The sequence below is a fragment of the Eretmochelys imbricata genome, chromosome 13 (assembly GCF_965152235.1).
Source record: "Eretmochelys imbricata isolate rEreImb1 chromosome 13, rEreImb1.hap1, whole genome shotgun sequence".
NCBI classification, from domain to species: domain Eukaryota; kingdom Metazoa; phylum Chordata; order Testudines; family Cheloniidae; genus Eretmochelys; species Eretmochelys imbricata.
In genome coordinates this window covers 3,670,425-3,741,069 of record NC_135584.1, presented here as the reverse complement: position 1 = coordinate 3,741,069, position 70,645 = coordinate 3,670,425, and the positions used below count along the sequence as shown (strand labels likewise).

Here is a 70,645-nt window from a genome sequence, read left to right as displayed (position 1 = left end):
TGACTTATTGGACCCGCTAATTTTTACTACTATATAGTCTGTTTCTAGAGGCTGAGAGAGAAAATGTCTTGGCCATCAGATAAACTTCTGAATATGTTTGCTACGCGATGCATTGCTGCAGCAGTTCCCAGCACCCAACAAATGCAGTTTGCAAAGGCCTGCTTTGTCCCAGTGAATCCTGATTGTAGTTTAGTGACACTTGATCAGCCATTTGAATGTGTGTTGCTGCGAAGTCTGTCCCATAACTAACTTCATCCAATCACTTACTAGTTTCAAATGCCATAGTTTCATCTGACAAAGTTAAACAAATCCCTGTTCCCCATGCCCAGCTTGTCTGGGATTTAATAACCGTGTTTTCAAACAGAAAATTCCTTGCGAATGTCACTGGTCATGAACGTGAAGCTGTAATTCTGTCCAGTGTTATTTTGCTCAGCTTTGGGACAGCTCATTCTGGTGCTTTGGGTTTCCAGGCTTGCGATAAAGAGAGATTTGTAGCTGGAGCTTCTTAAAGCAAAATAAACGTTTTGAGATGGCTGCTCCTTGCCAGCAGTACAGGATTTAAAGCAGCACCCATCCCTATTACACCTCGCATCACAGGGCATGGCCTGGGGTCAGTGATCTGCCTGAATCAGTCGAGTTCATGATATTAAGCAGTGAAACCCAAGAGTTAATTGGTTTGACACCTCTGTTGAGCGATAGCTCTGCAGTAAATAAATCCAGTACTTAATACACTTGGAGGTACTGTGGAGGCTCAAGAGCTCTGATAGCTATTTGGGTTATATTAAAAAAACAAACCCAAAGACAATTACTAAAGACTCCAAGAAACAGCTGTGAGTCTCCATCTGTAATTACTTCCAAGTCTGTATTCTGCCTTGTAAAGCTCTCCTTGATACAAAGAAAATTGACAGGTTTCAGAGTAGCAGCCGTGTTAGTCTGTATTTGCAAAAAGCAAAGGAGTACTTGTGGCACCTTAGAGACTAACAAATTTATTTGAGCATAAGCTTTCGTGAGTTACAGCTCACTTCATCGGATGCATTCTCCACTGAATGCATCCGATGAAGTGAGCTGTAGCTCACAAAAGCTTATGCTCAAATAAATTTGTTAGTCTCTAAGGTGCCACAAGTACTCCTTTTCTTTTTTTAAAGAAAATTGAGACTCTCCCAGTGACTCATCAGTGCATGAGGGTTTGGGTATGCTGTACTCGTTAACCCTCCACTCCCAGTTACTGGCCATGAGATTATGGCCAACTTCCCTAATTTCAGTCCCTCTAAATCACTTTTTTTTTTTTTTAAGAAAATTGAGACTCTCCCAGTGACTCATCAGTGCATGAGGGTTTGGGTATGCTGTACTCGTTAACCCTCCACTCCCAGTTACTGGCCATGAGATTATGGCCAACTTCCCTAATTTCAGTCCCTCTAAATCACTTTTAGCCTGGGTCGATAGTGACAAAGCTGGAATCTGTCCTGGCACCATTGTTACTGGTGGGTGGGACTGAACTTGACTGGGACTGAAGTAGTCATTAAACTGCACTTCCTTAATGCCTGTCTTGTGCGGGTCTCAGAGTGCTTGACAAGCATTCATGCAACTTGTCTACATCACAGGGGTGCAGGTAAGTCTTAGGGGCCCAATCCTGTAACCACTGCACTTCGCATAGTGCTTCCTACTGTGAATAATCTCATTGAAGTCAGTACAGCTGCTCACGTGACTAAGGGCTTCAGGATCTGCGTAACCAGAAAAACAAAGGGCAAGACTTTAAAAAATGTAGGTGTGCAGAACGCACCCTTCAAGGCCCATTTGAGGTCCCTCTGTTTCCATTGTGGGAGGTGAAAGGCAGCAGGATCAGGCTCTAACTTGGCGTCTTTGCAATGCAGTGTTGCTTCCCTACTCCCGACCAACCTAAGTATAATGAGGTCGTTGGGGGAAAATCAAACAATTATTTTTTCATAAAGTGTTGCAAGCAGATATTTTCAGTTTATTTTTGGACCATTACGTAACTGCAACTATAACCCTTTCCAGGATTTTTTGTATGTGTAAGATTGGCGGTTTTGGTACCAAAACATACAGCTTGGCATAACGTTTGATATGATTCTTTGGGACTGAAATTTATGAATTAAATAAACGGTGAGGTTTGCCCCCAAATTCACAGCATCTAAAGTGACCACTAGGCTGATGTTTAGCTCCCAAGTGATCACAGTTGAGTGGGAAACCTGGAGTTCCATAGGCGGCTTTTGCAGAACTGGATTGACATTGGGAGGCTGGAAAAAATGTGAAATATATTGGGGCTGATCCAAAGCTCATCAGTCAAATGCTCTGGGTGTCTTTTCATTGACTTCAATGGGCTTCAGTGGGTCAAGCGCATTTCTGAGAGTCCAGATTCCATTGTGAGTATCCCAGCACCCACAGTAGCTATCTCTGTGAAGTGTATCTCTAGCCACCCGCTGTGCAACCTACCCCTGGGAGATCCAGGCCATGTCTTCCAGAAAAGCTTGTGCCAATTACCCTTTGGGGAAGGTGGGAGATCTGCAGATCATGGCACACACCCCCTCTCTAAGGCAAAACACTTACTGTCAAAAGTCAGTGCAAGATCCACTCCACCCATTCACTTCCTGGGATACCGGCGGCCCTGCCAAACCCAGAGCACATCACTTAGGGCAGCCAGCATGCCAACCAGCTGTTGGGAAACGGTGGTTTTGTGTTCAGATGGGCAAATAAAATTAACCCTTGGTTCATTCCCAAGCTGGTCTGTGGGCCATAGGTGGTTGATGGAGGAGGCATGGGAGGGCTTACAGGGTCCCCTGGTGCTGCCTCCCCTAGTTTCCAGCTGCTTTTATAGATGTCCATTTCTTGGTGTAAAGATGGCTAAAAATGTACAAGTGCTCTGAAAGGGAGGGAGAGGCTGAAAGAGGACAGTGTAGATGGGTGCTGGGGCAGGGGCCATTCCAAGTGGAGCATTCCTGCCAGAGGGTGTCAGTTGAGCCTTTAAAGAAGGGCAGAGATGGCAGCACATTTCAAGAGAGAATCAAAAGCGGAACAGACCCTGAGGGTTCCAGTCATGGGGGTCGAGGAGAAGTAGCGATGTTTGGCAAGGGGAAAGGCAGAAGTGAGGGACAGCAGAACAAACTCCTCGTGGAGGAAGTCTCCTAAGAGTGGGATTTCCTTTTGCGCTTCCACAGAGTGTCCAAGGTGACCTAGAGGGGTTTATACCCATGCTCCGTACGCAGCTGATGCAAGCAGCATGGAACACAATCCTCCTCCTTCCAGGTACACACGTGGACCACAGAAACATACATTTACCAGCTCGGCAGATTGCCAAAGAGGGAGGTGTGTCCTGTGCTCCTTTTGTCAGAGCTCCCCTTCTGTTTTTACGCAAAGCCCGCCCACAGGCAGCCACTTAACCTAGGATGCTTTAATAATAAGTACTTATAATTATTGCTGGTATGTTGTCCTTCTCTCTTATTTTCTGTCCCTGCGTTGCTTTCCATGAAGCCTGCTAGCACGTTGTCCCTTAGATTCCTTCCTGCAAGTTTACAAATCCTACCACAAAAAAAGCTTCTTATTAAATAAGAAAAGAGAAACGCTTCTTTCTCTGCTTTTTTCATTCCTCTTTCTTTTTTCTCCCCTGATGACACTGAAAATGGGCACATAAAGCTGGAGATGATGACCTTAAAAGTGAGTTTTAGCATTATTATTTTGTTGGCACGCCTCTTTTAGTTGTTGAAATGATCCCCTCCTGAATAGGATCTGGGGCAAGGATGCTCTGTCTGCAGCAGCATTAGAGAGCTCCCCTACAAATGGTGTGAGGCCCTCGCTGTGTGGTGCAAAACAATACTGGTGATCAGTACATTGGGAAAACCAGGTGCCCTTGGAAGATGGTACCTTTGTGAGTGTTGTGTTGTCCGATGGATTTCCGTTTGTGTAAGGCGAAGTACAGAATGACCAGAGATGGTGGGGACTGGGATGGGGGATTTGTTTCTTAGCCTTTCTGATGGGAACTTGAGAAGATGTGGGAAGATGCATTTGATCTTCACACGCTGCTCAAGGTTGAAAAGTCACTGCCTTAGACTCTTCAGTCCTCCTCTTGCTGCTGGACTGAGTTTAATTTGCCTGCACAATTCATCCAAATGCATCTAATTACCCACTTGCATGCACAGTTACCTGATTTGTATGCACAATCATAGTAATTGTGTGTTTAGATTAAGCATACAATTCCATGTATATTTTGCATGCCCAGCTTTTTTTTTTCTTTATAAGATCTAGCCAGTAATGTCCATATAGAGCAGGTAGGACCTCTGTTTTTACATTGTCATCCAAAAGACACTTACACTGTAAACTGCATCATTCTCAGTTTATCTACTACACCTTGGAAGGACAAAGGTTTGTGTAGATCCAGCCAAGATTTGAATCTGTGGTTTCAGGGAATCTGGTACCTAACTCACGAAGAAATCCCACCTCTAAGTAGTGAAGCCTTAAAAGCAAAAATTATTCTATTATCATATTATGGGCCTAATCCTGCCTCATGGTGAATCCTTGTGTCAGCAAAACTCCCGCTGGCTTCAGTGACACCTTGTCTATGTTAGAGAAGTTTACTATGCTAAGAGATTCGCTTTTACAATGCCCACCTGCTGAAGTGAAGAAACAGATTGACAGAGCCAGAAGAATACCCAGAAGTTACCTACTCCAGGACAGGCCCAACAAAGAAAGTAACAGAACGCCACTAGCCGTCACCTTCAGCCCCCAACTAAAACCTCTCCAACGCATCATCAAGGATCTACAACCTATCCTGAAGGACAATCCCTCACTCTCACAGGTCTTGGGAGACAGGCCAGTCCTTGCTTACAGACAGACCCCCAACCTGAAGCAAATACTCACCAGCAACCACACAACAAAGACACTAACCCAGGAACCTATCCTTGCAACAAAATCCGTTGCCAACTCTGTCCACATATCTAATCAAGGAACACCATCATAGGACCTAATCATATCAGCCATACCATAAGAGGCTCATTCACCTGCACATCTACCAATGTGATACATGCCATCATGTGCCAACAATGCCCCTCTGCCATGTACATTGGACAATCTCTACACAAAAGAATAAATGGACACAAATCAGACATCAAGAATTATAACATTCAAAAACCAGTCGGAGAACACTTCAACCTCCCTGGTCATTCAATTTCAGACCTAAAAGTCGCAATTCTCCAGTAAAAAAACTTCAAAAACAGACTCCAACGAGAAACTGCAGAATTGGAATTAATTTGCAAACTGGACACCATTAAATTAGGCTTGAATAAAGACTGGGAGTAGATGGGTCATTACACAAAGTAAAAACTATTTCCCCGTGCTAATTTTTCCCCCTACTGTTACTCACACCTTCTTGTCAACTGTTTGAAATGGGCCATCCTAATTATCACTACAAAAGTTTTTTTTCTCCTGCTGATAACAGCCCACCTTAATTAGTAGGTCTCATTACACTTGGTAAGGCAACACCCATTTTTCATGTTCTCTGTGTACATATATCTTCCCGCTGTATTTTCCACTGCATGCATCTGATGAAGTGGGTTTTAGCCACGAAAGCTTGTGCCCAAATACATTTGTAAGTCTCTAAGGTGCCACAAGTACTCCTTGGTTTTTTTTGCTGATACAGATTAACACGGCTACCACTCTGAAAACTGTCACCTTGCCTTTCTTCGAACAGCCAGCTTCCCAAGGAATTGCCCTCTCTCTCACATGGCTGTGATGCTGGGGGCTGAATTCTGCACTGTCAAACATTTTGCTGCTCACTCAATGTGGCTGAGCAGAAATGATGTTATGTTTTGAAGGCCCGCATGATCGTTACCCAACTCCCCCTTCAAAAAATACCAGGACAGGCTCCAGATGCTGCTGTGACACAAGAGCAGGGTTCAGTGGCTGTGACCATTACGGCAGACTATGATAGCTTTTTTAGAAGGGGCTTGGGAAGGAATAGCAAAGGGGAGCTGACGGGCCGGCAGAGAACCTGTGGACCACACTTAAAGTTTTTTTGTGTTTCATTATAACCCACTTCTTCACTCAAGTCTCCACATATGGGAAGGTGGAGGTTAAACAAAGAGACCTTTAATTCCTCTTTAAGTGGAGGTGTTAATAGGGGAAACATGCTACCTTAGATCTCTTGATACGTGCCTGCAGGCTCAGTTTGCCTTGGCTGTTGCTGAGGAGGGGGCTTTGCAGAGCTAGTTGTGTGTCTTTGCACCAGTGCAGCCTTGTAACAGATGATGGATGCCTGCCCCTCCTGCCAACAGGAGGGCAGTTTATCAGGGCCAGGGATGCTAATTACAAGGTTGGAAGGGCTTGGTGGTGCAGTGGGCAGCTTCTTCACTAGTTAATATTGTATGAAGGAGTGGGCTGATAGATGGAGATTGCAGTTTGGTGTCAGATCACTTGGCACATGCTGTGATGGAAGATCTGATTAAGCGCAGACTCAGCTGAAGTTACAAAGTGAGAGTAGGTGGCTGCCGAGATCATCTTTTTTAAACTCAATTCACTTCTAAATAGAGTCACTTTGTCTCCTCCTCCTGAATGATAGGGGCCATTAACATAACTAACAGCCCAGCCCTTGTGGAGTAGAGTTCTGCGTTCAGGGCAGCAGAGGCCAGCATGTTGGTTTGAAGAGGCTCACAATATTCTCAGTGATATGTCAGGCATAATGGAAGTTGTGTGATTCTTTTGTTTATTCGGGCTCATCGTTTCATAATGGCATCACGTAGCTGCTAGTGTTTGATTGCACAGGCAAATTATGTACTTTTGTGTGCAGAAGAACTATGTATGCAAATGGCTAATTAGTAGAAGTAGACACGCTCGTTGTCTTTGAACATTTATGGTGGGTTTTCTGAAGAATTGGGTCGTGGGTTTTTTTTTAACCCAGACGCAGGAACCAGTTGGGGATGCACTTTGAATTTACAGCTGACTGGGCTGTTTTCATGTGATGTTCACGGTGTCACTACTAGGGTGACCAGACAGCAAGTGTGAAAAATCAGGACGGGGGTGCGGGGTAATAGGTGCCTATATAAGAAAAAGCCCCTAAAATCGGGACATCCGGTCACCCTTGTCACCACCCTGCACCATCCCCTCGTCCCTCTCCTTAAGGAACACTGCCATGTCCCTACCTAGGTGAGGCTCTGTGGATAGCCTATGGGACTACAAAGCAGGGAATTGCTTCTACTACTGCTGAGATGCTGAAGACCCTCAGGTCTTATTGCTTATGCCGTGTGGAGGGCATTTGATATATTGTAAGATTAGGCCCTTATTCAGTATCCCCAGCTGTAAAAGGAGATGATACTCTTACCTCACAGTGCTGCACCTACATACGCAATGATGAGCTGGTAGTCTTGAAGATACACTCTTCACATCTCCCCGTGGCCCTTGAAACATAAAGGGTGTTCCTCTTGGGGAAGTACCGTACCCATTAAGAAGAGGTAAGGATCAGGTGCCTGTGACAAGGAGAAATTTAGGAGAAATCTAACACATTTCTGCCAGCCTTTCATGGCTCTTCCAGCATTTGCTTTGGTTTTCCAATAAGATTATTCAAGACCTTTTGAGCAAACACTTGTCAGGGCTGGTCTAGGTTTACCTGGTCCCGTCTCCGTGCAGGGGGCTGGCCTAGATGACCTCTTGAGGTCCCTTCCAGCCCTACAGTTCTACGATTCTATGGCTAGAGTTGCCACTGGCAGAAAGGGGTGATGTTGCTGGCAGTGCCTGGGCAGGGGCTGGAAGTGGTTTGGCCTGGAGGATGAGCTAGCCCAGTGGTCTCTGCAAAGCAGGGTAAAGGCATGCAGATGTAGTGGTGTGGGGAAGCTTATGTTTCCACTATAGCTGCTCTGTGGATAAGCAGCAGGCTTTGTGCCAAATTCATCCTGTTCCAGTGAAGACAGTGGACTTGCACCAGGGTTTAATTTGGCCCTTCTCTAGGGCCATCAGTCTGGCACCTTTCCCAGCACCAACTTCAAGTGGAAAGGAGACCCAGGCTGCTATTTTCACCAAGAACATTAAAAGCACAGTGGCTTGTTTTAGTGGGGTGCATCCTTGCAGAGTTGTGTGCAGTTGTGGTAACTAAGGAACTGGTCACTTTTGAGCCTCTTGTGAGGCATTCACTTCCTTCATTAGCGAAAGCCGCTCATTCGCTCCCACATCACTTCATCTCAGGCAGCAGCATCTGAGTTCCGCTGAATGGTGTTCTTAATGACGGCACCAAGCAAGGTGTCACGAAGAGCCTCAATTCCCAAGGCTGAAATGAATCAGAATATATTCACAGTTAGATGCAGATACAGCAGCGTGTATAAGAGCTTCATGGTGTCGTCAGGGCAGGAGGCTGACAGCTTGACTCATCCCAGGGGTCTAACCCCTTTGTTTGTGCCATTGTTTCTTTAGGAATCCTACATCTTGCGCACGTAGAGGAATAACCCATGTGATCGGAGACAGGCTATTTTAGCAGTTGCTTCTAAATCTTTCAGCTCCACCTACGAAAGCTGCCCAGTTTTCTGGCTGGATTCCTCACTGTGGTCTGAACCAACTCCCATCAAAGTAAACGGGAGTCTTTCTACTGACTTCAGTGGGCTCTGGATTGGGTTCTTGGGTGGCAAGAGAGATGCAGCGCATTCCTTCAGTTGGTTAGCTACCAAAAGAAGAGATGGCTGTATATGTCAGAAAGAACTTGGGCCCAGATCCTCAAACATATTTAGGTGCCTAGCTCCCATTGATTTCAATGAGAAATATGTACCTAAATACCTTTGAGGATCTGGGCCTGGGAGCTGGATTGATGTGGCTACAGGACAATTACTGCATGGGCAGCAAGAAGGCAAGTGGATACGAACCAGTAAACGTACGTTAGCCATGACCTGGAGAGGAGAGATGCTAGTTGTCTCCATTGGTTTATTCAGTCTCTGGCTTCTCTGCAGGACAGGGTGATGCTGGTGCTGGTTTTTAGCTGTCTTTGTGATGCAGGTGCCTGTCCATCAGCACTGGATTGAGACTCCCAATCTCACTGCATGTGGGCCACCAAACAGCTGTCAAATGATGACAAATTCCAGTCACTGCCAATGACCTAGAAAGGCTCCATGTCCCTCTATCATCCCCTGAGCTACCTGTTCTCCCAGGAACTAAACATGTATGTTGTGCTGATGCTTAGCTCAGTACTCGCCAGGTGGGAGTTATGTATCTTGTCACGGGATGAGCCCCATCCAGTGATGAGCAATGGCCATGGGCAGTATGTTGAGAAGGGACCCTGACACATGGTCATAGCAGCCCTCTAACAATCTCCTCACCCCCTTGGGACAATAATACACTGTGTGCATAGCCTTACGTCACACCTGTGCTGCAATGCTCACAAATGCCAGTGGGTAGGCAGTCGGTGTTGGGTAGTACCAAATACATTAATTGCCCTTCATTCCCTCTCTTGGGTTTTCTCCACCTGTTGCCTCTCATCGTGTGCTGATATTGCAAGCTCTCTGGGGGCGGAGACTGTCTTTATTCTGCCAGGTACAATGAGTGCTGAATCCTGGTTGTGGTCATTAGATACTACCACAATAAAAACAGATGGGACAGTAATTCATCTGAAGATCTCAAAGCACATTGCAACTGTCAGTGCAGCTGACACCAGGCCTGTGAGGTAGTAATCTGGCCCTTTCCCATCCCACTACCCCAATCTGGTGGTCGTGAAGGTAAGATTTTTGCACCCCGTGACTCACTGCCATCGCGGATGTGGTGAATTAAGAGGTGCCTACCCGTAGAGCATTGGGAATCACTGGCATCTGAATCCAAGGGAGTAAGGTTCTCTTTGAAGTGAGTTGGCCTCACACCCAGATGTTTCACGCCATTGGATTTTATTCTGGTTTGTAAACAACAAACAATCATTTCCAAATGGCCAGTGCAGTGAGGCTTCCGGGCTGGGTGGAATCCTGCAACCTTCCGTTCATAGCAACAAGGGATGCTGCTGCAAATGGATATTTGGTCCAGGTCCCTGTATTAAGAAGACTGCCAAGGACTTCCCTTTGTACCCTATCCATTACCTCTGTCCCCCTCTTCCTCCACTTGCTGACTAAATCCTGCTTCACACCTAGTGTAGCCCTAATAGGGCAGCAGGTTGCATCTGCTCAGGGAAAATGAGGGGTGAACAAGCTACTTAGCACAGGCCCTTTTCTGGGAAAATTGTAGACTGTAATAGGGTTGAAACCAACAGAGTTCTTTAGAAATTGCTTTTAAAACCAGAGTGCTCTCTTATTCCTGCTCACCAATGCAATAGAATTTCACTGCAGCCACGTAGCGATTAATAGAGAATTTATATCGAATGCTCTCAAACCTCAGTAGGAAAGTTCTCCTTTTCTATTCAATCCCATAAGCCCAGGCCAGTGGGACTTCTGAAGAGTTGTGGTTGCCTGCTGGTAACTTGTAGCTCCTACAATGATCAGATAAGCAGACTTTAATTAACAGTTGTAGCAGTAGTGATTAACCAGGGATTTCTTTGTCTATAAAGCTTCTATTCAGATTGTGTAACTTTGTGGCTTTGGGAACATTATGGCTGGGAGGCTCACAGTCCAAGCTCAGCATGACCCAAGGGATGCTGATGGTCCCTGCAGTGGGGAAGGTGGAGGTACCACTAAAGATGCTTGATGTCTCCATTCTCCCAGAGACATTAGAAAAAGCTCAGCATGCAGCTCCCCCTGCTGGCTCAATCCCCATTCTACAATGCAGTCATTTTCTTCTCTAAGGTGCCACAAGTACTCCTGTTCTTTTTGCGGACAGACTAACACGGCTGCTACTCTGAAACCTTCTTTCCTTTTGAATCTGTATTTAGCTTTTACTGTGGGCCACTTAACCCTAACACCCCGGGTTGGCTGAGGAGTTCACAGAATACTAAGAACTGCCCTGACCCTGTAGTCACTGTACGTTTATAGGCCTGGAATGTTCTGAACCAGCAGAGTCCAAAAAGCTAGAATTAGTGTTGGGGTGGAGGCTTCGTGGCGGCTTATAAAGTAAGAGCCTTTCACTGTGCTAGCTTGTTTCATTTTTCTTGCTATTGTTCTGGCCCAGTTAGTCACCGTATATAATTGTAAAAAGGCAGTTTTGGCTGCTGGGATCTCGGGTGACAAAACGGCCCAATATCTCCAGACCCTCACTGCTCCCCCTCACCCACCGCCTTCCTGCCAGATGGAGAAGTTTCATTCTTCCAATAGAAGAGTGTTGCCTGCTTTCTCCTGAAAGGAGCCTCAAGAAGCAGGGCAGCTGGCCTGCTGACAAACCAGCTAGTTGGACAGTAGCTGCTGGAATCTGGGACTGGCTGGTGGGAGGTGAACAGTGGGAATGATGGACACCAAACTCTGGCAAATGTTTTGTTCTGACTAGCCAGAGTAGCTTTGCTTAAAAAAGAAATCCCAGCTGCCGTCCCTCCCCAAGCAGACCTCGTTGTTAGAGTGAAAGTTACTGGGGAAAACAACCGCACTGAAGATGGAATTAAATTGTGTTTAACTGACGCTGCAGGAGCAGCGGGGAGCTAATCCCAGCTATGCCGGGTTCCACGAAAACTCTGCCACCACCAGAGCTCTCCAACCATCACTCACCAGCGTGAACTCCCATTGGCTGATCGTACCTGGAGGGCAGGATACACCTTGGTCCTGAGCGTTCTCCGTTGCTCGAGCCCCTTCCCAGCAGGCCGAGGTGTGGCTGCTCTCCAATGGCAGACAGCATTGTAGGAGCTGTATGAATTCTTTTCTCATGCTTGGGACTGAAGCACTTGGTTGCTAGCAGGCCTCTCTGCCATTGTCTGACCCAAGACATTATCCCCATCTGATCCCCACTGTCAGAAGCTCTGGCTCTTCTCTGGTATGTGAGAATGGCATTGCACCCACTTGAATATTGATCCAGAGGTGGTCTTTATGTGCTCCCCGTGGTACAGGCCTTATTTCTCTTCTGTCATATGATTGTCTGCCCCTGGTGTAGGATTGGAGGTAGCTGGCCACAGGACTGATGCCAGTCAACGGGTACCCACATGCTGGGTGGCTGTCACTTTCCTTTCCTACACCTCTGCACAATGTGCCTGGTCTCTGCCAGTCCCCTGGAGAAAATCCTCAGTCTCCTTCCAAACCTGGATGTGGGCTTCTCCTACTGACCCCTGGGTGATTTCTTTAACCTCCCCTTCCCTCCCCTCTGCCCACTCCTGTTCCTTCCCAGCTCCAGGCTCTCTGCTCTCCTCAGGATCATTTTGCTGTCCATGGTGCTTAAAGATTGAGTGGAAGTAGGGAGTGAATCCTTGACCAGCTGCACTGCAGGTCTAAGTTGTGAAGCTGCGTACAAAGGCCAGGGGCTTTGGTGAAGTGAAAGAGGAAGGAGCTTGGCGCATGGCCTTCCTGAGCCAATATTTAAAGATCTTCTGAAGGGCTGTTTATTTCCATGACCCCTGGGTCTCATGCATGTTGAGCGGAGCTCACTGGTCATAACCAACTTTGCCCTTCCATCTATCTGCTGAGACTGCCAATAAAGCAGCTATTTAGGGCCAGTTGTCATTTTTAGGATTTTTTTTTATGATGTAGGAACAAGACTGAGACCAATAAAACTCATTTCCCATTCAGCACCCACATGTGGTCAGATGGTGGTAACTCTCGGTCACATTCAGTGTGGACTGGAAGAAAACTGGCACTCCAGAGATGTCGTATCCCCATGACCAAGCCTGTGAGCCATCCAGTCTCCAAGGGCTGCAGCTTTATGTACCTATTGTGGTTCCATCAGGACTGTCCAACAGCCTTTGGGAAATAGCTGGTCTCTCAAAGACACCACGGTCTATGATCCAGCGAGCAGCAGCGCCGCTTCGCTTGCCTGCAAATTGCAGCAGTACCCCCATTCTGATGGCCACTTCCAGGAATTGCTTCCCAGTTGGGCATGGTGGTGGCTATTGCATGGGGACTTGCAGCTAGGCGTGGCTCCTGGGCAGTGAGTTACCTGCTCTGGTCTGGGAGCCCGTGCTGGTTCTGGGGTTTTCATCTGCCTGGGGAAATGTCCATTCCCAACAGCCTGTGGTCATGCACACAACGAACCCATGAGATGCAGTAGCAGGAGAGGGCCAGAGCAGGCTAGAAGCACCTCGCTGAATGTAACAGTTTTCTATCTAGATGCCATTCATACTGTGTCTAGGGGGCAGCTCCATAAATACCAATGCGCTGTGATCTACCTTGGTAGACCTGAGAAGCTGGTAGTCGGATTTTGCTGGATTTTAAGTGAACTCATTACAATATGACACCATGTTCTTCCCAGACTTGCTCCCTCTACTGTTTCCCAGTAGGTATTGCACCGGCTCACTCCTCTGCTAGAGGGGTGCTGCCACAGATGCAACACGCTTCTTCCAGTATAAAGCAGCAGCCCCTTAATGCTCTGCTGCTCCTAGCATTTTGCAGTCCTCGGTGTCCACCTCCTCCGGCTTGTCTGGTGGAGTTGGTGCTGGTTGGAGCATGTTTTCTGAACGGTTTCGTGGTGTTCCCGGGAGATTTACCGAAGGTGACGCTTACTTTTCCGGGAGGATCATCCTGGCCATCAAAAGGAGGGACTCAGGACGAAGCTGATTTCATTCAAGGAAATGTGGAAAGTTCTGCAAGCTGCTACAAAAATTCAGGGGTTTTCAAGCAGCTGCCGGTTGGCCCTGGTGAAGAGGGGCTAGAACTGTAAAGAGAAGAGCTGTGTGACATTAGCTGAAATTAACTCCCACTTATTTTTCCACTAGCCTGAGACTCATGCTAATCCCTCCTCCCTCCTAACCAGCTTTTAACTACTCTAGTTAAGAAAACTTAACTTTTCTATTACTGCACATTTGTCTCTTTTACCCAGGTGCTTAATTACCATTGTCCCAGCGAAATGTCAGCATGAGTCAGAGACAGTCTCCCATTAGGAAGAGACAGATGAATATTAATTATACTTACTGGTGAGTGGGTTTTCTTTTTTGTCATTTCCCTGACTGCGCTGAGGACCCTGTAGCTACATGTTCCCTGGCCTGAGCAGCTGAGCTGGCGCCAGATGGTCAGTGAACTGACAGAGTTAGTGGAAGTCAGGCTGTGGGAGATGGAAGGGAACCCAGCAACGCGAGGCAAGAGGACTCTCAACACTAGCTACAGCAGAGGCTGAAGATGAGAGAGAGAGAATGTGTAACAGAAATTGAGAGTAATAATACATTCCATCTGCTCTAGGAACAGAAGCAATTTAACTTTTCCCTCTAGCCAAAGGAAACAAACTCTTATTAAGAAATCTTATTACCAAGTACTTTAATCTTTGGGTGAATAACCCAAGCCTGGTGCTTGGTCTCCCAAAGCAGGTTTGTCTATGGTGCAATTGAACTTGTTCAAAGCAAAGCAGCTGCGAGGACTTTCAGGTGCCCTTTGGGGGCTGAATTCCCTCTGACGTCCTGGACGCTCTCTGTGAATTCTGAGCTACACCATCAGTCACAGCACTGGAGTCTCTAAAGATAAGCGGGGTTAATGGGGAGCAGGCAGCTCTTCTCTCCCTCTCATCCTTGTTTGTGAATTGCACACAGCATGCGTGCATTCCATATGGCGTACGTTCGGGGACAGATTTTGGTGTTTTTTTTTAAAACCCTGGCTTCTAGTTTTCCACTTGCAGTTGTGTGGGCACAACAGATGTCAGATCAATGTTTGATTAAGTGGTGCATTACCGTCAGGTAATGATGTCTCTGACAGCCATTTCAGCTCTCACAATAGCTGGTGCAGCATGGAAGGCTGAAGTAGGTTCCGTTTCCAATCAGGCCTTACAGTTCTGCATTTCACGTCCCCGGCTGTACAGGCACTGTTATGGGAATGTGGCTGATGGCATCTGGAGATGATCAGACACTAACATGACATCTAATGGGTCCATATAATTACAGGTTAAAAAAAGAGAGGCCAGGTTTTAAACATCTGGGGTCTTAACCTGGGAGAATTAGTTGCTAGAAATGGAGAATGCTTTCCAGTATTAAGCATTATGCCGACATAGAGCCTTATCCAAAGCCCATTGAGGTTAATGGGAGACTTTGGCTTACCCTCAGTGGCCTTTGAATCATACCCATTGTGCTTAACAGCCAGGGTTAAATCTCTCTGAGGATAACTATGATCTTAACCAGCCAGACCAGGGGTGTTTGTGGTTTGCAGCTGCTTTTTACTACACCGGAGTCTGAGTCCATCTGTGCAAAGCCAAGCAGAAGAATGGGATGAGGTAACATGGTGGCTCCAGCTCCTTGGTAGCATGCCCTCCCATGACAAGTCTCTTCTTTATTAATGCCAGTACACGTTAGTCAGTCAGAGGTGAGCAGCAAGCTGGAATCTCTACTCCTTCGGGTAAGTTGGGGAACTTCTCTTTCAAACTCCGTGGCCAGAGCTGTCAAACGGAGAGCGGTTGTTGTCTTTCCAGTGGGTAAATGAAACCTTGTCATCGGTCCCTGAGGACCGGTTTTGGAAAGGCACTATGCTTTGTAATAACACTTTGCAGAGCACTGATGTGAGGGCACCAGCCTTCTGTGACTGGAAGCATCTTATGGAAAGGCAGAAATTGCTGCTGCCCCTCTATTTCCACTCTTGGTCTGGTGAGCAAAGGTCCTGAACACAAAAGTCCTGTCTCAAAGTGCAGTGTCCCGTGGCCTTCCCCTTTCTCATGCCGCCTTTGGAATAACAATAGTCACATTGAATTCTCTTGGCATTCAGTGGCTAGTAACATAGGGTGAAATTTACCCCTGTGCAAAGGGTCAGCAGAAGATCCCATGCTCCAACTCAAGCAGAACTTAGATGCCACATGGGCCTTGTGCTGATCCTCTGGACAGGAGTGATTTTCACCCCCATGTGATTACACAGGTGTTCCATGTAACCTGCTCTGAATTGCGGCTGGATTTTCAGAGGGCCTGCAAGCCGTGCATCTGCAAAATTAGCATGACTAAAGGTCCCATGTAAACAACAGTTGGGTTATTGTGCACCTAACCTAATCTGTGCACAAATACCCGTCTTTATGAGCAAATATGGAGTTTGCGTATGCAGTAGGCTTGGCCAGTTAGGTATAAAATCACCTTAGTTTTGTGCACGTCCAGGAAGAAGCTCTTTGCAAGGATTGGCATTTAAAGTCCTTTTTATTAAAAGCTGAATGATTCTCATATCTCATGGGCAACTTTCCATCCCTACCAAGTGGCCTCCTGAGGCTTTTGTAGAGAACTAAGATTTACCTGCTAATTCAATCCAACTCCTTATTCACAGGAAGGAACTTCAAGTATCCAGCAAGCCAATTTTCAAGCTAAAGGGAAGGGAGGGTTGCTGGGAAACATCCCTCTGGAGAGAGGGATGGTAAAAATAGTACGTTCTTCAGATCCCGGATTATCACTAATATTTGAAAGGCATCACATGCAGTAACCATGTCAGAGCCTCTCTCATTTTTAAGGCATAAACTTTACTGAGGGGTGGTGGGAGGAGCTTTTTCTGTTTGTACCCAGGCATCCATGCTGATACAAAGGAGATGCAGATTCGTAACCTCTGGAGCATCACCCCAGCTGGGTGTCTCCTGCTCTCTGGTTTCTTTCATCTGAGACTTACTGGGAAGAAAGAGAGGAAAAGATGGTGAGTAAATTTCTGGGAGTTTTTTCACACTTGTCTGAAAGAGGAAGAGGTAAAGGAAGACCCCCCAGGCACATTGATAAGCACTATAACCTCCGCTCAGCCTGTTTTTGTGGCTACATTTTCTGCTTGGGATGAAGCATGGCAATAAGGAGATCTAATGATAAAGAAATGCCCCTTGTAGCTTCTTTCACCTAATGCTTTTACATGATGAATGATCCCTCTCAGATAAATTGAATCCCCATTTTACAGATGGGAAAACTGAAGCACAGAGGGTTCAGGTGACAGGCCCAGATTTTCCACAATGTGCTTTAGTTCATGCCCAATTTTTCTCAAGCTTAACCCCCGATGCATGTGTGCAATTCAAGGCTTGTACACTCAAATCTTAGCTTGTGCACCTGCATCGAGGGTTGGCAGATGTTTAAAAATGCCCTGATGCCAGTCTGGGCCCAAGTGAATCAGAATCAGGGCTGGGAATAGAATCTGGACACACTTCTGTCTCTCCCATGTCCGGCTGCCTCCCGCCCCCCTCCTCTACGTTAATGGTATTCCCATCCCTTTGTCTGTTTCCCAAGGTAATTATCAATAGCTCAGTGTGCAGGGAAAGAGGAGGTGGAGTGTGTGGCAGGGGGGAAGTACAGCCTACCCGGGCTGTGAATAAAACCCTGCATTTCAATAGCAAGCGCAGGTGGAAGCTTTCGAACAAGTGAAGAGGCTTGTTCCGTATACAGCGCCGGAAGGTCAAGGTAAGGGACCACTGACTATACAAAACAGAGGGAGGAGAGAATTGAAGCAATTGAGGAGAGCCCCTGTGGCTGCTGAGTCCCTTTGCCTTCAGACACACTAGTCCCCGGCTGGCTACTTTCCGGCTCTTTTTTGAGAAGAAGCAGCTGGAGAACATCGGTGTCTTGGCATAATCGCCAGGAGAGGTAAATTCTGGAGAGGGCCTGTGAGGCCTCCTGGCCTTGTGACAGATGTCTCAGCAGCATGAGGGTGGCTGGGTGGTGGTAGTGGGGGGAGTGAGAGTGGGGACATGGAGGTGGGCAGGAATCTGAACACTAAAGGCCCTGTGTCCCAGGGTTTAATATTTGGAAATACACATCCAGTTCGTTGGGCCAGGCCTTTCCCTGGAGTCCAGGAGACTGTGAGTTCTCTCTCTGTCTTTTCCATTGCTCTGGGAGCTTGACTCCATCTCAAAGGCGTTACCGAGCTGATGAAGGCTTTCTGACTGTTGGAAAACAGGTGATGGCAGGTGGCAACTTCAGTCGTTTTGACTCTTTACGGGTGATGGTTGAATTTAGTGCTGGTGAGAGATGGACAGGCCTGGAGTTCTGGCAGTTCAGTTCCCAGGGTACATTCAGTCCTGGGCCTCTTTGCCAGCTACTGTGTGTTCATAGTGAGTTTCATCTATTCCCTGGGAGCTGGTTGAGACCCACCAATCTCATCTCACACAGGCTGCCAGGTAGCCAGCAGGTGGGTGACTTTAAGGTGATTACCAGTCTAGGCTGGATTTGAATCAGCTACCAGAGGTGAGAAGCATCTCGCTCCATTGCCAGCCTAAGAGCGTAGTCTGTCCATTTGTGTTGCAGCTAGAGACTTTCACGGGTAAGTTCCAGGCTGCTTGGGAAGGGCTCGTCTCTGGGTCTGGTGTGTCCTCTGTCTTATCGCGACACAGCCGGCAATCCCACAGCCCAGCAGTGTCACTAGGAGAGCCACTTGGCAGGGCAGGCGCCCAGCAGGCTGGAGTGGGTTAGACTTGGAGATTTGCAAATGTAAATGACATTCAGTAGCCTCTGTGTGTGTGTGTTTACCCTCCTCCTTCATACTCCCTTTTGCACACTCTTGCTTTGAGCAGATGCGGGCCTGGGGATCATTGGAGGCCCAACTCAGGGCGGTGGAGAGGAGTCTGTGACTGATTATTCACAGCTTCCGTCTCCACCTATTGGCTCTGCAGAGCCTATGCTGAGCTGGGGCTCAGTGACAGGAGGAGGCTCCGTGTCAATAAAAAGAGGGGATAGAAAGAGTAGGGCTGTAATTCCAAAGGGAAACAAGCAGAGCTCTGCAGTCCTCGGTGCCGTCTGGGGGCTACAAAGCCAAAAGCTACAGCTGCAAAAAGGGAGCAGTTTCCTCCACCCCCCTTTACTGATGACCAGATTAACCTAAAGCTGAGGAAAGGAGACGGACAGAATCTGCTGAGACTCTCAACTTTCCAAGGGAGCCTGCAGCTACCAGAATCAACTTTCCACCCAAACTCTGCCCCAGGCGGGGAGCTCTCCAGGGACTGGGAGGAACACACAGGTAAGACACCAGCTGTGTGTGTGTGTGTCCCAGTCGGTCTGTGCAGGTGTGTGTGTGATGCTCATCCCTGAATCCAACACTTTTTGGAGTTTAATTCTTTGCTTTCAGGTTTGCTTTTCCTTTCCTTGCATTTCAACTTCTAATAATGATTCACAGGCTGCAGCTTAGATAGTGACTCTATGATTAAAAAGGGACTTGATTTGGTTTCTCATGCCAAGTACCTCTTATCAATTGCTAAATTATTTAAAGACACGCAGATGAGCTACTTGGCCCCAGATATTTTTTTTATCCCTATAGCTGTGTGTTACCTACCCAGTCTATCTGTGTAAATGTCTTTCCTGTGCTTCATTTCAGTTCAGGTACCACATCGTTCTATCTTTCAAGAAGGGAGAGAATTACTTACGCTGAAACAAATCATATTTCAAAATAAACTAGAAAATGCACATGGAGGTTAAGGACAACACCTATTTCCTTTTTTTTTTTTTTTTTTTATAAATTCCCCTAAAAAAGGACTAGTATTCTACAGCAATAGTATCAAACTCTGAAGCAGCGGTACTGGAAATTGCAAAGGAATGGATCATTACTGTAGAATTTTGCAGCGTTTTTGTTTTAAGGGTTGGCGTTTTGTTCTTGTTTTATGTGGTAAAAGCAACATGCACAAAAGACAATTTTCAGGTAAGTTTTAAAGACAAAATGGGTGTAAATGAGAGGGGAGGGGAAATGATGTTAGAAATGTTGAATGTCCTAAAAGCCATCCAGAATGATAGATCTTTTAGAGAGGAAAAACTGGTGTAACCGGGCTGAATAAAGAAGAGTTGAGGTAAGTGTACTCTGTCTGTGTTGTATACAGTGCCAGGTATGTTAACATTATATTGGCAATAATAATTATTAATAAAAATAATTATCTTCATATCTTTCACACCTTTCATCTGAGGACCTTGCAGCCCTTCTTAAACACTAATTATGCTGCATCACACCGCTTATCAAGCCAGTAGGTGTGTATATATAGAAAATTTGATTCTGAAATGACCACCTACAGGAACAGTCTTCACTTCCCATTTTTCATTCTGTTCATTAGTTAAATACTCTGTACATTTGTTGCTTTATTTATAATGTGGCACACGATGTTCTCAGAAATGGCTGAAGGGATTTTGCATGAACTTAAAAAAAAAATCCACTTTTGATCAGAGACCAAGCAGGGAAGAATTCAGCCCCAAAGGTGCATATTTAACTTAATTATAGGCAGCTGCAAGCAGGAGGTTAAGTTGTATTACATCTATTAAAATTCCATTAATGCAAGGATCTATCTCTCCAGGATGTGTGTAACATGGTGTGTACTGGTGGGTGTGTTTGAGTATATACCCACATTATAGTCTGGGTATTGCGTACTTATATAAAATATGGTATCTATTTATAACTCTGATTTTCCTCCTCCTTTCTTTACCTCTTCCCTTCCTTGTGTTTCCTCCTTGGCTTTTATCCTTCGTTGTTTCTCTCCCTCCTTTTCTTCTGTTCTATTTTTATTGGTCACTTCTCCGTTTCTGAGCAGAGCGCAGCTAAGCTCTGTGTGGAGTACTTCTTACAGTGCTGAGTGAGTTATGTTCATGGGAGAGGTCTCTGGCTGCCTGATGACTGGTGACCGTAGCCTGCAGTTTGCCCAGAGGAGTTACAGATGCATGGAGTGTCATGAAATCCCCTGTCCTCTGGCTGTGGAGGGTGTAGGGATTATGCTTGGTGGATTGTGCCTGATCCAATAACTTAACTATCAGGCAAATGCTCTGATTTCATAGTCTGTTAATCACTTCTGGAATTTGTCACATCAGGTTTGAAACGCCTGTGTGATAAATATTATCAGATGTGTAAGGTGGTGCCCGGCTTCTCCAAATGGCACAGAGGGCTCCTTTTCTGATCTCCTCTCTGAAATCCAATACCAGATAGCCAGGGATTTAATTCACTGCTCTTGCATTTTACAAGGCATTTTAAATCATCTTGGTAGAAATCAATACATAGGAGCTGACGTCACGGAATGCCGTAGCTAACGTAGGAACAAATCGGTACCAGTGCCCTGGTGCCAGACATTTGTTTCAGTTATAGAGATCAATGACGTTTTCAGCGCTGGATCAGACAGAGAAAAGCTATTAATGCAGAAAACTCTGGATCGATAGTGAACAGGGAAAAGACGAGTCTCCAGGCTGTAGCTACACCTGGTTTAAGCAGGTGAAGTGCCACTGAAGTCAAAAGGTATCTGGAAACACCAGGTGTGAATTTGACCCTTCTGACTTCACTTACCTGGTAAAGGGAGGAGACAGAATTGAGCCCCATTAATCCAAGCAGAATGAAGGACGTGGGCTAGCTAGGCTAAATCGGGATTTGGATAAAGCAGGGGGACTCTTCACTAGAATGGCTGTATGTGTGGGGCCAGTCTGAGACTGGGAGTTGTTCAGATCAGAGGCTCGCCCACACGCCCCAGCGAGAGGCTGTGCCACGCCCCTGTTGAATGCAAACCTGATTGAAGGCCCCACACTGCTTACAGAATGCGCTGCGTGGTGCTGGGCTTCTGGGCAAGAAAAAAGTCCGTCATCCTGCTTCAAGCAGCACTTTCACAAGCCCCCAAATATGTGCCTCCCTCCCCTCGTCCCCAGGCCTTGCCTTGGGCACGGGGATTTTCATAGCTAGAAAATAAGGCATGTTGCTGTCTTCTTTCCTTGTGCTGTTGGAAACCTTCCTCAGGCTTTTGCGTGATGCCAAGCGTCCGGTCCCACTAGGCACCCAGGATAGAAGCTGAGGGGCCTTGTGTTACTAACGGCCCTGGGGTGAGGAGCTGAACATATTGCTGTTATTGACAAGTGGCATATTTGTCTTTTTTTCCATCTTCCTTTTAACCGTTTCCATACCAGGCCCTCCTCTTTGTTGCTTCCCTTCCCTTCTTCGCTTTCCATGCAGAGCCAAGACCTTCGGCATTTCAGTCTTTCAGACCGAGAGCACTTTAAATTGGGCTGTTAAAAATCGGTTTTGTTTTCATGCTATATTGAGCTTTCTCTTCCTGTTGTATTACAGTTTTGCACCAAGATTGGCATTCGCTGAGTTTTCTCTGACCAGTTCTATTTGCATGACTAGCAGAGATGCTAATAAAGCAATACTGTATCTCATATTCCTGTTTCTAATGACACATCATGAGAGGTTAACGGGGAGGGAGAGTGACTTAGTGGTTTGAGTAGGAGGCTGGGGATAGGGACTGCTGGGTTCCTTTCTGTTGATTTGCTGTATGACCTTAAGCAAATCACTTACCCCATTTGCCTTTTATTACCCACCTTTAAAACTGTGATGACACCTATCACAGTCATGGTGTGAGGTTTCCTGGGTTTTCAAGTGCTTTGAGATCCACAAATGAAAGGCACTACATTAGTGCAAAGTATTATCATTATTCAGCCATTCATTTACTGAGTGTCTTGATAACAGCTTTGAGCCTGGTGAATTTGATGTTCTATTAATGGAGATAGTTCAGCATACGATAATACAGATAACTCAAATTACATTAAAGCATAGCCTGCATTAATAATCAGAACATTAACATATTTCTTCATTAGTGCCAATTATGGTACATTAACAGATACTGACTGAAAATGCAAAAGACTGCAGTACACATCAGTAATCCCAAATGGACTGCTTCTGGGTTATGCCATTGTCCTGGAGGCAAAAGGGACCAAGAAGGTAACAGGACACTTATCACATGCTCACAATAAAGCAAGGGCACAACGGGTGGCTAATTTTCTGCTTATGCATGTGTTGGAGACAACTAAACTTCTTACACGTGGTACAATGGGCAAGATTTTCCAAAGTGCCTACATCTCATTGAAAGTCAATGGAACGTAGGCTCCTAATTCACAATGATACTTCTGAAATTGTACTGAACATAAACAAATAATGACCTAGGGATACCAGGAATGAAGGTTTGGGAGTTGACAGTCGAGATGTTCCAGGTATCTTGGGCTCATGTGACCTGCTGTACTTCTAAGCTCTGAAAAAGATGGCTTAGTCCAGGATGTTCAGGTGCCATGCAGTGGAGGGGCGCGGGGGCAGTGGCCAGTGCATGTAATCTCATGGCAAGTGTGAGGGTTGGCCTGCGTTGCAGGCAATGTGGGTTAAATGGCATATTTCTGTGTAAGGCTGCGTTCTTGCACTATCTCTGCTTCACAGCTGGTTGGAAAATAAAAGCACCTCTTACCTTATTTTCCTCCTTGTTGAGGGGTGTAGGGAGCAGGTACCTTCACTCCACGGGCCAACGACATTTTGCTTCATCCTAAACCACCCATTTCTCTATCAGCAGAGGAATCTTGGTGGGAACAAGGCATCACACCAAATTCCCTGCTTCTCGGGTGCAACGCCAGTGAACGCATGGGAAGTCAATGAGTCACAGCAAGACTCACTTTGGTCCAGTCTAGGTACCACTTACTCTGTCCCTAGTGGAACAGTGGGTGTAAGTGTTTTGAATGCATGTCCTGGGAAAGGCGAGTTTGGGTATTTGGGAGGCCTGGGGTTTGTGTGTGTATGTGTGGTACAGAACACACAGGTGGATTTTGGGAAGGTGTGTGTGTGTGTATGCTTGTGTGTGTGGTACAGAACACAATGGTGGATTTTGGGAAGGAAGGTGTGTGTGTATGGGGGGGCAGAATTTTGTGAGAGAGGAAACTTGTGTGAGGACAGGGTGCGCTAGCAGGCAGTTAGGGAATCTTTCTAGGGTGTCTCTGGGGTGGAAATCTCCAACTAATATGGCTGCTGCTGTTAGCCAGTTTCATGAGTCACGGCCCAGCTGCACCATCTGTTCACTCATGATTGTGACTCAATTGGACGTAGATCCAAAAGGGAGAGGAGTGCTTCATGTGGCCTCATTTGATGGATGAAGAATCCAAAATGTGACATGGAGGTAGGTTAGATTCAGAGCCTAGTTTCCTGAACTCCACCCCTTCCCATCTCCTCCTTCTGAAGGATCAAGGCCCATAGGGAAGAAGACCAGAGTGTGAAGTGTTCATTGCAGCTGGGAATTGGGGAGGTGGGCATTGGAAAGGTACTGCCATCCATCACTGGATAATGCAAAGACCTTGAATTCCTTCCCTCCCCCTGCTCTCCTTTGGTGAATAGCTGCTATGGATTTCATTGCCTTTATTCTTCAAGGCCACGTGAGAGAAGCAGTGATTCACCTTCTCTAAGCCCCTCGGTAGCGCAGGGATAACAATACCGCAGAGAAATTCATGCTGCTGTTGATTAAAAAAGAATCTCTTTAAAATGATAAATAAAAGGCTTTAGAATAAATGTGTTTGAATGGCTCTCACTCATGCACCAGGAGGAACAGGTTACGGAACAGCATCTACAAGAGCGAGATGCACAGCTTCCGTGAGCTGATGAGGCTAGAAAGGTCCTGTTGATGAGAGACATGCTGTACGCAGGCACCTTTGAAACAGTCACCAAGACAGTAGGAACATTGAGAGACAGGTCAGAAACATACACAGTCATGCCAGGGCTCCCTTAAATACAGTAAAAGCTTTGTTATCCGGCATGCTGGGGGGGGGGGGGGGATGGGGGGTGCCGGTTAATCAAATATTCCGGTTAACTAAGAAAGATACTTACCGACGGAATACCAATTTCCAAAGAATTAGAATACGATAAAATGAATGAAGTATAAAATAGCACACAGGTACTCCTCAATCCAGTAGTAGTCCTGCACTGCAGAGTGGTTGGTTTCTTGAAGCACTTAGGTGTCTACAGGTAAAGTGTTCTATACGGTAGGTTATGTGATGACACTATATATCACTCTGGGCAGCGCATGACGTACCCCCAGATCACTAAAAATACACTGAACACTAAAACTATACGCAACACAACGTGATCTTTCTTTGATGATTCAGAAGGCACTTTGGGATCTTGCAGGGTCATCATCATCAACCTCAATTATCATTGTAGAGGTAGAAGGTGCCGGAGATCGGGCTGAATCTGTAATGACCCTGACACACCCTGGAAGCTGCTTTTCTGAATAAATCCCTGATATCAGCTTGCTTACATGTCTTCTGCGTCTTTTGCATGAAAGTAGAGTGCAGAACGTGAAACTGCATAACCTCCTGGGCAGTATACTAGTCCCAGTTACTAGGCTGAAGATTTGTATTGGGAGATATCAGAAATGCCGGCTAACAGAGCTTTCCGGTTGATACCGTGCCGGATAACACAGCTTTTACTGTATGTTGGAGGCAAAGAGCCAGATCCTCAGCTTGTGTAGATCAGTGTTAGCACCACTGACTTCCAGGGAATCATGCTCATTTATATAAGCTGGAGTTCCGGGCTAAATTGTGCATTAGGCACACGTGCAAAAGTTACCAGCTGGGTGAAAGTGAAGGGTTTCTGAGACATCTAGGTGGAACATGTGTTTGTGTATGTGTGCGTGTGTGTCTCTGTGTGTTTGTCTGCACATGGGTGGCAGGGTGTGTTTATGCCTGTATGTTTCGCGCTGTAGTCGTATCTTGCAATTCTGTATCATCATTCATGCTGCACCAGAGATCAGCTAACGCCCCCTTTTTGCCATTCAGAGCAACTCTAAACGGTGGTGCTGCTCGCTGACGCACCTGCACCCTGTAAGCAACTCAGCAGTCTCTACAGGAAATTCCTCCAGGATGCTGCTGATGCCCAGTGGCAGCCATTTCCTGTGCATGTCAGTGTGACTAATTTCAGAGTAACAGTCGTGTTAGTCTGTATTCGCAAAAAGAAAGGGAGGACTTGTGGCACCTTAGAGACTAACCAATTTATTTGAGACTAAGCTTTCGTGAGCTAGTGAGCTGTAGCTCACGAAAGCTTATGCTCAAATAAATTTGTTATTCGCTAAGGTGCCACAAGTCCTCCTGTTCTTTTTGTGTGTCTAATGTGAACGTGCTATGCTGAGCACAAGCTGCAGGACCACAGCTAACCCCGCCCTCCCACTGGCAGCCTGAGGGTGTTCTCTGGGACAGGCCGCGTGGAAGTAAAGCCTCGCAGACAAGGCCCGGGACAGGGATTCAGGAGATCTGGGTTCAGATCCCAGCTCTGCTCCAGACTGCCTTTGTGACCTTGGGCAAGTCACTTAACCTCACTGAGTGAGGAACTTCAGACCTGTGCCCCATGTGCCATTGCTTTGGAATCACCTGCACGTAGGTACTGTTAAGGTTAAGGGCAAGTGTGAGATCGGCGCAATGCCCTCTCTCAGGGGACTATCACCTGCCTTGGCAGGGGCATTTTTCTTTCTAACTTCTATTGGTCCAATAGGTTTTGCTGTGATCTCTGGCTCATGGGGGATATGGGTGTGGCACTCCCAGGCCCAATACTGAGTTTTCTCCACAGTGGGCTCGCCCATGTCCAAGTGCTGTGGGTGCCCCTGGCTATGGGAGGGTAGCGCTGGGCACCCATTGCCTGGGGTTTGCATCTGATAGTGAAAGATCATTGGTCTCTTGTGGTTTTTCTCTCTCCCCTTGCCGCAGGAAGTGCCCACTGCGCAGAATGGAGTGGCAGGTTCTGGTGTTGACTCTTTGCATGGGTTTGGCTCATTCGGCCTTTGCAGACTGTGCAGCCCAGTGCTCCGTGTGTGCCGTGCAGACCCAGGGTTTGGAGAAGCCCATCAGTCCCCTGGTAAGTGCTGGGTCCTACGCCTGGTGCAGTCTGGAGCAAACTCAACTTTGGAGCTCAGATCAAATGAGCTCTGTATTCAAACCGGCCCCTGTTTTAGCCCATTTCCAGGTCTGGTAACACTTGCTCTACAAAGACCCAGATTTTCCAGACTTGCGCATCTGTGTTTGCATGCCTAATTTGGGGGTGCCGTTGCCAAGGCTGTGCGCGTGCAACCGCAGTAATTGTGCACAGCAATGCACTTTTGTGCACACAGTTCTGAAATCTAGCTGAACATGAGCATTTCTTCTTGCCTTGTATGGGCCAGTGGCAGGACTGCTGAAGTGGCTGGTCCTGCTTGCTGGGGAAAGGTTGGACTGAGAGCATGACGACCCTCAGGACTCTGCATGCTCTAGCGGAGATCAGAGAACAACAACACAGGCCCAGTTCTCCACTGCCCTGTACTTTGTGCAGTTATTTACACTAGTGAAAAGTCTGTGTCAAAGCTACCAGTCTGATCTGACAGCATCTCGCACCCACTTTGCACTGGTGTCTACGATAATCCCCAGTGCTGCGCAACGCAGAATCAGGGCCATGGGGCTGGGGCTCCTTTTAATCTCTGACAACCTTTCCCTCTCTGTATCTGGCCCTGGCCCTGGATGTTAGAAGAATGGAAGCATCTGCTTCCCACTGTGGGACCAGATTATTCAGCCACCCACTGCAGCAGGGTGGGATGCAGGCCCTTAAAAGGTAGGATGTTATGGGACCCCAAGAAGTAGAGCTAGAGCCCCTTCCAGGCCTGGAAAGGGGAATCCCAAGACATCATTCCTCCCTCTGGAGAGAGCCTTGGTGGTTGGGAACTGCCGGCGGGTGTCATGGGTTTGCTCTCATTGGTGTGTTGCAGATCTGTTCGCTGGAGTGTCACGGTTCCTTGCTGTCCAGCGCGGAGTGGGAGAGGTGCCAGACCATTCTGGCTCTCCTCGCCCCACTGATGGTGGATGTGGGGGGCCAGGGCCTGTCCCCTCTGGAGGCTGAGGCCAAGGCAGAGCCAGAGGGGAGCCCCATCCCTGGCGAGCTCCCCAGCGGCCTGGTCAAACGCTATGGTGGCTTCATGAAGAAACTGGACAAGAACAAGATTTTCTCCCTCTTGCGTGAGAACGCCCACAGCAAAGGTGGCATGGCTAAGAAGTACGGTGGCTTCTTCCGCAAGCCGGGGGAGAGGGCGGCCTCTGAGGTGGCGGAGGACTACCCGGAGCTGGAAGCCAGGGAGACAGGCGACCACGGGGAGGAGCCCGAGGAAGGAAACCTCAAGGATGAGATGAAGCGCTACGGGGGCTTCCTTCGCAAGTACCCCAAGCGGAGCTCGGAGCTGGCCCCCGAGGGGGAGGGGCAGGAGCTGGAGGACCTGCACAAGCGCTATGGGGGCTTCATGCGCAGGATCCGCCCCAAGCTCAGATGGGACAATCAGAAGCGCTACGGGGGCTTCCTGCGGCGCCAGTTCAAGGTGACGACGCGGTCGGACGAGGACCCCAACGCCTACTCGGGGGAGGTCTTGGACCTATAGAACCCCCCCGCCAGCCGAGATACTTCCAGTAGGGACTGCATCGCTCCTCCCAACCCACATCACCCCCCCGTGCTCAGCTGCGCGTCCCCGGCATCACACACCAATCCGTCCTTTGAGTGATACCCAGGTGCACCACCCTGCTGCCGCTTCCCTGAAGAGCCAGATGTTTAGAAACCAGGCAGGGATTGCAGCCGGCCACGTTTCTCCCCAGTTTCTGTCTCTCTCAGCTCTGGGACTTGGACCAGTACCAAAGCGATCGGCCCGGCTATGGGTTTAGTTCAGCTGTATGGAAAGCAGGTTACTTTAATTAAGTCTCAGACAACTGACTATTGATCCTCCTTGTGACCCGTAGCGATGAGCCCAACTCAAGCTCCCACCCTCCAGTCGGAATACCCCAAACACTGGGAAAGTTCAGCTCTGGATCCAAACTTGGTGGCTGGCCCCTTTGGTCCTTCGTGGACCAAACCAGAGCTCCAGGTCCAAAGGCCTCCCAGCTTTGGGGGAGTTTGGCTCTAGCTCCAAATTGGAACCATACAGCTTTGCGGTGGAACCCCATTTCCAAGGTCCCCAGCGCTGGCACCAGGTGCTGCTGGGCATTTCAAATATAAATATTCTAATGGAAACAGAGGCATCTGCTACTTGCCTTCTAGTCTATCCATTCAGATGCCTCTGCTCAGAACATCCCGATTGTTCTCTAATTGCACAGTGTCTCCCAGAGGGACCTGTGTTTGTATGGGAGGGCATCTAGCCTGGAGAGCAAGGTAGGCTTGCCCTATAGAACCCTGACTTGCTTCATTATATTCCAGCTAAATCACAGCTGTGACCCTTTATAATACACATGAGAGAGGCACACTTCTAATGAAGCGATGAAATCTCAATAGTGTTGCACTTCTGAAGGCACCCGAGTCAACCGCTCGTTTGTCACCTGGGGATTTATGCGCACAGTCATGAAGGGAGCAGAGTGAATGTCGGTATTGTGCTGCCAGATTTGCGGGCACAGTCTGATTCTTTGTGCCTTGGAGTGATTGTGTGCACAGAATTGCAGGTGCAAATAAGTTGGAGCACAAACTGACACTAGCTGGCCCCATTCTGTCCCTGCCCACAGGGGATCGCCCTCACACACAATGACAGAAATCAAGTAGGAGCCATTTCTGAAAGTTTGGCTCATCATGTAGTTCTCATTGCAACCATCCGTGTTCTCCCCCATCCCCCAGCGAATGCTGAATTGCAACAGGCCAACAAAAAGACCATGAGACAGAGGCAGGAAAGTGCAGGGCTTGGCACATTGTTTCCTTTTCTAACATCAACCATGGGCAAAATTGGGAAATTAAAATAGATGAAACTTATGAAAAGGAATGTAGATGAGGTTGGACTCTGCCTGAGACGCACTGTTTGGCTGAGCACAGCCCTCCATCGGCTGCCACCTGCTCCCTTGTGCTGTTCTGAGATGTACAGATCGTTTCGGAGTCTGGTTACTTTTCATTATTACATTTGCAAGAAGAAATAAAGTTTGGTCTGTCTTGAGATGGGTCACGTTCACCCCCTTCCTTTTCTGTACGGTAAATAAAAAGATGTTAATGAGTCTGCGTCTGGTGATGCATCTGTCCACAGTGTGGGGGCCAGCCAGGATGGGGGCCCATCACAGTGTTCACATATATCTTTGGGGAGGAAGCACTGGAAATCAGGGATGGGCTAGGTGTACTTGGTCCTGCCTCAGCGCAGGGGCTGGACTAGATGGCCTCTCACTATAGCTCCTTCGGGAGAGCAGCGAGCACCTCACAAGAGTGAGCCCTAAATGTGCTTGATGTGCATGAAGCAAATGTGGGTGCTTTTAGATTCCCTGCTGAGTGCTCGGATTATTCAGCTGAGGGAGGGGAGCAGCAGGTGCCAGGACAAGGACACAGAAAAGAAAACGATGAATGACCAGTACCCCTGCTTCGGCTGGGCATGAAGCACTGGCCTACAAAGGGACACAAAGCATAGAGAACCGGTGGAGTTATGACCCTCGTCCAAGATAAGGGAGGAAGAAGCCCCTGTCCAGAGAGTTCTGCTACTCCCATCTGAAAATGTGTCCCATGGTAGAAATAGAACAATTCCAGCCTCTCACCCACACATCAAGGCATGGGAAATATCCGCCGGTCCTCGCCCCCTTCATGGTCCAAATGGGTGAGAAGATATTGATCTGGGAGCTGATAATTGTTCCTGACAGTTTTGCAAATTTGACCTGTACAGCAGAGCCCACCCTCTGTGGGTCCACCTCGCCTAGTCGCACCCACCTTCTCGGCCCACTCAGCCATTCCACTCCCTCTCTGTTGAGAACACACCTCTTCCTGGTGCTTTCTGTGCTTTGAAACACGCCATCCCCAAAACTTTCCAGCTGCAGCTCCCAGACTGCAGGTGAGCAGAGCTCTGCCCAGCAGAGACAATCCCCCAGTCTCCTGCCATTCTCCTTGGGAAGGAATGGAGTCATTGTTACAACAAAGCTGGCAATTTGCTGGAGATGTCAGGCGGGAAGGAGCTTCAGTAGATGAAGGGAGACCATGTGGACAGGGCAACAGTCTGGGAGGCAAGAGACCTGGCTTCAATTTCTGGCTCTGCCACTGTTTGAAATTCAGCCCCGTGCAGCCAGCCAGCACCCGACCTTAGGCATTGCATGCATCTCTCTATAGTCCTTTCTCCAGGGCTGAATTTCACCTTATGTGGCCCTGAGCAAAACCCTTAACCCCCTCCCCCCCCGCCCATGTACAACAGAGGGCTAAGGAGACTTCTCCAGATACAATGAGCTATGGATGAAACGTGCAGCGTAAGTGCAAATTATTAAATATAATGAGCACGAGACAAGTAAGGAGGGATTCTTCTATTTCCCCCAGCACTAGGCTGGTCCCCGTGTCAGATGTCTGCTCCCAGCTGGTCCGCCATTCCCGCAGGACGGAGGCTCAGAGAGCTTGATTCTGATTTTTCGCCCGTTTGTGATTCCAGGGGAGCTAGTCCCCATTTACCCCAGCTAAGCGGGATCAGAACTAGGCCCTGCTCCTGCTGAGGAATGGCCCTTCACTGAGAAACCACCTCCTCTCCTTCCCCGGAACAACAACATAATAAAGCTGGCAAACAGTTCCCATGGCAACAGCTGTCCATGGACCATCAGTAGGTGTGACTCAGTGCTAGCAGGGGCTGCCATGACCTTCAGTGGAGCAGGAGCCATCCACCACCAACTTCATCGCAAGATGGGCTGTGGAGCAGGGGGCTGCGTGAGCAGCCAAGGACACCCCCTCTCAGCAGGAACGGCTGGTGGATGTATGTGCAAATGCCCCAATGGCTCCCAGAGGCAAAGAATAGCTGCACTCTGGAGAACCTGCCTGGGCTGTCAATTGGGGAGGGGGTGTGGATGTCCTCCAGCTGGCTCATTAGGAGGGGGGAGGGGGCTATAAAGAGAAGGCAGCGGCCACCCTGCCCAGGGTGGGGCTAACAGAAAATTGGGGCCTGCTCAAACATGCAGGGGCAGAAGCAGTCAGCTGGTCTCCTTAGTGCCCATGCCCAAGAAGAGCAAGCCTGGGCTGGCTGGTGAAGACCCTGCCTTCTCCTGGAGCTCAGCAGAAGGGCTGATCACAGGTACTTTGGGCCGGGCTGAGGGAGGCTGGCAGGGAGTGTGGGGGTTCATGTTTGTGCTGAAGGATCCAGGGCAGGCTGTGTGGACGCCTGGGAACTGTCATGAGGCTTAGATGGGCATGGCTTTTGCCATGTATGACACCATTGTGTCAAGTGCCCATGTGACCTTGGTTGGATGCAGTTTGAAGCAGTCTGAGCCTTCCTGCAGCTGGGGATGAATGCTGTGTGCTGGCCCTGAGAGCTGTGGCTTTCCTGCCTCTCGTCACCCCCTGTAACTCCTTTGGCGGGGCATCCCAATTAGCCACCAAAGGGGGAGGCTGCCCACGGGTGCTAATGCTGCTGGACGCTGCTCGGGGAGGGCGCTCTGAGATGCTGCCTGTCTCTGGAGATGGTTTGCATGGCAGCCCTTTGGGGAACGTTTTTGTCTCTGCTTTGCAAACTCTGGGCTCGGGACTCTATCTGCTGGGGCCGTGCCTGGAGTCTAGTAACCACTGACCTGCAGCACCTGCAGTATGAAGGGTGGCTGCCGACTCGCAGACAGGCTGGGGTACACGCTGCAGGGCGGTGGTAGTGGGGAGCTGGTAGGTAACCTGCAGCTGTACTGATTAGCAGTAGCAATGAGAGCAATGGCTGCAGATTGGGTTGTATATTTCGTGGGGACAGAAGACTTTGGCCTGCCAGGGAATGAGTTTCTGTGATGAGCTCAGGCCCATAGGAAGGAGGGCCTTGCTCACAGGATACCCCAGTGCCACCCTCTTTCCTAGGGGCATGGTTGATGGGGCATCACCTTGGTGGGGAAGGCCCCCTGCCTCTGTGCTCTGTGCGCTGTAGCGCGTATTGTTGGCAGCTGCCAGGTAACTTATCCTGTAGCCTCCCCTTGTGGCCTGGAGATGAGCCTTTGAAGCTGCTTTGTAACATGCAAAGGAGGCAGAGGGGTGTGTGTATTTGGAAGTCTAGAGCTGTGTAACAGGAGGAAAAATGAAGGTGGGTCTAGTGAGCCTTCCCCACATCCAGTGAGTGAACTGTCCTCTCCAACGGTTAATGATACACCCTCCTCCCCAGCAATTATTGCTCCTTGGGCCACCAGGGCTCTTCCTGTACAGCTGGTGTGTCAGTTTATCCGGGGACTGATTGAGGTACAGCCCCTGCTCCATGGAAGTACATTACCGGCTTTCGGCATACGCTTAGGTATGGGCCAGACCTGCGAGTAGGCCGCCTATTACCCCTCATCCTATGTCCTGATTTTTCACATTTGCTATCTGGTCACCCTACCTGCAAGTAAAAACAGCAGCACGCGGTGGCACCATCTACCCAGTGAGAACGAGCTTTGATCTCTCCAACAGCTGATACCTGAGCTCCCCTTAATGGTGAGTCTGGGATAGAGAAAAATCAACAGGCTGCTAGTCCCGGGGTCAAAAGCTGAAAGGCAGGAGGGGCCTGATAGAAGCTAGAGTGAGAGGGAAAGTCTGGCAGAAACAGTTCAAGTCAAGGGGTGGTGGGGGAGGCTCAGCAGCTGCTTCTGAGCTGGGGGATTGTAAACTAGGAGCCTGGGGCTCCTAGTGCCCCACTGACCACAGGAACAGGAAATCTCCCCCTCCGTGTTCTCCGTCTTGTTTGTTTTGTGGTCTGAATGGCTGCTCGATCAGCTATTGGGAAATCGCAGGTAAGGAAGTGAGTTTGCTGCTTGGACTTCTCCTCTGCGGTCTGCTCTGGCTTCAGTCAGCCACAGCTGTACTGAAACACTTTACTGCTGCACTCCCCAGCTCCCTGGGGGGCTGTGGACCCCCCTGCACCCAGGCAGGCAGGCAGGCGTGCTCCCCAGATGGCTACCAGAATGACGCTGCCCAGGGGTCCTATGGAGAGGGGCTATGGAGGACACAGCCCCGCCTTGCTCAGTGGGACTTGAAGGATCATCTGCGTGGCCAGCAGTTGTGTGCCAGGGGACCTGTTCACTGTTTTAGGCTGATGTTGGTTAATGGTGGCTCAGTTTGGGAGAATAGCAAGGAGGGAGCAGGGCTCTGTTACTGCTCAGACAGGGTTAATTCACTGATGGGGGACAAGTCGGTGCTGCAAGATGGACTGGAGGGGGCTGCCCTGCTTAGGGGCTCTTGCCACCCCCAGACCTAGCCGTGCTTATCACTGTAAATGGGCTTTACAGGGGATCCTGACCGTGCTGGAGCGCCATAGCGGGAGCAGTCATGGTGGAAGGGGCCCATCTCCGGAAGAGGGCTCCTCTTCTGAAACGCCTGTTGTTACTGACTTCCACATATCTGCATACAGGGCTAAGCCTGGGGGGAGCTCCACCAACAAAGCTGGGATTTGATAATTCACAGCCCCTGTGGCCAGACCCTACCCCTTCACTACCCCACTTCCACTCACCTGAGTCGCCCACCACGACAACTCGCTCCCGGGGGAGGGGTGGAATGGCAAGGGTGGAAGATAGAGACGTGTGGGCACACAGGTGGGTTGTAAATACACAAGGGGCCCCTAGGCAGGGTATGTAACTCCTGAAGCTTGGAAAGGATCATGGCTGGTCTGAAAACGTTTTGGGCTTCATGACAGTTGGGAATCACTGAATCATTATTTTGAGATCTCTTGTTCTTAAGAAGTATCGCTGTATTTCTCCCCCCTCCTGCTCCTAAACACAGCAGACAGCCGTGGTGGCTTGGATCATTCTTGGTGCAGGCCTTCGTGTTTTTCCATCATTATTCCCAGCACACTTTCTTCTTTCTGGAAAGCTCAGGCCCACCTCGCAGAACCATCCAATGATTACTACCCTACACTTATGCTCTTGAGCCCTTCTGTAGTCTGCTTGCTACTGCCTGCAGGACCTGGTCTCTGCAGTTCTCGCATCCCCCTCGCAAGCTGTAGGAGCCCTGAAGGACAGCTACAGACTCATGGAAATCGCTTGGAAAGTTTCCACACACACTGTGTCTGCATCATGTTGTTTCCCTCTCAGCTGTATGGAAATGGAATCTGTGGATGTCTGGTTGAATTGCTTCACAACAACTGATTAGCCTGGCACTAGAAGTGGGGAAACATACCACATGCCAGGGGCTTATGTTACCAGGTTCTACTGCTTCCTCCCTCTCCAGTTCAGTGCAATCTCCTGACAAAACCCCTCCCACATAGACCCCCCTCCTTCTCCACCTGATGCTGCTCAGGGTCCTTGCCTTGTTTTTTGATTCTTCTGCTGCAAGGGATGGACCTTTCTCACCCTCCAAACAATAAGCTTTATCTCCAACAGAAGTAGGCTTCAGCTAATGGTAGTTGTAATGAGGAATGGAAAACTTGTCTTATGAAAGGAGACTCAAGGAGGTTGGCTTGTTTAGCATAACTAAAAGAAGGTTGAGGGGAGATATGATTGCTCTCTATAAATATATCAGAGGGATAAATACCGGAGAGGGAGAGGAATTATTTAATCTCAGTACCAATGTGGACACAAGAACAAATGGATATAAACTGGCCACCAGGAAGTTTAGACTTGAAATTAGACGAAGGTTTCTAACCATCAAAGGAGTGAAGTTTTGGAATAGCCTTCCAAGGGAAGCAGTGGGGGCAAAAGATCTGTCTGGCTTTAAGATTAAACTCGATAAGTTTATGGAGGAGATGGTATGATGGGATAACATGATTTTGGTAATTAATTGATCTTTAAATATTCATGGTAAATAGGCCTAATGGCCTGTGATGGGGTGGGATCTGAGTTACTACAGAAAATTCTTTCCTGGGTATCTGGCTGGTGAATCTTGCCCATATGCTCAGGGTTCAGCTGATCGCCATATTTGGGGTCAGGAAGGAATTTTCCTTCAGGGCGGATTGGAAGAGGCCCTGGAGGTTTTTCGCCTTCCTCTGTAGCATGGGTCACTTGCTGGAGGATTCTCTGCTCCTTGAAGTCTTTAAACCATGATTTGAGGACTTCAATAGCTCAGACATAGGTGAGAGGTTCTTCGCAGGAGTGGGTGGGTGAGATTCGGTGGCCTGCGTTGTGCAGGAGGTTGGACTAGATGATCATAATGGTCCCTTCTGACCTTAGTATCTATTAAACTAGTTTTGAGGTTCAGCAATGAGCTGCCATCAGCACAAGCTCTGGAGTCTTTTACGAGTGGCCCAGCAAGTCTAACCACGGGCAGATGGCGGTGATTGCTGGCCCATGCCTGAGATCCAGACATCTAAGCCACAGAAAGCTAAACTAAGAAGGAGGAACAAATACTTACTGAATTCAGCAGGGTGGCTTTCAAAACAGGTTTTAACTGCCTCTGTTGCCATTATTTGCTGCTCTGCTGCGGACTGAGCAGGCAGCAAAACCAGATGACAGGTAGAAAGCTTTGGGGCGGGGAGGCTGGGGGAAGAGATGTGTGGGAATAGGCGCGTGGGTCGGTGTTTAGAAAAGCACAAGACTAAACTAGCTCCTGAGTTGTAATCCTGCGGCCGACTGGCTGTGACCGCTGAGGCGAGGTAGGCGCGCATCTAAATCCCATCGGGTACCGCAGTTGTACACGCAAATGGTCCCGCTTGCCTGCAATGCACATGCATCTGTGCTCGGTTACCATGACGACACTTGCACCTTTGAGCGCCAGACTTGTTTAAAAACCGCACAGTGGCTTAGTTTGCCTGTCTGCGCCATGGGGATCACATTGTCCTGCCTTGCAGCGGGGCCGCGAGGCTGCACTGGGAAGCCCCTGGAGCTTCTTGGCGAGAAGATGCTTTAGACGTACAAAGCAGCTGCGCTCACCCCTGCATGTTCTTCTCCCCGACACCACCCAGTGAGTAAAACTGGGCCATACATAGAGATGGGGAAAAGGGTCTGAGAACCTGAACGACTCAGATTTGCCTCCCCGCTCCCCCAGGGTATCTAACCCAGGAAGGGTATTCTGGCTTCCCTATGGCAGGGGGCCCTGAGCACAGCACCTGGCACCGACCCACGAGCAAGACAGAACTTTGAACTTTTTATTACAAAAATATCCTGCAAGCAAAAAAAAAAAAAAAAAAAGAAGATATGTTGCAATCTGTACAAGTGGTCCATTCAGTTGATTTTGAAACATCCTGTCAAGATCTCCTGGCTTCCCCTTCCTCCTCCCCAGCTCCCTGCAGATCAAACAGCTAGAATACAATCTAGTTTCCAACATGTCTTAGTGCTAGATTATTTCTCCCTCTTCTGCCCTCCTTCCAAGGAATGGTACCACAAGTCCCACCTCTTCTCTTTAATACTGCTGAGGAAAGGAGGGCAGGGAAAGGGCTTTTGGCCATCACAATAACCAGGCAAGGGGGCCATATTCAGGCCTGGCGTAAACAGGTATAATTCCCTGCCTGGAGCGCCAGCTGCCTAGCCCAGCTCTTCCTGACCCTGGAAATCTTGAAACCTGAATCCTAGGGATAAGGTGAAAATTGAAACGGTGCGTTATCTGCAACCTCCCATGTAGAAAATCAGGAAGATGGCTGCTTCTGAAATGCCACTTGTGGTTGCATTTCAACTTCGTTTGTCACTTTTCTTCGCTAGGCCAGTCAGTCTGCCCGGCCGTGGGGAAGGCCGAGAAGTCAGAAATCCGCACCCCCCCCAGCGCTGATGGAGGGTTACTTGCTTACCAGACCTTCACTTGACAGGGTTGGGGATTATCACGCTGACTCTTACGCTTAGTTTTGCACGTCTCATCCTAGTGATGAACACACAGCACTCCACCCATGGACGACACACAAGCATTGGCTTTTAGCTCTAAAGATGAACAGTTACATGTCAAACAGTCATGGTGACATTGTTCTCCGGGGGATGCCCTCCACCCGTGCATGAAGGCTTTCTTCTTGCTTCCAGGCACTGAGGCCGGGCGTGCTGGATGAACTGGCCAGCAGGAAGGGCTGAAAGGCAGCATAGCCCTGGAATTAGCCTGTGCTCTGGCAGTAGAGGTTGGCTAGCCTCTTCCCCCACCCCGGCTAGCACAAGCTTCTGTAGGAAGCCCGTCAGTCCCAATCTCATGAGGATAAGCTCTGTGGTTGGCAATGAGGATGCTCTGTACCAGGGGAACACAGGCCTGGGAGCGGTGGTGCCTAGGAGCTCATGACTAGTGCATGACTTGTGCATGGCTCCTGGGTCAGATCAAGACTCTCCACTCTGCCCAGGGAGCTCCGCAGGCTGCGTTCCCCAGCCCAAGGTGCTCTGGGGCTGAGAAACGTCCTCACTTTGTTGATCTGATTGCAGAGCCTGGCGCTCAACCCGCAAGGGCACGAGTGGGTCACTGGTCTTAACATACTGCCCCAAGGATGGGATGATTGGGAAGGGGGAACCTCAGGTGGAAACTTAAGGAATTACTTACGACACACTTAGTTTGGCGGGAAATCTGAGCCTAAAAATGAGCAGTCTCGTTCAGACACAGGTTCTGGAGCAGGAGGAAGGAGGAGTAGTCACTCTGGATCAAAGAGTGTCTGCTCTTCACAGAGGGACTCCAACAGGCAAGCTAGCTGGCCTATGTTGCCTTGAGAACAGCAGTCCAGAGCCTGCTGCCAGACAGCTCTCTGCCACTACGTTATCTCCCAAAACAGCCTCCTCTCCTTCAGGTGGCTGATCTGCGGCAGCTTGGCTGCTTCTTCCTTGCACACAACGTACTAAATTGGCTGCAGAGAAACTCAGGTGTTCACTAGACGAGGACAGCCCTTGTCTGGAGAGGTTACAAGATGGAGTAGGCCACTGCATCAGCGAAGCACTGAAAACTGTCTGTCTGCTCGACACATGCGAAAGGAAACTCAGTGCACCAAGCGAAGGACCTCTCCAGTCTTGTGACAAATCACCGGTTGGGGGGGGGAATAGCAGAGATCCTGGTCCAGAAATAAAGCTGCACGGAGTGAGGGTCTTAGTTCAGTCTGGCCTCTCCGGGCCTGTTGTGGAAGTTGGTATTAACTCAAGTGAGGACACAGCAGCATGGGGAGGCTTCCGTACGCTGTGTGAGCATTCCAGGCCCCAGGAATGCAGCTCCCATAGCTTGGCACCCACTTCCACTGGGCTCCTGATGCCTCCATTGAGATCCAGTGTTGGAGGACCAGGGCTCCATGTCCAGCTAGGGGCCTGCCAGACTTCACCAGTGAGCCCCGGACTGCTTTTAGCCCTGATCATTTCTTTTGGATTTGGACGCTGGCATACTCCGAGATGGCTTCCTCGGGCCGGGGGGCAGGTCTCTTGGGTGCCTTGCTGAGGTGGACCATGTCCAGGTCAGCGTAGGTGAGATTGTCTTCAGCGACTGCTGGCTGGCCGGTCTGGATGCAGGCGTACTCTAACTGCGGGCTCATCTCCATGAACCGGCGCGTGCTCTTCTTCTTCTGCTGCTTGTCAAAGTTCAGGTCTGCATAGGTCAGGGTGTTGGGATCAGAATCCTGAGTTGGGGGAGGGAGAAAACATGGAGTCAGTAGGGAGCTGTGTCCCCTACAGCTGGCATACAGATGGGATATGAGCTGTTCATCCTGAGCTAAGAGTCTGGTCTAGTGGTTATAGCAGGAGATTGTGGCAAGAGCTAGAATCTACTCCCAGCTCTGCTGCTGACTGACCCTGGGCAAGTCACTTAGTAGCCCAGTGCCTCAGTTTCCCCATCAGTAAACTGGGAATACAACTACTTCATTCATGACTAACGTGCTCTGAGGTCCTTGGATGGACCCTGCTAGGGCAGCACAAGTATGATGTGCTACAATATAAAGTCCTACTGCCTGAGACCTGGGGTCTGTGTTGATGAATTAGTGGTGCTGGATCCCCGAGACAGGTGTCCCCATTCCAAACCAACCCCTCAACTATGCGCATCAACTGCCAACTGGCTGGCTTGTTTAGCAGAGAACAAAGATGGAAATGGCTCTGGAGATGTATCTACCATCCCGGGCAGGATTAAGGCATGCTGGTAGGACATCTAGCCAGCAGCAGTGCAAGCTGTACTTGCTGGATAACTTGGCTCTAGAACGGTCACTCAGGCTCCTGGGGACACTCGATAATGTTTCAAGAGGGGCGGAGAAGCATGCTAGTCCACAGGGCCCGAGACTAACCAAGACACTCGCTTGCTACCTTCAGGCTTCTCCAGGCAACTGAGATGCACCATTACCATCCACTGCAAGAATTCTCCCTTAAGTCTGCTGGTGAACGATGCTCCGAGGGAAGAACCAGGGGCAATACCGAGCCAGAGTCTGCAATCCCTTGCACCCCTGTAGACCTGGAGATGCTCCACTGGGGTCAACAGAATTACTCTAGACTTGCAGCAGTGTCAGTGAGATCATGGTCTGGGCGGCTATGTCCAGAACGGATGAGGTCTTTCCAGTGTTAGGCCAGCTGCGTGCGTACGTGAGCATGTGGACGAGCTGGGGCGGGGGGACAGAGCTCAGTTCTGATCGGTAAATTACTCATAGCCACATCACAGAATGCAAAATAACTCTAGAAATAGCTTCCCTGGCTTATTGTACAGCTGGCTCTAGTCACAATAGAGCCAGACTTGTTCTTTGGGGAGGGGTGGGGGCGCCGGGGAGGAGGAGAAGAGAAATTCAGTGCGATGGAGGCAGCTTCCCTATGCAATTTAGAGAGGGAGCGTTTGTCCTGAACTGTGTGTCTCTCTCCCTCCCCCCAGCCACAGAAGTAGGCTCGCATAGCTGAGATTCTGAGCACTTAATAAACTGCCATGATTTTAGCCTGACGCTTGGTATTTTCATGGTGTCTTCCGTCGTTCTCCCCTCTCCGGTTCCCCAAAGGAAGCTAGCTGTTACATACCTGGAGAGCTGTGCTGGGGCTCTTCTTGGGCTCGTGTAGCCTACAGAAAAAGCAACAGAACAGAGTCAAACACTCGTATTTTAAAATGGTAGCGCTGCTGGGTGACTAAGTTTTGCAGAGGATTCTTTCAGGTTAGGATGGCCGAGGGCTGACTGACAGTTGATTTCAGGACAGAGGGGAGAACCACTGGATACCAGTGTGTGATAACGGAGAACTAACTGCACCATGAAGAGTTTATCCTCACACAACACACAGACTTAAGTAGCCAGCTGGCCATAGGATGAAGATTTGGATTTCCCCAGGCTGCCTGTGTGTGGCATGGACAATAAAGAACAAGTGAATCATAGAATATCAGGGTTGGAAGGGACCTCAGGAGGTCATCTAGTCTAACCCCCTGCTCAAAGCAGGACCAACACCAACTAAATCATCCCAGCCAGGGCTTTGTCAAGCCTGACCGTAAAAACTTGTAAGGAAAGAGATTCCACAACCTCCCTAGGTAATGCAGGTTTACAGCTGTTTAGTGGCTGGTTTACAGCTCAGTTAATGAATGTGTGGGTGTACGCTCGGCCAGGAACCTCCGTTCAGCAATGCTATGGGAGAATCATCTCCAGCGATGTCTGCTTGCTGGCTCGTAACTGTTTGTACAGAGAGCGACTTCACTGAGCAGTCTCTGGGTGGTAATTCTCGAACGGTCGTGTGCTGTAACAGGCTGAGTCATGGCTCATGAGGTACTCTTGCCTTTACAATAGCTGAGATATTCAACCCCTCCACATCACTAGAGCTAGAGACCAACGTCTCCATAGCATGGATCTCCTATTCCATCCACTAGTGACTGAGCATCACATCAACCGCCATGTACAGGCGAAGAGCTTTCAAAGTGAAGCGTAGACCATGCTAAACCATGTTCGCCTGCATATGACATAGGAATTAAAGTTACAAACTTGGAACCTAGCTAAAACTTGACCCCAGTTCAGCCCTGGTGTCAACGCTTTGACTTCATTAGCTCCTGTGGCTTTAAATTCCCTCACTGATTACCCAACAGTTCAATGAGGAAAGTGGAGATCGGTGCTTACCTTACAGAAGGGGAGCTTTTTCCTGTTTAAAAAGAGAAACACAACTTAAAAAACCTTACTGTAATAATCCCTCCTCCCCACATCATTTCACGTTACTTTATATTTTTTTAGCTCCTTTGCACACTATTTATTTCCTTTTTTTCTAACTTTTTTGTAGAAGTTGTTAGATCAGCTTTTCCAGAAACCCAATAACAGCATCTTCCTGCAAACTCTGCTGAACATATTGCAAAGCTCCTTTCCTTTCATTGCAGGACAAATCTTTGTGGGTGGAATCTAAACCTTTCCTATTTTAGGAGTGTCTTTTGCAAGACAGAAATTGCATCAAATACAATATTATGGGCAGCCTGGGGGTTTTCAGAATGGACCTGCTTTATGAAGTTAAACGTGGCGGCATGCTAGAGGAGTGATGGGAAATGAGTCAGAAGGCTGTAAGGGTATCAGAGTTCTGAGAAGGTTTTATTGCTTTTGCTGTTTAAAATGTTATCGGATCCCTTGATGAGATTATCCTCTGGTAATTCCCCTCCCCTCCCCTCTTATTTTTGGGATGAATCTTCCAATGCCTTCCAGGCACAGTACTGGGAGCTGTGATTCCTCCAGCAATTGGCAGAAACTAGAGGGGGGATGATAGCAGTGAGATTTTTCCCAATTAGCCTTCCATCAGACAAGAGGGATAACCCTACTGAGATCACAACCACTGCTGATGTTTCAGTGATGTATTAATGGAGTGCTGCATTGTTAGGCAAGAAGATACTGCAACAAACCAGTGCCTGAAACACCCTGAGCTTACAACAGATATACAAACACACCTGCATCCCCACATGGGCTGATCTGGACCCTGTACAATCCCTTGTTGGACTAGCTGGTTGCAGCACCTGGAATGAGGTCTTTAGTTCATGAGCTGGCAGAGCCAGTGACGTTTATAGGGGTGGTATTCCCTCCATGCTGGGAGTGGAACAAGTGGTGCAGATGCACTGGTCCTTGCCACAGTGCAATGCTGAAGTTATCCAAGCACCTGCTCCTAGCAGCTGTGGGGGGCTCTATGGGATAGGTGCTAGGCTCTATGGGGTAGTGTTAGAATCTTATGTTCTAATGCATGGGGGTGAGAGTGTCTCCATCCAAAATGGTGTGGCCCCATGGACATGCTAAGCCCATTGCAAGGACACACACTGCAGCCCATCTTTCATGCAGTCAATGCTTTCCTTACTTGGTGTCCATACAGCAGTGCCCTCTAGAGGGGGCGTTAAACCAAGGGTCCTTTTACTCCTCATCTGTCCAGGAGGAAGTCAAATATCCCCTGGGCATTTTTTGAGAGCACTAGGAGAGAACCCTGGTGTCCTGGCCAGGATTCTCCCTCAACTACAGCTTTTAAATTCCCATAACTGCCCTTAGAATCTACTATAGTCATTGCCCCTACATCTGTCTAGCCCGCACCTTCGTAGAGGGTTTTCGGGGTCCCTAGATGCTATATAGAACTAAAAGAGCAATGTAAAGAGAAGAATACGAAGTGTGACACATACATATGATTTTCATGATGCATAACTTAAAACTATTCCAGTGGCTGTTACCCTTAAGCTATAACTGACATTTCCCTATAACTGTGAGTGAAATTCTCTTCCCCAGGTGAACGCTAACCAGTTCCGTTCATTTCATCCCATCCCCCCCGATGCTGGTGTGTTTGTAAAGCACTGCCTGCGTGTATGGGAAGAGAGTGATCTAGCCAACGCACCCCCGACCCCCGGCAGGCACCCCTGGAAATAATTCATTTTTACCTTTGCGCTGTCGTACTCTGATGAGGTAGATGACAGCAATTACCAATACACCCAGCACTGCACAAACCACTGCTACGGCTGTGTAGATCTTTCGGTCAGATAAGTTATTCTCTGTAACAAGAGAGAAACTCAGGGATCATAGGAGGCCAGTATCAGAATAGTCAAACAGAAAAACTCCTCGCCAAACTGAGTTAGTTAAATGCAGAACATCTGGGCTTATGCCAAAGGGAGTTAGGAGCTCAACTCATGGAAATTCAGACTCCCTTTGGCCTCTTTGAGAATCTCAACCAAAGCTCAGGTCTGAAGTTTGGTACAAAGGGGAACTTCCCTGGAGTTTGATTGTATAGACCTGGGATTCCTGCTCATAGCTGCTGTAGAGATGACAGGCCTATTCTGAAGGAGAGCGCTGTGCACCTTGAAAGCTTGCCCATTTCACCCAACAGAAGTTTGGTCCAATAAAAGAGATTCCCTCCCGCACCTTGTCTCCCTCAGGCCTAGTCTGTGGTGTTTCGGGGAGGATTCGGAATCCAGTTCACTAGGTGCTCTAAGGGGTGTGGATACAGTTACTGCAATGGGCTGAAGTTTTTCTGGCAAACAGTGAAGTCACCAGAAAGTGTGTGCGGTTGGGTTCTTTATACCAAAAGCCTTGTGAATTCAGGCCAAATTCAGCAAATCTTTCAGCTGAAACAACTAAAACGGCTTGTTTTGGCCATTTCAAAATCCAGACTTGGCTCTTGTTTTATTTTGAAATGGTGTTTTGTTTAGATGTTTAGCTACAGTTTCGTTTAACGTAGAAAAAAGGGTGAGACGTCCAAAACAAACTTCCATTTGGGGTCAAAATAAACAGTATTTTGAGGGGTTGTTTTTGTTTTGTTTTAAATTTTTGCCCCTGCAGCAGAAAATCCATTATTTGCTCAGCTCTAATAATAACCAGTCTCAGCCCATCTGCTGAGCATATCTAGTGAAGACCAGCAACTCCAAGTTACCGTGTTCCCATTAGACTGTTCCATAGCTACAGAAAAGGGGCGGGGGAAGCCTTTGGGTCTCCGTATAACTTCTGGCAGCACTAGACAGCAACCCCCCCCCGAGTGGCACAGCAGGCCCTATAACTGTTCCTCTCAACCAACAGTGGGCTGGAGAGGAATATGGGAGAGACCCTTCACAGCAACCCCCCCCCGAGTGGCACAGCAGGCCCTATAACTGTTCCTCTCAACCAACAGTGGGCTGGAGAGGAATATGGGAGAGACCCTTCACCCACAGACACACACCAAGTGGAGGGGTTAAGTTATGTCTTGGGATACAGAGGAAAGAGGAAGACTCAAGAGGCAAGTGATCAGCTGTGCAGAATGTTCCTAGCGAAACCTCCAACAGGCCGAACTCCGAACGCAAGCCCCCAGGCAACACACACGGGCTGGTTCATCCTCAAACCAAACACACGGGTTCAGTCAGTCAACCGAACCCTGCTGCGTTTGCCCAGCTCCGGCTGGCAGCTGTTTGCATAAGATACTAGCTGGCCACATGGAACCTCACCATCAGCTCTGCAGGAGTGACCATGCCTGAGCCCCTCTCCAAGGGATATTCATGCCCCTGCAGGGCTGCTGAGATGATCTGCCCTGGGCACAGAGTGCGGCCAAAGTGACATTTCCTGCCCCCAACTTTCCCCTTCCACATCTGGGCCCCAGGAGAGCAGACCTGAGCAATAATCCTGGAATAAAAGAGTCGCTCTTACACTGAGGAGCTCCACTGCCGGAGATGGGCTGAAAGGACCCCTGGGTTCAGCAGAACAGACCTGGCATTTCCCAGCAGTGCAGGGGAGGGTTCAGCTGTACATTTACCTCCATCAGATGAAGGACCTTTGCTTGGCTCAGGAGGTGGCTGGGAGATTGTCAGCATCTGGCTGGCGCTGACGGGGGGCTGGGAATCGTGCACAACCCGACAGGTGAACATGGACCGATTCCTCTGTTCAGTTGCTTTGACCTCCAGGGAGCTCTGCAGCGTGTACGTCCCATCTGGATTCTCAGCCAGGGGGGAGGATTTTCCAAGGTTCGTCTCATTTCCATTCTCCAACCAGGTGAGACTCGCGTCCTTCGGGTAAAACCCCTCCGCGTGGCAGGTGAACGTCACAGACTCGTTCAGTGCGACGGGCGCTGCTGGGTCACCCACTCGCAGCCTGGGTGGAACTGAGAACACAAATATCCTGTGCTCGGCAGCTACAGAAATTCTCCTTTTCCTGCTGAGTCAGAGGGAAATTTCTGGGGCTGGACAGACTGACCTTCCCCCTGAGCCCACGTCCCACTTGCCATGTGATATTTTTTCAAGGGCAAAGAACTTTGGTTATCTCTAAGTTGCCTTCCCACGTGTGAGAGCCTTGGCCCCCTCACAGGAATAAACCCAGGGGAAGGCAAATGTTTTAAAATGAGCAGGCTGCAAAAACCCAAGTCTACCCAGTGTCCCCAATTTCCCTCCCCTTCCCCCTAGAAAAACCCCTGACAGACCCAGCTTGGGTACATTAAAATGGAGAGTGGTGTCTTACAAGGCTTTAAACAAAGTCAAACACCTTCTTCCTAACCCTGCCCTCCATTGGGCTGGAGTAGGGGATGTGCCAGCCCAGGGCAAAGAGTTTCAAAGTTTTAAGGGCACAAGGCAGAGTCCAGATCTGAATCTGGATTTCAGTGACTCCCCTCTTACCTCCCACTACCCAGCCCAAAGGAACCAAAGGCTAAAGGATCCATCTCTGCCCCTCCGCAGTAGCCCCAGCTGGGCTCCTACCTCGCAGGGCATCGCTGAGGTTGTAGGTCCCACGCAGGGGAGCCGGTAAGGTGCTGTGCTCTATCTGACAGGTGAGCTGGGAGCGGGTGTCTCCTGGGGTCAGGCTCACCCCCACAGTGCTGGACATGTTGTAGGAAACGCTCTCGTGTTCGGGGAGAACCCGGGGCTGGGGGGCTGGGAGTTTGGCCCCATTTTTGAGCCAGGTCACAGTGATATTTCTGGGGGAGAATCCTCCTGACGTGCAGGTGAAAGTCACTGGGGGACCCGGCTCCGCCCTGCTGGGGGGGCCGGACACGGACGGGGCCGAGGGGCTGGCTGCAGGGAGAAGCATTTATCAGTCAGATCCCTGCAACTGAGAGCCCATCTCCCCACCCCATGGGACCCGCTTCGCCACAGGGACAGCCTGAGATCGGGGGAGGCACAGCCCCTGTCCCTGAGCAAATGCAGGGCTGGGGTGTAGGGAGGCTAGAGTCATGGGCAGGGGTGCTGAACAATGTGTATGGTGGGGGTGCCGAGAGATATTGAACCAACTGTAAACGGTGGATAAAATGGAAACCCCTTCAAGCCGGGGTGTGTGTGATATCACCCCTAGTTCCAGCACCTATGGTTATGGGTGGGAAATAGCCCCCATTTCTCCCCCCAAAAGCAGGGCTAGATACGCGCCTTAGACTGCGATCCACAAGAGCCCCACGTGAGGCGGGGAGCTACCTAAGCTCATGGGAGAGGAGCAGGACAGGCATGTGTGCTAGGCCCCAGCCCTCTCGTGGTGATCGGTGCCTAAGTCCAGCTTTCAGGGGGTGCCCAGCTCTATGAAGTGATCCACGAATAGAAATCCCCGGCCTGGTGTCAGGCAGCTTAAGCATCCTAGGTGGTTGTGGTGTGAATAGGCAGGCGGGTAACTCCACGCACAACAGCTGGAGGTGGTGATGAGGGTGTGTGTCCCCCCCTTAGCCTGGGGTTAGAGCACTCATCTGGGGTGGGGTGACCCTGGTTCAATTCCTCTCTGCCTGAGGGGGAGAGGAGTTGAACAGGGGTCTCCAGGTGAAGCCGTTCCACTCTGGATAACTAGTCCCAGACCCAGAGAGAGGGGAGGAGGCTGGAGTCTGCTGGTTTGGGCACCCAGGTTGGAGGTGAGAGCCCAGGGCCCCGTCCCCCTGCCCCAGTGACTCTCTCTATGCGCAATGGGACAGCTTCAACGGGGGACTGAGGGAGCCCCCCAGAGGGTCCCATGGGTGCGGGGGTTAGAGCACTCTCCTGAGAGGGGGGAGACCCCTGTTTAACTCCCCTAACAAAGAGGGGAATTGAACTCGGGGCACTCGCACCCAGGTGAGTGCTCGAACCAACAAGTTTAAGGGAACGGGAGCTGTCTCCACCTCCTTCTCCTCAGTTTTGAATGGGACCCAATACACTAGGTGGTCTCTGAGCACAGCGTCCAGCGGAGGGCAACAGAAATGATTCGGGGGCTGGAACACACGACTTATGAGGAGAGGCTGAGGGAACTGGGATTGTTTAGTCTGCGGAAGAGAAGAATGAGGGGGGATTTGATAGCTGCTTTCAACTACCTGAAGGGGGGTTCCAGAGAGGATGGAGCTCGGCTGTTCTCAGTGGTGGCAGATGACAGAACAAGGAGTAATCGTCTCAAGTTGCAGCGGAGGAGGTTTAGGTTGGATATTAGGAGAAACTTTTTCACTAGGAGGGTGGTGAAGCACTGGAATGTGTTACCTAGGGAGGTGGTGGAATCTCCTTCCTTCGAAGTTTTTAAGGTCAGGCTTGACAAAGCCCTAGCTGGGATGAGTTAGTTGGGGATTGGTCCTGCTTTGAGCAGGGGGTTGGACTAGATGAGCTCCTGAGGTCCCTTCCAACCCTGATATTCTATGATTCTACCAGCTTGGGCCCTGCACGTGAGAGAGGCAGGTGGGTGCCCATCTCCCCCGGTTTGTGAATTGCTCTGGGGCTGAGGCAGCTGAATGGCCAAGGGAAGAACCAGAGGCCTAGGGAAGATTTACCCTGAGTTCAGGCGCCTCCAGGGCATGGGTGTTCTGTGGGTCACAGTGGACCCTACATCTGGATTGCGGTGCCTAAACCCAGCCTAAGGCCCCCAAGTCATTTAGGTGCCTCAGCATAGGTGCTAGAACTGAAGTGGTTTCCATCATATGCAGGGTGTTTACAGTTTGGTTCAATGGCTCCCAGCACCCCCACGATACAAATTGTTCCAGCCCCCCTGTGCCTCAGTACCCTTGTGAAGCTAGCCCCAAATGCCTCATTCACGTACCCGAGCTCAGGCCGGGGGACTGAGCTACAGGAGAAGGAATTAAACGAGTGGGGGAGGGCGAAGTCACCCCAGGATTGCGTCTGGCTTCAGTTCCAGTTGTGCACGCAAGGAGCGAACTAGGGCTGGATGCTCCAGCCGCCCAGCTCCTGTGGGGCCTCCCCCCAGCTCTGTACAAGGCGGGGGAAATGGCGAGTCCCAGCCTGGTACACCGGCACCGCTGGGGTGATGGCAGAATCAGCCTGCCAATGCCAGCAGCACCTGCATTTTGGTGGGGGGAGGAGAAGGGAGGCACTAACCTGACACCTGCCTCCTCCCACCAGACCCCCCCCCCCCCAGGTACTCATCGCAGTGTGAAGCCATCTTCAGAGGGCCAAGGTAGGAACAGAAATGGAGATTTTTGCCTGGTGCCCAGATTCCCCCAGGCCCATCAGTCACGGGGCAAATCTCCACCAGGCCTGCTTCAGCGCCGGTCTAGGGGCGTCCCATGGGAATCCCAGCTCCCCGGGGAGGGTCCGGGCGGAGCGAGGTTGGTCCCCGCCCTGGTCCCAGCCCCGGCGGGCAGGGGCGAGTGGCTGGGACGGGAGCTCGCCCTCACCGCTCACAGTCACGGCCGTGCCCGCGCCGGATCTGATCTCCTCATCGGCTGCCGACCCCTTCTTAAACTTCACACAGCGATAGGTCCCGGCGTCCGCGGGGCGGGTGTCACTGATGCGGATGGTGAAGTCTGTGTCAGAGCCATTCGCAGCCCGCGTCACCCGGGGGGATGATCCCGTGTCTGCATAAACGAGCTGCCGGCCCCCGCCCGAGCCCTTGAACCACTTCACGCCTCCTGCTGGAGCGACCCCGGTCACAGAGCAGTTCAGAGTGAGAGTCTGTCCCGCGGACACCGACACGGCGCCCTGGGGCTGCAGCAGCCAGAACTCCTCGGCCCCGGCTCCTGTAACAAAAACAACCTTCGTAATCCGGCTCTTTTACTCGACACGCCCCCTGCCCCTGGGGCCGGGACACAGCCAGTGACACTGTTACGGGGGAGGCCTTTAGAGTAACAGGCAGCACCATTCCTCCCGTGGCCACGGGCCGAGCCCATCACGTCTCCTTTCAGCGGGAGCTTACAGGATTGTCCTGCATTACGGCAATGCCCGGAGCCATCGCTCTGGGGCTGAGCCGCTGCCGGCAGAAGACGGGTATGGTCCAGCTTAAAAATACCTGCCAGGTTTATCAGCGTTGACTGAAAATAGCTGGGCTGGGCCAAATCCACTGGCCAATGCCCCAGCCAGGGGACTCTGGACCTGTTGGTATCACACAAACCGTTCCCATCTTCAGTGCCCAGGTGATAGGCACCTTATACTCACCCTAGCTAGTTACACACCTTCAGATTCTGTACCCCTTTAAATTGCACACGCAATGAGGTGGAAATGTCAGTTTAGACAAACCATAATTTGTGGTTGTGTTGGATTATTGCCCTGGAGAAACTAACATTTAGTCATAAATTTTATATGCATGATTTGTCTTTGGGTATCTACAAGTGCCTTATCCCTTACCATACAAGCCCAGGTGGGGATGGCTTTATCTCTTACTACCTGTCAGGTCACGGTGGTTTCTTTTTTCTTTTACGAGAAAATATTGTAGGAGAAACAGGGACCCCCAAAACCATGGAAGTTACAGCAGTGCTCAGCGTCACAAATTCTTCTGTATATTACAGAGAGTAATTTAATTCAAGTGATCCACCTGGGCTGAGATGTGGTGGACATTCCTGGTCTTGACCAAAGAAGGGATCTACAGCACTGAATACACTTCCAACCCAAAACCTGGCTGAGCAATCGGGCTGGGCCATCTTGAAAAGTTTCAGTGGTTCCTCGCAAGGCAAGAGGCCTGTCAGCAATAATCCCAGCCTGATATCCGTGGGGCTGGTTTGGGCTTTGTCCTAGTTGTTAGGTAGGTGTAGCTTCCATCCAATGCCCATTGCCCAGTTATTTACACTTTTCCGAAACTATTCCATTTAAAATCCTCCAGGCCCCAGTTGTACAGGTTTGAGCTCAGCACCGGAGGGTACCTTCTGTGGAGAGTAGTTATGTCACTTGAGTTACACCTGATGTAGCAGGTCTCATCCCCACACATTCTACCCAGAGGCCTGAATGGTGAAAAGGTGGGAGGAGGTTCTTCCAGCCACCACTTCCCTCACCCCAGCTTCTGTTGCCCCCAGTCTCCGTACGGGGCTCCCAGGAAGAGAGGTCCTCCTGGCTCCAAACTCAGCAACAGCGGTAGCAGTGCTGGTGAGTTACTGGTAAACTCCCCCCTGCAGGACTGGGGAGGAGCAGGAGTGCGGGGCCCAGCTGGAGAGCGACGTCATCCTGCTAACCAAAGAGACAGAGCCCAAGTGATCATCAACAGAGCAGCCAAACTGACGCCATACAAAGTGCTGCCAAACGCAAACTGAAGAAAATATTTGTCTCCTAATCAGCCAGTTAGTCACCTTATGGGTTTTTTTGTAACGATATTAGGAAAATAAACTCCAGACAAGTGTGACTTTCCTGGTGACTGTTTAAAGCGATCAGTAGAAATGGCTGGGGTTACAATTAGAGGGGATGAAAGATTCACTTTTGTACTGACCTTTTTTTTAAATGGGTGACTGTGTTGTTTCAGCTATATTCTCCTGCCAATCCCAACCTGGCACTGATGCTGCAAAGAAACTAGTTTAACACAGGGGAGGTCTCTTCCTTTCAGTGGATATCGTTAAACTTCTTAATTATGTAATGAATGCCCAGGGTGGGCACCTTAGAAATGGATCTTGTAACAACAGATGCGGGTTTTACTTGTGAACCGCGTGACATTTCCTTGATGGGCCTGACCGTCCTCTTCCTCCCGAGAACTCCGTTGCAGCAGCTCTTCAATGATACCGGCACAAGAGAGAGGCAACTCAGGCCCCTGATGTCTATGGTGTAATTGCTCTAATGATTCTGTGCTCTGTACGTAGCTTCTTTACTCTTAAGTTAATACAGGAGAGTATAAAATACTCCTGCTCACTGGAAACTAAGCCCGTCTCTGCAGCATGTTGGGGTTACAAAACTTTCACAGGGACCCCCTGATTAGACACTTGGTCCTGCAACCAGTTGTGGTAGCATGGAGGCCTGGGCCTGGGCCACGTACCATTGACTTTGTGGTAGTACATGGGCATGGAAGTCCCTGCTAGAGGAACTGGCAGCAGGATCAGAGCCTTTGTGAATAATAATAATCATTAGCACTTACAGCGAGCTTTACAATTCCAACGCACTGTACAAAGATGAATGTATTGATCCCTACGTTAGCCCGTGAGGCAGGTTGGTATTATCTCTTCTCTATCAGCAAAAAGAGCCATTTAAAAAAACACCCCACAAACTTAACATAAGAATGGCCATGCTGGCTCAGACCAGTGGTCCATCTAGCCCAGTATCATGTCTCTGACGGTGGCCAGTGCCAGATACTTCAGAGGGAACGAACAGAATGGGGGAATGAGTAAGTGATCCAACCCTATCATCCAATCTCAGCTTCTGGCAGTTGGAGGCTTAGGGACACCTCAAGTATGGGGTTGTATGCCTGACCATCTTGGCTAACAGCCATTGATGGTCCTATCGTCTATGAACTTATCTAATTCTTTTCTGAACCCAGTTACACTTGTGGCCTTCACAACATCCCCTGGCAACAAATTCCACAGGTTGACTGTGTGTTGTGTGAAGTACTTTCTTTTGTTTATTTTAAACCTGCTGCCTCTTAATTTCCTCAGGTGACCCTTAGTACTTGTGTTCTGTGAAGGGATGAATAACACTTTTTCTCCACACCAGGCATGATTTTATAGACCTCTATCCTATCCCCGCTCAGTCGTCTCTTTTCTAAGATGAACAGTCCCAGTCTTATTAATCTCTCCTCTATGGAAGTTGTTCCACACCCTTCATCATTTTTGTTCCCCTTCTCTGCATCTTTTCCAATTTTAACGCAAGAGACAAACTATTGTAATTAATACAAATACAAGAATAGGTCTTATTTCCTGCATTTAAATCTTTATCTTTATTTGGCTTCTATTGAATTCAAATACTGAATCTTAGAATAGCAGACCAGGGTAGCACCACTTGGCACTAAGCAGATGTGATATTTATGCCAATTATTCCCAATTAACCAGAAGTTACTACCATTCCCTGCCAATAGGCTAAGTCACTTCCCTAGGAGACATCCCAATAAAACAGCTTCCCAATTAATCAGAGTATGCTGTATTAGTTAATGCAAGTGGGCACTTTTGCACAGAATTCTCCATCTTGTGAGCCCGAGTGCTCATTTGCACTGCATATCAAGGCTGTGTGTCCACATGCATGTGCAGAAACAAGTATTTGCGCTGGTCAGCTACATGGGAACTTTGTCTGAGGTCTCTGAAAATGTCCTGAACATTCCAGTTTACCTTTAAAAGGTAATAATAATAATGATGATGATAAAGCAGCCTCAGATGAAACTTCATTGTTACCCTGACTTGCCGTGCTCAGCTGACTGAAACGCTGTCTGGTTATCTAAAGCAAATTACGTGTTGCAATACCCAGGCACAATGGAGCAGGCAAGGTGAGAGCTCAAGACCACCAGAAATAATGAAAAGTGCTGTAGTCAAGACCTGTAGAAGCAGCAGCAGGAGGAGCAATATAGGTAGAGATGCTCTGTAGCCTACACAGATATTTGACGGATTAATTTTGGCAACACTTGTCATCCTGGTCATGCCAATGCAGTTACTGAAACTGAATTTAACAAGATTTCTATCCATGCCATTGCTTACGGTTACATTTTTAAACGCTGCACGGAGGGAAGTGTAATATCGTTGCAGAGCTTCTGTGGCTGTTAATGGCACTCGCAGCTACGAGTAAATCACTGCATACTATATTATGATTGGGAGTCAATAGATGGCACTGAAACAAATGCTGTTAAGTTTAACCAAACGTGTAAGTAGTTAGCTCTTGAGGAAATGCTTAGTGTTCGCTGTGATGCGCTTTTGTAAAAATACCGAGCATTTCACCAGTAAGGTCTGTTCTCTTTGCCTGAATCCAATACTAGTCTTTAGTGCAGCAGCTGCACACAGGTTATATCCCCACCATAAAACTGAAGACTTGGACTCAGTATTGCCCTGTGAAGAGTTCCCTTTGCATTGCTCCATTGGTACAAAAGGGTCTTACAACTGCTGTAGAGACCAGATGATTTTCTCAGATAGCAGTTGGGATTTAGGCTCTCTCACCATGGTGGCCAATATCAAAATGCTTCAGAGGATGGTGCAAGACACCCCTACTGGACAACTATGGAATGACTTGTCATAGGGAAGTTTCTCCCTAGACCCTGTTAATTAGTGGCTGGTTGGTGCCCCACCACAAGAGATTTTTTTTTATTGCTTATAATTTCTTAACCCCTATAATGTAACCCATTAATGTTCTCTTCATCCATATAGATTCTCAATCCTTTGACACCTGAGAAATTCTTGGCATCAATTATTTCTTGTGGCAGCGAGTTCCACAGGTTAATTGTGCATTGTGTAAAAATATCAGTTTTAAGTTTGTTGCTTTCTGGCTACTGTTCCTTTCACAGGTAAGTCCTGGGTTTTGATGTGACTAAGAGCACCAGGACACTGAAATTTTCCCCAAAATAGAATGGAGCTGATACAGCATCAGCACTTTGATACTGAGACACAAGTGTGTCCAAAAGGACATTTTAAAGGTGGAAACCCCATTTCAGTAGAAGCTCAGTGGCATTTCAGAATGTGCAAGCTCAGTCTAGTCTCCATTTCATCCATCCGTGAGTGGTGGCAGTCTAATAACTCTGGGCTCATACAATGTTAAATTTTACGTTGTCCCTGAGTTTCTCAGATACCCGTTTACAGTAGTGTCCCTCTCTGGAGCATGTGCCTGGCATGTGAGAGAAGCTCTTTAAAGGGCAGGGAGTAGAGAGACTGGGGCATGTGTGAGCAGTGAGAAGAGAACATTAATCTCTGCTGTGCACGACTGTGAAACAAGGCATTGCACTCAACTTCTAGACTCAGACGTGCCTCCATTGAGCATTGAACTATTCCTGCACCAAAGCAGCTGAGCATTCACAGACATTTGAATGTGCGAATGTGAGTGAGCCATACTTGTACCAAGGGTCAGAGCGCCAGGTTTAAGCTGCGTGTTTGAGAATTCTCTCCAGAAGCGACTCTGTTTGGCTCAGCACGGAACAAGCGTTTCTCAAACCCGTCAGCAGAACCTGGCGCAAGGCCGTGAAGAGCTGACGCAGATGAGCTATGCCTATTGGCATCTTATCTCTGAATGTAATAGATACAGATCGACCATTCCTGTAACAGAGCCCACTTAGCAGCCCAGATAAGGATCTGACCACATTGGTCATAGCTAAGACTGCACTCAGTTACTTGTGTTCAAAGGAGAAGGGAAAGTTAAACTTCTGCTCTGCACCTAGCCAGTACATCTGATTGCCTAATTTTTCTGGGTGCCTCAAGCAAGGTCTGTGCAACCCAGGAAGTAAGAGATCTAAAAGCTTTTCGCAATATCAGCTCTCGCCCCCTAACCTGCTGCTGCTTCCTGAGATTTAGAGCTCCAGCAGCTTCTCCAAACCCTCCTACACTCTCCCAGGAAATAGAACCAATAGCGTGTGACTTCTGATCATCTGACCAAACACAACAGCTCAAATTTTGTCTATAGAATCCTTGCAGCAAACCAATCAATACAAAGAGTATAAAAAGATGAAATTCGTACAACCACCACATTGGAGAAAATCACAATCATTTCGGTAAGCATGAAGAGGCCAAGCTCATCAAGTCAACTGTTTACCACAAACAATTCACTCAGCTCTGTTCCACACACAAGTCTTGTTAGCTCCGGATTTAATTTTTGTAAATTACTGCAACCAACCAATAGCCTTGAAACACAGGGGACATGATAAGGAAAAAAAACCCCACATCTCTCCCAGCTAATTTGCGGTTGTGTTCCTCATTTGGGTCTTTATCTTACCTTTGTCAAAGACCACCTCCTTTCCCTATGCATCTCCATAATGGGTGACATCAGCTGGGTTTCCCCTGTTGACAGTCACTAGATTTAAGTGTCACCTGTTGGTGAGTGTATGTTACAGATCCCTCTCTCTGCCCTATCCACAGAGGATATAAATCTCTAGAGAGCATTGGCTTTTAGCTCTGGAGGTCTCTGGTTCCCATTTGTGGGCCAAGCTGGTGGCCGTCACATGAGTTCTTGAGGCATGGAGATAGGTTATCCTTGGTAGATGGCTCCTTGCCATGGAATTGGCACCAGAGTCATTGTGTTGGCATTAAAGTAATTGTGCCAGGGTTGTCGTCTTGACTACTCGTTTGCTGGACTCTGGGCTCAACTCTGGAAGTAATTTCCACCAGGTGGGCTGGGACAGAGGACTGGGGTGAATGGCTTGTACTGCCGCCTAATGCATACAAGGCTGGCTGATGGGTTTAGATACATACTCTGTTCCCAGAAGCCATGGCCACGAGTGCACAATTATTACATAGAAGTAATATTAAATATGGGCCTTGGCACACTGAGCACTAATTGCTTTGAAAATGGACCTAATTGACTAGCAGAGCTGTTCTCTTCCATGATCACTTGGAAATAACAGGAAAGCAGCTTCTGCTGCAAAAATAAGGGCTTCTATCGTGTTGCCAATATATTGGCTTCATCTTTGGTCATAGAACTGCTTCGTGAAAGAATTCTAGGACATTCTTGTCCATCTGCCCACTGCAATCCTCATTAGAACTGCCCAGTCCAGCAAGTCTCACTCAGGTACGACTCGCAATGTTTTCAGTGGGAGTTTGCCTTGGAGATCCTTCAGTCCTACCTAAGTTCCTGTACCGACACTCATCACTGTAACATCTCCACTTCCTGAGGATTGGGCCCTAAACGGAACGTGATGGAGTGGAACTGAATGCTCGCTACTGCGGGTGCTTTATTTCTCCAACAAAAATTCACTGGGAAGATAATTTTCCTTTTGCATTATGCTCACAACAGCAATGTTTGATTAAATTACATCTACTAAAGAGGGAGCTGTTTCCAACATTAACGGTCTAAGAGCAAAACAAAATTCTGCTTTGTCTAGAGGAAGATCCCGGATAAAGTTTCCCAGTAGGAATGAACCTGTCAATATCAGTAGCCCTAGGCAGAGGGAGTGTATAGGCTAGTAGAATGCACAGTGTGTAATGGACGTGAGAGAGCTCTCTTCTTCCTCCTCCCTCTCACCATCTGTCGATCTCTCTATCTGAAAGGCAAGCACTGTACCCAGAGAGGAGGAAGATGGGGGAAGTGTCTGCTCTGGAATCCTGGGGGGTCTGAGGAGCCTTAGGAACAGATATCAATGGGTCTGGATGTGGTTCAGCCAAGTTGTGTGTATTATGCAGGCTTTCAGAGGGACAGAATCTGATATCAGTTACACCAATATAAATCTGGAGTAACTCCATGGACGTGAGTGGAATTACTTTGCATTTACACCAGTATAACTAAGAGAGGAACTTGGGCCATGAACTGTAACTGTTGGTCACTGTTGTTGAAACCCACTATCCATAGTCTCCAGTTAGGATGGCGTTTCCCCTCCCTGGCACCCCGCATCCTCAAGCTACTCAGCATGTATAGGAAGTGGCAGAGTTTTAGAGACTTTCTTTCGCGCTCCTGGAGCTCAAGCCCATCTGTGTTTTGAAGTGAGGATCTGCAGGCAGCTCATCCGTATCATGCACTGGCTCGTCCAACCCTATTCTTGCAACGTGTGCACATCCGAATGGCTGTCAGCTTCTAACTGAAGAGGAGTTTGTGGTTAATGAGCCTGTTCGTTGTTGTCGAGTCCAATTGGTGACCCACATTCTGCCACAGGTCGGCCAGTTGCGTTGCTGCAGCTGGTGAGGTCAGCGCACCAGATGTGGCTGTTTGTTTCAGATGGAGCTGGCACTTTGAGAAGGACCATCAGTGTAACTGTGAGACAAACAGCCAACAGCCGTGATGGTGTGAAGCTGCCATCTGGCGGCTTTGGGGTCTCCTTGTCGCCTCTGTCAACATTGCCCAGCTGTACGCTCTTTGGGAATATATTTCAAATGTTGCTTTTGCCCAGCTTGTATCAGCCCTTCTCCCCCATCCTCCCAACTCAGCCACTTCTCCATAACCTATGATGACCTGTTGGTCCGTAGATCAGACATAAGCTACTGCTGATATTAGGATTTACTGTAATGGCTCAGAAGCATCTGCAGGATGGGCACAGCACGCCAGCGTTGGACACGAGCTGCCATGCTAGCATTTCCTAGCTTCCACTAGGCGTATTTACATCGCACAGCTTACAAGTACACAACTGTCACTGGAGTCGCCATACAAAACGGGCCTACCTCTCCGCATGCCTATTGCCATAGTGGGCTAATTAATTCCTGGTACAATTCTAGCGATGTCAGCGGAGTAACTCCAGGGAGGCACCTGGCCCAGTATGAGTTCAGAAAAGGCTTGAAATGCCGAGATCCATCAGTGGTGCGAGTCCCTTCCCCCTCATCATTATGAAAAAAGAGGAAACTGAGCTGAAAAACCCTGAATAGACATGCTGATTGCAGCATACAAGCAAGAAAATGCAAAGTTTAGGCTGAAACTCCATTCCCTGCTGCAATTCAGCGTGACAAAGTTCCTCCTCTACCTTGGTGGGTCTTGCGCTTATTGGCGGATTTGCTCGCCTTGGAGCTTCACGGTAGCCCTCAGTTTGGCTGTTTTCGTGAACCCACAGTCCAGGTCGACTCCTCCTGTGTCTGACCAGGAGTTGGGAGGTTTGGGGGGAACCTGGGCCTGCCCTCTACTCTGGGTTCCAGCCCAGGGCCCTGTGGAATGCAGCTGTCTAGAGTGCCTCCTGGAACAGCTGTGCGACAGCTACAACTCCCTGGGCTACTTCCCCATGGCCTCCTTCCAACACCTTCTTTATCCTCACCATAGGACCTTCCTCCTGGTGTCTGATAATGCTTGTACTCCACAGTCCGCATTCTCACTCTCAGCTCCTAGCACCTCTTGTTCCCAGCTCCTTACACGCGCACCACAAACTGAAGTGAGCTCCTTTTTAAAACCCAGGTGCCCTGATTAGCCTGCCTTAATTGATTCTAACAGCTTCTTGATTGGCTGCAGGTGTTCTAATCAGCCTGTCTTAATTGTCTCCAGAAGGTTCCTGTTTGTTCTGGAACCTTCCCTGTTACCTTACCCAGGGAAAAGGGACCTACTTAACCTGGGGCTAATATATCTGCCTTCTATTACTCTCCTTTAGCCATCTGGCCTGACCCTGTCACATCAGTTACTGGATATTTTCTCTTCCTTAAGTATTTTCCCCACAATTAAACCCCATCATCTCTCCCCCTCCCCATTGTCTCCCCAAAGCAAAACACAAGCACTGTTATAGGTGAGCTTCTGAATCCACCAGTATTTCAATGGGTTTAAAATCAGGCAAGAATTCACCCATCGCCTTCCATGAAGGCTCCTATTACACAGCACGGAAGCACTGAGTGGGAGGGTGTTCAGAAAGTTTCTTCTAATAGTCTGTGCAATACAGCTACTGACTCAGACACTGATCATGTGACACACATACTGTACAGTGGTCAAGATCATGAGTTCCTTCTGCCGCATCACACGCATGGAAAAAAGAAAAGGAGTACTTGTGGCACCTTAGAGACTAACCAATTTATTTGAGCATGAGCTTTCGTGAGCTACAGCTCACTTCATCAGATGAAGTGAGCTGTAGCTCACAAAAGCTCATGCTCAAATAAATTGGTTAGTCTCTAAGGTGCCACAAGTACTCCTTTTCTTTTTGCGAATACAGACTAACACAGCTGTTACTCTGAAACGCATGGAAAAGACATCATTTGCACAGCCAGCTTCCACAAATGAAAGACAAGTTGTTCCTCCCAAGCGAACACGCATTCGGCAACAAATCCCTTCTCAGGCACAGCATTGAACAGTGTCTTAGAAAACCCATTTTCTTAGGAAACTGGCAACTCGTGTTTTAGGACCCAACCTGCAAGGTGCTGAGCACCCTTAACGCCTTTAAAAGTTAGAATTAAGAATGAGTTAAGGAGGGTTAAGCATGTGCTGATCCCCACAGAATTGGGGACCTTAATGCTCATCTGCTGCAATCTACTTTACCATGATGTTAAATTTCAGGGATAGTGAGATATTGTTTTTAAAAGCACTGTAAGTGTGGAAATCCTCATACCGCAGGCCCAGAACTTGTACAGTATAGAATTCATAATGGTGGGGAAGTGGCGAAGGCTAGAGTGAATTACGATGCTCCAGGCCCAGCAAGGAGGCAGTATCCTGCATGGTGTCCCGCAGCACGGGCTCAGCATCGTATATCCTTACCTTGATTTTTTGCTTGGCTTAGGAGAGCAGTAAGTTTGTTATTTGTGGTTTAAAATTTCTGGTTCGGTGAGTCATTAATTTTTCCCTTCTCCCCATTTTCAAGTCACTTGATGCTAGACGGGTTGGAATGGGTTAAGGTTTAATTGCAGGAGAGCTGCAGCTCTTGCCTAAATTCTTGCCCACAAAAATAGCTTTTCTTCAAAAGCAATCTAAAGTAATGCTGGAAGGAGCATAAGAGTGTTACTAAGCGAGGACTTCACATTCGTAAAGAAATATGCAGCTGGTTTGAATATTTGCAGTCAGTGTCATTGTCACTTGTTGGAATGAGACAATTTCAACTGGAGAAGGAGCCCAACAATAATTCACTAGGTACAATGCTTAAAATTCTCCCCAGTGGGGATACCCAGTTAAGGAAATTAACAGGTGCTTGCTATAAACGAGCATGGAATTTGCAACTCAGAAAAAGGAGAAGAAAGCCAGAGATCAATTTACACAGCGGTATAGGGAGCCCCAGACAGCGTCTGGTGGGTTACAGGAAGGGTGTATTTCACATGGGCGACAGCCGCAGAAAGTGCTTGTAGTTCACCAGGGCAATGTCATCTGCTTCAGCGACCTCCCCTCCCCCGCCGTCTCCCCAGCACGGACAGAACCCCCGAACCATTTATCTGAATCTCTTACACAGGGAGAACTTAGAGAAATGGGACCCAGAGCTGAATCAGCCCAGTTGTTCAGGAAAATCGGTGTCAAGGAGGTGGGGGGAAGTCATGGCTTTGATTTGGCAAAGCTCTAGTTCAAAGGCAGCTTTACCAGGGATCAGCCAGTGCCACTTTTTTGTAGGAAAGAAATATTCTGGTTGTTTTGCCTTTTCCCTACCCCCTCAGAAATTTCTTTGTGGCAACCATCCCTGGAACCCGTCAGCCTTAGACAGCAGTGGTCACAGTCAGCATGGAAAGAACCACACATACATTTTCACCTGAAAATTTTGCCCTTATGATTGGGACACAGAACCCCTCTTGGTAACGGACAGACTAGAGAGGTTCTCTCCCCCCCCCCCCCCCCAGTCGATAGTCAGTGGCATGTTCTGGCTCATGGACTGGCATTAGAGGTGGTTGGATATTAGCAGGAGCTGGCTACTCCAACATCTTTCCTGTGAGGGCTTCCAATGAAACGCAGACCTTGACTTTGGTCACACCTGTGGCCTTATGTGAATTAGAGAAGGAAGGTTCACCAATTACTTAATCCCGAGGCAGAAATAAAATTACTGGCAGCATTTCAGCTGCAAGCGAAGCACCATTGAAAGCAGCCGCCGCAGGGCTCATTTCCTGGTGGGAGAGGGAGGTTTACTGACACTGATAGAGGGAAGGGAGTGAAAAGAGGGACGTGCAAATGGCAGGAAGAATAAATAAATACTTTAGATGCACCACAATCACCTCTTTCATCATCGATCTCAGAGCCTTTTGCAAGCCTTAAAGGAATCATCTGGCAGAGCCAAGAATGTGAGCCAGGAGCCCTGATTGGTGCTCAGATACCATGGGGCGAACACAGTATAAATCCCTAGATTAGGCTCTGTCTACACTAGCACTTTTGTCGGTAAAACTTTTGCCAGTCAGGGATGTGGAAAAAACCACGCTCCTGACCGACGTAAATTTCACCAACAAAAGCGGACAGCACTATGTCAGCAGGAGAGCTGCTCCCACCAACAGAGCTACCGCCCCTCATTGAAGGTGGTTTAATTAAGTTCTCTCCTGCCGGCATAGAGCGGCTACACAGGAGCCCTTACAGCGGCGCAGCTGTGCCACTGTACGGTCTGGAGTGTAGACATAACGTACACAGGGTCAAACGGAGCTTGGAGTCAGTGTGTGCAACTTCCCTTGTGATGCAGACTTCATGTTGGGCGTAATTTGGCCAGAAAACTGATGCACAGTCCGGGAAGTTATACTGATTTGGTGTTCGGTGATTGTGCAAAGCGAGTGAGATGTGCACACCATGCAGTGCAGAAAGGAGGTTAAGGAACAAGAAAAGCAACTACCCGGAGCGGGTAAGAAAACAGCTATTTTACACCTGTGCCCATTTTACAGCCTCCTACACGGCCTCATGAAAATTAATCTGGAATAAGATAGGGTGTGAATTTAAAACAGATCAACTATTCCTGATTAACTCCCTGTGTGGATACTCTTCTTCTGGACTAAGAGCGTCCACACAGGGCGTTAATCAGGAATAACTTCCTGTGCTGACATGCCTTTAGTTGCCCTTCTATTACGCTGACTGTTTGTATGTAAATCACACCAATTCCGTGCACCGCCTGAATGGCAGATTTATGCAATTTTGACAAATTCACCATCTACACCCATCTGCTGATGAGCTCACATCAGCCATACGAGTTCAGACCCCTGCTGAATTCAGCCCCTGGTACCCCTTTTTCACCAGGGCAAGGACAAGGTGTTTACTTTGTAGCAGAATCCATGGATTAGAGGAAATCAAACAAACCACAGCCATGAGCCAAGTTACTCAGCGGGATCCTGGGGTTCCCATAACCCCTGGGGAAGGAGGGGCCAGAGCCCAGGTTCCTACCGTCCATAGACAATCCCCCGTCCCTTTAATTCACATCTCTGGCCCCCTCCCCTGCAGTGGTGCGGCGGTAGTTAAAGGTCAATACGCATCTATATTGTGCACCAGACACCCCTGGATGGAAAGGGTTTCTATAGGGGAAGGTTGAGGGGAACCAGAGACCAGGGAAAGGAAGAGATGGGGGCGGAGGGGGGGGGGGGCAGGATCAAGACAGGACCCAACAATGCTTCTGCCAGGAGTATCCAGCTCTGCCAGCAGCAGGTGCGAGGCAGCGTCACTTACCCGGCCGGCCGAGCAGGGCGAGGAGCAGCAGGCAGGGCAGCCAGCAGGCAGGGCAGCAGGAACGGCTGGCGACAGGCTCCATCGCGGGCGCCTGGCAGGGACAGAAAGGAGAAGAGCTGCGTGAAGAGCAGGGTCCGGGGCAGGGCAGCGGCAGAAGGAAATTACGCCGGCGCCCCAGCCCGAAGGGAGGAGGAGGAAGAAGAGGAATCGGACCGATCCCGATCCTGCCCCGGGGAGCTGCCACCCACCGGCGGCGGCCGCTTGGTGCTGCCCAGGCGGTATCCAAAATCCCCGGCGCGGTGACCCCTGCGAACCAGCCGCCTTCTTCAATCACATGCCGCCCCGCGGCGGGGAGCAGAAAGGAGCCCCGGGTGCACCTGGCCGGCCGGCCGCAGGGGGAGCGCTCCCACCCCGGTCGCTGCAGCGGGCAGCCGCGCGCCCTCTGCGTCCCCGGGAGAGGCAGCGCGCGGACCCGGCCGCCCGGCTCCCGCGGCTGGGCTGGCTCCCGCTCCCGCTCCAGTTCTCCGCGGCGGCGGCGGCTGCTGGCGCTCGCCCCCCCCGCCCGTTGCCTAGCAGTCAGCACTTGATGAGACTCTGCTTCCACAATGTACCGGTGCAGAGAGCCCCCCCGCAGCTTTCAGGCCAGCCCCGATTTAAGGTAGCTTGCCTGGGCGGTGCAGCGGAACCAGCCCCAGAAGGGGCCCTGCCTGGCCCCGCACAAACTTGTTTTTCTAAGGTCATTCCTGCCTGCTTGAATCAGCCATACGCTGCTGGCTTAAGGTGGGCTGGGCGAGTTCCCTGCCCTCCCCCCTGGGCTCCCGGCCTCCCCAGCTCACTTCGGCTGCTGCTGGGGCGGTCCCTGCGTCGCTCATTGCCTTCGCCAATCGCTTCCCCAGCCAGGGGTGGGAGTGGAGCCAGGAGCCCGCCTTGGTCTGCACCAATCCTCTCCCAGGTGCTCCCCACGGAGCCCAGGGAAAGGCTGAGGAAGAACTGGAGGGCAGGGAAAGCAGGAAGCAGAGGGGTTGAGAGGACGGCTGCCCAGTAGTTTGAGCACTAGTCTATGACTTGGAAGACAGGGGTTCGAGTCGCTGTTCTACCACAGCCTTCCTATGTGACCAAGGGCAAGTCCCTTGTGCCTCAGTTCCCCTTCTGTGCAATCACAGAATCATAGAACTGGAAAGGACCTCCAGGTCATCTAGTCCAGTCCCCTGCACTGAAGGCAGGGCTAATTATTATCTAGACCATCCCTGACAGGTGTTTGTCCAACCTGCTCTTAAAAATCCTCAATGATGGAGATTCCACAACCTCCCTAGGTGATTTATTCCGGTGCTTAACCACCCTTAGTTAGGAAGTTTTTCCTAATGTCCAACCTAAACCGCCCTTGCTGCAATTTAAGCCCATTGCTTCTTGTCCTATCCTCAGAGGTTAAGAAGAACAATTTTTCTCCCTTCTCCTTGTGACAACCTTTTAGGTACTTGAAAACTGTTATCATGTCCCCTCTCAGTCTTCTCTTCTCCAGACTAAACAAACCCAGTTTTTTTCAATCTTCCCTTATAGGTCATGTTTTCTAGACCTTGAATCATTTTTGTTGCTCTTCTCTGGACTTTCTCCAAATCTTTCCTGAAATGTGGCACCCAGAACTCGACACAATACTCCAGTTGAGGCCTAATCAGTGCGGAGTAGAGTGGAAGAATTACTTCTCGTGTCTTGCTTACCACACTGCTACTAATACATCCCAGAATCATGTTTGTTTTTTTTATAACAGTGTTACACTGTTGACTCATATTTAGCTTGTGATCCACTATGACCCCGAGATCCCTTTCCGCAGTACTCCTTCCTAGGCAGTCATTTCCCATTTTGTATGTGTGCAACTGATTATTCCTTCCTAAGTGGAGTCCTTTGCATGTATCCTTATTGAATTTCATTCTGTTTACTTCAGACCATTTCTCCAGTTTGTCCAGATCTTTTTGAATTTTAATCCTATCCTCCAAAGCACTTGCAACCCTTCCCACCTTGGTATCATCCACAAACTTTATAAGTGTACTCTCTATGCCATTATCTAAATCATTGATGAAGATATTGAACAGAACTGGACCCAGAACCGATCCCTGCGGGACCCCAGTCATTATATCCTTCCAGCATGACTGTGAACCACCGATAACTGCTCTCTGGGAACAATTTTCCAACCAGTTTTGCACCCACCTTATAGTAGCTCCATCTAGGTTGTATTTCCCTAGTTTGTTTATGAGAAGGTCATTCGAGACAGTAGCAAAAGCCTTACTAAAGTCAAGATATACCACGTCTACGGCTTCCCCCCTATCCACAAGGCTTGTTACCCTGTCAAAGAAAACTATCAGGTTGGTTTGACAAGTCCAGGCTGACTGTTATTTATCATATTATCTTCTAGGTGTTTGCAAATTGATTGCTTACTTATTTGCTCCATTGGCGGTGACAGCCCCACCCTGCCCCGCAGGAGGGCGGTGAGGCAAAACACATTCCCAACTCTGAGGGGCTCAGAGACATTGGTAATGGGGGTAGGGTGACCAGATGTCCCGATTTTATAGGGACAGTCCTGATATTTGGGGCTTTTTCTTATATAAGCGCCTATTACCTCCCACCCCCATCCCGATTTTTCACTCTTTCTATCTGGTCTCCCTAAAGGGAAGCTCTGTGGGACAGGGACTGTCCTGTTCCATGTCTGTACAGCACCAAGCGCAATGGGGTCCTGGCCCAGGACTGGGGCTCGCAGGTGCTACCGTAATACACATTAATAATAGTAAGCACCTTAGATGGAAGGGTAGGAAGATGTGGGGGCTGGGAACAAACAGGGGAGAGAGGGGGAGAATAGAACTAGGGGAAGGGAGGAGTCTCTCTGCAACCTACTGGAGAGAGCCCCTGGGAACCCCTTGTTAAATTCTGATAGCTAACTGAAGGGAGGGGAGAGGTGGCGTCCCTGCCCCCGACAGCACTGACCCCACTCTCATGCACGACCATCCATGCCAGACAAAACCCCTACTCCCCTGCCCCCCCCCCCCCCAAAAAAACCTGGTGTCCATCTCCCCTCCAAACATGCCCCAGCCACGGTACCCACTGCCCGGCCCTCCAACTCCTCAGGAGCTAACAGGAATCCTTCCAGCAAGTGCACTTAATAGGAGTTTGGTTGCCAAGTGGTACCGACTCCCTCCCTGGTATGGCGATGAGGAGAGCTTTGTTCGAGAGGGGAAATGGATGAATGGATTCCCCAGCCGAGCGCCCCGCGCGACGTGCCGTTTGTCACAGGCTGACAAGGAATGCTTTCCATCAATGGAACAAAAGCCCAGGGTGGCGAGGGAGGAAAGAGGGGAAGTGGGAGGATGAGAAGATGGAGGTGATGGGAGGGTGAAAAGTGGAGGAAGAGCAGGGCAGAGAAAGAGAATGAAGGGAGAAGGCAGAGTTTGGTTTGCCCTTCTCACGCTGCAGCGTATTCACGGGTACGTCTACACTGCGATAAAAACCCCGTGGTGCCAAGTTGCAGCGCCCAGGTCAGCTGACTCTGGCTCATGGGGCTTGGGGCTAAGCATAGCAGTGTAGGTGCATGGGCTGGTGCCTGGCTCTGAGATCCACCCACTTTGCGGCGTGTCCGAATGTCCACACTGCAGTTTTATAGCCCAGCCCCCAAGTCAGCTGACCCGGGCCAGTCGCAGCCATGCCACAGGTGTTTGATTGCAGCGGAGCCATATCCCAAGTGATGTGCGTGTTCCTGCAAGACACCAGACCCACTACGCCGGGGACTGCAGGCATGGCATTGCCACCCTACTGCGCTTCTCCTCGCACACGGAGAGACCCTCTGTAGGGCACACAGGCAAGCACAGTCTCCACTACTCATTCAGACCTTGGTTTTCTCTTGGTACCTGTGAACAAGGGGCCAGTTGTGGCCTGGGCACTTCTATCTGGAAATGAAGTTGGTCAACTCATTTAACAATGGTCAGCTGGTAACAATTTTCATTCGCTACCAACTTGGGTCAGAACAGGTGGAATGACCTACTGTGTAAGGCTGTGGCTGCCCATCAGGCCCTGAAGGATTTCACCACTGTACCTGAGCCTACCTTACGAGCAATATGAATGCACAGCACAAAAGTCTTAGGGAATGAAAGCAGCCTTTACAGAGTGGGCTGGGGAGTGGCAGATATTTGGGGGAGCCTTTACTGCTGTTTTAGCTTCTTATCAGAAAGAAAAATCCTTGACTGGGGCCAGATAGACCAAATATTCTTATATATGCTTGCACTGCATAAGACAGTTATCCATACACAGGAGCAGGAAGAGTGCACTAGACTTCAGTCAGAGGATGGCTGCAGACCTTGCTCTGTGACTGCTGTCTAGAACAAGAATAATTCCAGTGTTCTGGAGAACTTTGCTGTAATTCTTCCAGCAGCCTGGCTTGCAGCCTCCTTCCGCCCCCATTAACTGTAACGCTCCACCCTTGGGAGGATGAGAGAGTGCCATAGCTATTTTCTTGATTTATATTGTGCTGTAAACAAAAGGCAAAGCTACCTCAAGTGATTTGGAAATGGAACCCCCAAGCTGGGTGCATTGTCAGCCCATCTAACTTCATGTTCTTACCACTACAACCCCTCTCTGTCCTGTAGTTTGCTACACCCACGTGTTGCATCTGGTCTTAATTTAATTTGCATGTTCTTGAAAGCAGGGAATGTGTTTTCCTGTGAGCCTGTGCTGTGCCTTGCTCAGTCAAGCCTGACACCTGATTAAGGGCTTCCGGGTACTACCCTAATGTAAATATAATCTTTGTGGTCAGTATTATTCCAGTGGAAACAGTGGGTGTCCTATGTAAAAAGAAACTTGCTACCACCATTTTTACTTCCCCTGTCTGTCTGACAAGCCTGTAAGTGAGCAGCAGGGAATGGGGTTTGTGAGCACATTGGAACAATTTTGTCCCATACTCATGCTTCATCTGGGGCTTTTTGTAAGGCAAGAGGAGCTTCATCTGGGCTTAAAACAATTCCTTGCGCAGGGGTGGGCATGCAGGATCCAAATGGAAAGCAGGGTGGGCAGGGCAGAGGGTTATTAAAATCCTATAGTTGATCCTCTTATAGAAGTATAAGACATCCCCCCCCTAGATTTCAATTCATTGGCACCCCCCAGAACTGAATTCTGGAGCAGTTGGTGCTGGGCGGACCAAAAGGAAGGGGGAAGATATATGGGTGCGATGCATACAGCTGTCTGCGGCATTTCTCCGCCCTGATGGTTATTTTTAAATGGAGCCAGAATTCCTGGAGGCCTATTTGACTTCAGCATGTCTGGGCTGTTCTCCTGCGCTGTGCTGAAGGTTCAGACAACCTGTTTTGAGGCAATTACAAAGTGGAGACAGCCCGTGTGCAAGCAGCAGCTACCGAACGGCTAGGAAGGAAAGTTACAGAGCTAAAAAAAAAAAAAAATTACAAGGAGGAATGTGCTGAAGCAAAGCAGATGGCTGTGGCATGAGTGCTGCATGGAGCTAGGCTGGTGGTGCTCCCCTATAGAAAGCACATGGGCAGGCCAGTGGAACCAGCCGTCTGCCCCCTGCCCCTGTCCCGCCTGCCCAAGGCTGTTTGGTTTGGTGACACAAGCTCCCCATCAAAGCGAGTGGTGCTTTCTGGGGCCCGTGCACTCAGGAGGCCTTTGTGCCGTAGCAGGGGCTGAAGGTTAATAATCTGTTTGCGATGAAAGCGCCATTTCCCCGGCTGCTGAGTGCTTGCGACGGAGCGAGAGAGCTCAGAGCCTTTCAGGAGACAGAATGCCGTAATTAGTAGTTTCCTTTGGAATTCAACACCCCCCGTTAGCAGGCAGCTTGCGACGCTATTCATCAGGGGTGGGTTAGTGCTGCCAGACGCTAAACACTATTATTGGGCAGCCAGGCTCCGCTCGGCAAGTTTAGTTTTTGCTTCTTAATTTAATCTGAAACTACCACTTGATCTTGGCCACTTGAGCTTGGCCATTTTAAAGGCCATCTTTCCCTTAGTTAGCCCTGCGGGCCTTTCCTGTCTGCTGCAGCAGCCATAGAACCAGGTGGCTCGGTCACCCTTTGGTGTTAAGTTGCTCCTAAGCAATCCAGACCAGGTGCTGGGAGAACTCTGTGCGTTCAGAGCTGCTCTGACAGGTTGCAATAATAAATAACTTGCTGCTTGCAGGGGTTGCTTGGCCGGCAGAACTGAAAAAGAGGAAGCCCTGGGGTTTCAGTCTTTCAGGAGAGCTTTTCAGGAATAGGTTTGCTTTCACAGCTTCAAGGGCTGGACCTAAGAGCTCCCCATGCTTTCAACACCATTCTTGGAAAAGCATTACAAGGCCAGTGATAACAGTGCTGGATATTTGAGCCCTCTAAGTCTGTGGCTGGATCAGTCACCATGTCGGCTTCAGGCCTTAGACTTTTTTTTTCAGTGACCCCCAACAAACTGACAGTCCCGATTCTCTTTCTAAGCGGTTGGTTGGCGTTTCAGTTCATCCCCCGCGCCGCAGGAGCATGAATGAAATCTGGGAAATATCTGAGATTATTTCTGGACTCAGAATGCCTCCCTATTTTATATAAAATAGCACCTACCATCCAAGGATACCAGAGTGTTTATTCATAACGCCAAAATAAAGGCACGTGCCAGTGGCACCAATTAGGAGGGGCATCGGAAAATGCAGTTCTGTCAAAATTGAAATGGTTTGCAATCGCGTTGATTTTGTCTAAATTTCATTTTGTGGGGAGATGAATTCTGGCAATGGAAAACATCCCTTTTTGACATTTTTGAAATGAACGTTTCATCCTGTTACGTATAATATAAAAGTTGAGATTGAAACAAAGTTTCATTTTTGTTGAAACAAAATATTTTAATGCAAATTGTCCTTCGGAGAATTTTGAAACTTTGGGGTTTTGTTCTAATTCAAAATGAAGCCAATTTTCAAAACCTCAGAATCCTTCACAAAATAGAATTATCATCCCTGCAGCCAGCTCTTGTGTGTGCAGCTGTCCACTACTAGAGGGAACTACACAGATGTGTACCATGGCCCCTCTACTGCTAGTTGGGACAGGAGATTTCCCTCAAGCTTAAGTAGAAAGGGCTTGTGATTTTGTACTGGAAGATCTGAGTTCTATTCCTGCAACTGCTATCCAATTCTGGGTGGCACCATACTAACAAGGGACATCGGGGCTGTCCACAGATTCTTGACAATACTTGAGTATTTATCCAGCACTCTTACATTTCTAAGAACTGTGCCAACATCAACACAATATCCTCCAGAAGTGAGTAAGTGGCACAGCCCCTAACCTACAGATTGGGACACATGGAAAGGTGGAGGGCAGCATTTTCAAAAGTGGGCACTGATTTTGGGTGCCCAGCGTGAGACACCTCAGGTCTGATTTTTCAGGGATGCAGAGCTCCCCTCTCTGCCATCAACTTCAGTTGGAGTTGTGCCCGCTCTGTGCCATTGAAAATCCAGGCCCAAGGTGCCGCAGGCCGGGAACTCAAAAAGCCAGTGGTGAGTTTTGAAGGCTGAAGCTATTTGAAATGCCTCCTCCCCGTTCCCCTCCCCAGTGGTGCCAGGATCAGAGCAGGACTCTTGGCTTCTGAGCACCATGTCCAGGCCAGCATAACAGTGATTTTCAGCCTTTGCTCCATCACGCCCCACTTTCTCAAAGGCACGGAGTCTGGAGCCCACCTTCCCATACACTAGAGACAATGTTAATAACCAATCCAGACGCTGGCGTTTTTATGGCTACAGCGGCCTGTGCTCTGATGCATCTCGGGGACAGGCAGCAGCAGGTTTGTAAGCAGAGAGTTTATCCAGCTGGGGACAGACTGACCCACTAGGCAACCAGACAGTGACTTGTGAATCCCTCCTGTGGAAGGGGGACAGCATGGGCAGAACCCTGTGCCCGCTGCCTCTTCCGCATGGAGTCCCTGTCCTCCCAGCCTACAGTCCTTTGCCAGCAGGGCCCTCGGGCAGCCGACAGCAGATACCTCCACCCGCATGCCCCCCTGCAGGCTGAGCAGTAGCGGGGCAGCACAGAGCGGAAAAGGAGAGCGTCTCCCTGCATGCAGTCCCAGCAGCAGACTCTCAGCCCTGTTCAGTCTGGGTGCATGAGAAGGGCTTGCCCTGGAGCTGGCATGAGCGCACTG

The 70,645-nt window shown here is 49.2% G+C and overlaps 2 protein-coding genes across 2 annotated transcripts; one reads left to right on the top strand and one right to left on the bottom strand.

The window, feature by feature from the left end:
• Positions 1 to 26,411: 26,411 nt before the first annotated feature.
• On the top strand, positions 26,412 to 28,080 carry PDYN (prodynorphin). The gene is made up of 3 exons (XM_077832674.1): positions 26,412 to 26,540; positions 27,421 to 27,753; positions 27,865 to 28,080. The coding sequence occupies exons 1-3, from the start codon at positions 26,412 to 26,414 to the stop codon at positions 28,078 to 28,080; spliced, it is 678 nt and encodes a 225-aa protein (XP_077688800.1).
• Positions 28,081 to 36,625: 8,545 nt separating this feature from the next.
• On the bottom strand, positions 36,626 to 49,419 carry LOC144273781 (tyrosine-protein phosphatase non-receptor type substrate 1-like). The gene is made up of 8 exons (XM_077832481.1): positions 49,405 to 49,419; positions 48,887 to 49,259; positions 46,020 to 46,334; positions 45,040 to 45,430; positions 43,251 to 43,378; positions 41,482 to 41,503; positions 40,409 to 40,448; positions 36,626 to 39,042 (listed from the first exon to the last, which is right to left on the bottom strand). The coding sequence occupies exons 1-8, from the start codon at positions 49,417 to 49,419 to the stop codon at positions 38,782 to 38,784; spliced, it is 1,545 nt and encodes a 514-aa protein (XP_077688607.1). The 3' UTR covers positions 36,626 to 38,781.
• Positions 49,420 to 70,645: the final 21,226 nt, after the last annotated feature.

Bases quoted from the DNA above. Each gene is read 5' to 3' on its own strand.
- PDYN (XM_077832674.1), top strand. From the start codon at position 26,412: ATGGAGTGGCAGGTTCTGGTGTTGACTCTTTGCATGGGTTTGGCTCAT. The intron at 26,541-27,420 runs GTAAGTGCTGGG...GGTGTGTTGCAG, and splicing joins AGAAGCCCATCAGTCCCCTG to ATCTGTTCGCTGGAGTGTCA. The intron at 27,754-27,864 runs GCGGAGGACTAC...TTCCTTCGCAAG, and splicing joins AGAGGGCGGCCTCTGAGGTG to TACCCCAAGCGGAGCTCGGA.
- LOC144273781 (XM_077832481.1), bottom strand. The intron at 41,504-43,250 runs GTAAAAATGAAT...CTTTTTAAACAG, and splicing joins CAGAGTACGACAGCGCAAAG to GAAAAAGCTCCCCTTCTGTA. The intron at 39,043-40,408 runs GTATGTAACAGC...CCCCCAACTCAG, and splicing joins GCCCCAGCACAGCTCTCCAG to GATTCTGATCCCAACACCCT.